General features: G+C 47.5%; 1 protein-coding gene across 1 annotated transcript; it reads right to left on the minus strand.

The window, feature by feature from the left end:
- Positions 1-5225: 5225 nt before the first annotated feature.
- On the minus strand, positions 5226-52240 carry Dkk3 (dickkopf Wnt signaling pathway inhibitor 3). The gene is made up of 8 exons (XM_076844212.1): positions 52211-52240; positions 51413-51651; positions 44810-44947; positions 42299-42382; positions 9064-9156; positions 7769-7913; positions 6744-6900; positions 5226-5834 (listed from the first exon to the last, which is right to left on the minus strand). Exons 2-8 carry the CDS (start codon positions 51623-51625, stop codon positions 5618-5620), a joined length of 1047 nt encoding a protein of 348 aa, XP_076700327.1. The 5' UTR covers positions 51626-51651; positions 52211-52240; the 3' UTR covers positions 5226-5617.
- Positions 52241-71901: the final 19661 nt, after the last annotated feature.

The following is a 71901-nucleotide window of genomic DNA, read 5'->3' on the forward strand; positions in this document are numbered from 1 at the left end:
TGGCCAGAGGAAGCTCCTCTCCACTTAGGTCTAGAATGAAAGTCAGAATATGCTCCTCAGTGCAATTCACATGGGGAAGAGGAGGGCTGTCACCATTTGTTTAGCACCCTGTATTAGTTTTCATAACTTGGCTTTCAGAAACAACACCAGACAAACAAGAAAGCATTAGGGCACGCATCACCATTTAGAAACATGCAGATTCCAGTAGGGGCCAATCTAGGAAGGCAAAAACCCTTGGAAGGAGTATGCTGCCCTTCCCCAGGACAGCATGGTCTCCTTCCACCCTCAGCTGCCAGTCCCTATAAGGAAAGTGAATCTTGACTGGTTGTAACTTGAGAATTCACCAGGCCCAGATTGGTAGACCCTATGACCCAGCCTTCAAGTGAGGGGCCACATTCCACCACCTGCTTTTTGTGCTCTGGACATCCCCTCCCCCACACAAGGGCCTGTATTTAACAATTCAGTAGCCTGCTCAGAACATCAGCTTACGGAGGTATGAATAAGCAGGGTTGTTTTCCTGACAACTGTACCAACTTCTGTGAAATGCAGTTTCCCACGGAAAGATGGGCTCACATCAAAGTCTCAGTGCAATCCAGTAATATAGGTCACTGCATTAAGACAATCGGATTGGAAAAGTGTCAGTGGTTTGATTGAAGGCTCCCCACACCCCCACAAGGTGCCCACTAGCTGTGTGGCTTCCTGCTGGGAGCAGGGAGGGGTGTTTGTGTGGTCAGCCTCTCCTTTCCCCTTGATCTTCCTGCACCGAAGAGGTAGGAAGAGGGGAAGAGACATCTGCTTTCTTAAACAGTCTTCTGTCCTATTGGTGAGGTTGCTTGTCCCCTTTTGACTGGCCACTTAATCCTTGTAGACTGGAAGATAGATGTTCCATGGGTCCTGTCAGCAAAGAACTTGACTCTAAGCAACATTTGGTCTCTTATCAAATGACTGTTTTTGCCCAACCTTTGGGCAGTAGACCTTCCCTCTAATGGGCGTGTACCATTAACCCATGCTGCATGGGCCCTACCAGGTCTTCCACCCCAAATGTCATCCATCATTCTGACAGCACATTTCCCCTGTCTCTGGGAATTGTGCTGTCAGGATTCACTGGAGGTCCAATGGTGGTCCTTCCCTGCTACCAGGGTGCTATTCTGATTGCTGCTCCTTGCCTCCTGTGTGAGACAGGTGCCAGTCCCCAAGTCCTGCACAGCTTCCCATCTTTCAGCTGTCAGTAGCTCCATACAAGGTTTGAGAGTATGCCCTAAAGTTGCCCTCAGGTTTCAGCCAAGGGAACAGGTCTAGTATCTCCTTCCCTGGGGGAAGTCAGGGAGGGGAATCATCTGTTTGCCACACTGCAGCTCCCAAAAGCATACTTTACACCTGCTCTAGGCTTCTTCACACAGGACCACCATAGTACTGCTGCCACTATGGTGGCAGTTCTCAGCAAGCCCCAAGTGAAGGTGCCTCCCTCCCCAGCTGTTGACATAGAAATCCTACCTGGGTATCAAAAACTGCTCTTGAGGGTACAATGGCACACACCTGTAATCCCAGCACCTCAGGGGGCTGAGGCAGGAGGATCACAAGTTCAAGTCTGGCCTCAACAATTCAGCAAGAGCCTGTCTCAAAAAAAAAAAAAAAGTTTTTGAAGGAATAAATAAGCCACATTTTTTGGCAGTCTGGAGAGGCTGTGCAGAAATCCTTGCCCTTTCTCATCCTGCCCTCTCCCCTCACAGATAACAGGCCCTTCACTTCTTTTTCTCTTCAATCCCATCCTCTTGCCCTAAAACCCATTCTCAATTATGTGGGAATCCCCACAAACCCAGCTATTGGGGCTTTGTCCTGTCCTTGGGTGTCATGCATCATGCAAACAGCTCCTATATCAGGAATGCTCTGGCCTTCAACAACAGTCTAACAGCAGGTTTATCTGTAATAATAGAGATAAGGTTGAGACCAGAATTGGTTTGTTCCTCAACATCAAGGACTCAGACTCTCCACCTCTACTAGGCAGAACACTCTCCCCCAGATGCCTATGGCTTGATCTCTGGATCCTCTGAAGACTTGCATTCCAAGAGAGACTGCAGAGGTGATTAAGGTTAAGGGCCTTGCCATGGGAAGATTATTCTGCATTATCCAGGTAAATCCTTAAAAGTGAGAACCTTTCACTGCAACCAGAGTGACAGCACTCAAGATAGAGGGCCCTGATAGTGCTGGCTCTGAAGGACCATGAGCGAAGGAAGGTGAGCCACTGGTAAGGACTAACAGAAGCAAGGAAATGGATGGTCCCCAAGGGCCTTCAGGGAGGAATGCAGCCCACCAGATCACAGATCCCCAGACAGCTGCGGCAGAGCCAAATGCCACATCCTGAGCACTTGTCCTGGAAAGCAGGGAACAAGGGTAGGTAGGGCTGAAAAGGAGGGATGCTTCTTATTTGTCACTCTCCTTTAGTCCAAGGGAAAAATTTTTCCTAGAATTTCTTTGACAGCTTTGCCTTTCAATTACCTCACCCAGAATTGAGTCCTGAGACCATCCCTAGCTGGGACTAGCTGGCAGCAACTGGATACAGAAGAACAGGCAGTGAGATTCAAGAGCCACACTCCACTCCACACATGGCATTTAGAGCTGTGAGTAGACACCACATCTACACCCGATGATGCAAAGTCTCTCCTGTTCTATTTCAGTAGCTATGATAACCAAGTGGAGCAGGATTAAAACAACCTAAGAGTGCCAGGAGAAAAGGACCTAGTTTTATATCATTTACAGCTGCCTCTCTGGCACCTAATATAGCGCCCAACATGCGGTAGGTGCTCAACACATTACTGGTAGAAAGAAATCATTTTCAGCCTCTTCTGAAGCACAACGAGCTCACCTCACCTTCCAGCCACTGCAAATGACATTCAGTTTCCCCTCCCTGAGACTGCCCCTTCTTGCCTCCTTCCTTCTACCTGTGGCCTGGAATGCCTTTCCTGTCCCCTCTGGCATCCTGATACACTCTGACCATCTTTGGGAGCCAGTTCCCATGCCAACTCTCTAAGCCAAGTGCTCCACTAGGGCTCCTGCACACTCCAGTATCGGGTTGGCCCTTTTATGTCTGACTGCTTAGTTTGGCTGTGTACACTCTCATCCTTAGACTGTGAGACATTGAGAGTGAGGGCTGTCTGCGTCAACCTGGCACACCCAGCACATCACTGCAGCTGTCTCTGGGTGGGCGTAGCACAGACCTGCTGATCAGTATGCAACATGGAGAGTGATCCCATTGATTTTTGACACTGAATAGGGAATAGCTCTGTGTTTGAATAATCAGTGTATTGTGGACATACTATATTAGATGCTGTTTTTATCAGACTTTTGAATCTTTGGGTAACTCCATTTTTTCATCCATCAAATAAAATACATGTGGGATTCATTGAAGAGGAAAACAGTTGATACAGATGGAATGCCTAATCTGGCGCCCGTCACCCTGGTGACCTAACCGTACTATAGTGGCTTCGTTACAGTCCTTGAAGATCTAGTTGCTGCAGTCTGCTATGGAGGGGTGTCCTTCAAAGGTCCATGTGCTAAAAAGGCTTGGTCCCAGCATGGTACTGTTGGGAGGAAGTGGCACCTTTCATCTTTAGGAGGTGGAGCCTAGTGAGGACTTAGGTCACTGTTGTGGCAGGGCTGGGGGGGTTATGCTTTTAAAGGGGATTATGGGACTCCAGTCTCTTCTTCTCTCCAGCCATGGGATGAGCAGTTTGGCTTCACCACATGCTCCTACCATGAGGTGCTTTCTCTCTACAGATCCAAAGTCAAAGGATCAGGGAGGGACTGGAACTCTCAGGCATTTTGTTATAGTGACAAAAACCTCATTAGTCTGCATTTGATTACAGGAAGCTTCTAAGAAAAGACATCACCAGGCTCAGAGGCATATGCTTCTATTCCCAGTGACTTGGGAGATGGAGGCAGGAGGAGAATCTCAAGTTTGAGGCCAGCCTCAGTAATTTAGTGAGACCCTGTCTCAAAATTTTTTTTTTTTTTTTTTTTTTTTTTTTTTTTGGTAAAAGGTCTGGGGCTGTAGCTTAGTGGTAAAGTACCCCTGGGTTCAATCTCCAGGACCACACACACACACACTTATTCCATTTGTTCTTTCAGGAGACAGTGAAGCTCCTGAAAGAACACTTTTAATCCTAATTCTGATCCAGAAATGGTTAAGATTTCTAAAATATCTGGATCCTAAAGGAGGTGTGCTTCAGATGTCTGGAAAGTTTGCTTCTATGGAAGAAATCTGTTTTGTACAGGTCATTTCTATTTTATCGTTTATGGCTGAAATGGTTTTATATTTATTCAAAATCAGAAGAAAAAAATGAAGTCCAAGAACCACAGAAGTGTAATCGAAGTGATTTATACTGGATTTCTAAATGCAACATGTGTTTATACATAATTTAAAACTCAAAGAAAGCATGCTTATACAATCATGTGCAACTTTAGAATTTAATAACTCTGAACAAATACATGATGGAAACAATTCCTGGCACCTGAAAATATCATTTGTGGAATGACATCCAGTTCAGTGTTCTCAGTTTGAATATTACAACCATATTTCATAGAACCTGGCTTCGTTTTATTTGTTCCATGTGGTCAATAATGACCTTCAGCTGCTGCTAAGTGATTTTTCAAATTTCATTAATCATCTCTGCCCTACCATTATCTCAGTGTTTTCTGCAAGTTAACTTAAATACTATACCTTCAAAATGACTAATGCAAATGGCCACAGGGGGAATGTCCATGCCACTGGTCTCCACCAGTATGATGGCTACCCCACATTGCTATTTCTAATAAAATTTCAATCTTAAAGAGCTATCAGATGTGCCTCAAAAGAAAAAGATCTCATTCTCCTTCCTTTTGGAAGTACTGTTGGTGGCACTGAGTTTGGTGGGGGGTAGGGTAACTGGAAAAACACTGGGCTTGGAGTCACCCCTGGTGAAACCCCACTCTGGTCTTCACTAGCTGTGTGACTTGGGCAAGTAACTTGTGGTCTCTGAGTCTCCAAGATCCTTAAGAGATGAGAACAATGCTCCTACTCCACAGGCTGTGATGAGAGGGAGTCAGTCGGGGGGTGAGAATGCCGTCCTGATGCCCAGGTAGGAGCCGAGGGAAGCAGCCGAGTGGGTGAGCAGGTGAAGCGGGGCGAGCTGAGCATCCCTGCCACGGCTGCCTCTGCCCATGGAAAGATCTCCACACGAACGGCCGTTGTTGCGTTTTTGCCACGTGGATGTTTGCAAAAGCAGGGCGCCCTTCTCCACGCCTCCCCCAAACCCATCAAGGGCAGGCTCTACCTCATTTTTCACCTTTTCCCTTCCAACAGTTCTCAAATAGTGCCTGCCCACCCCTAGGGGCCCGGGGGCTGGGTTCTGCCCTCACCCTGCCAGGCCCGGTCTTTCTCAAGCACCAGATGGTGATGCATGGAGGGCAGCCGCGGGCAGCTGGACGAACGCACAGCACCTCATTCTGTTAAGCCAGAGGGAAAGTTTACTGGGGAGAAGACACGGGGGAAAGCCTGGCCAGCCCACACCTAGGGGACACACCTGGGGAAATAAATTAGCTATTTCTATTGCACGTCTACCCGCGAGACACGGGTTTGCATCTAAATCTCCTCTCCCCCCAGCAGCTCAGCAGCAGCAGGCTCCCCAAGCACCATCTCCTGGGTCAGGCTCCTCTCCAGGTCCTCCAGTTCCTGGCGTACCTCCTCCATGAAGCCACCATCTTCATACTCATCAGGAGCCTCCCTGGGCAGCAGGCTGTCCCCGTCTTGGCTGTGGCTACCAACGAAGGCTGGCTTACACACATACACCAGGCTGTGGCTGGGGAAAGACGGGGCTGGGACTTAGCCAAGATTCTCCCCACGCAGGCAAAGCTGGGCTCTAAGCATAGGGGTGCCTAGAAGGGAGGCCCTAGGCCGCCATTTCTATAGACCTTCCAGCCTCACCTACACACCACCTCTTCTTCAACAGCCTCCGCTTCATACCAACATCTTACTTGAAACCAGATGGCTAAAGGAAGGTCAACTGGGAGGCTGTCCTGAGGGGCAGCAACCCCACTCCAGCTGCAGGCTTGTTTTCCTGAGGCTGACTCTTGGGTTCAGCAGCCCAAGGACAGGCCCCAAGGATGACAGGGTTTGGGAGTTCCCAGCCACACAAGACCTCTCAGTCCCACACAAGACCTCTCAGTCTCCTCCAGGCAGGAGGCAGCCTAAGTGTAGCATGGTCTGACTCCATGCTCCCTGGGTTGTCTGCCCTGCCACCCTGGATTCTGTGGAAGAGGGGGTTGAATTGAGGCTCCTCAGAGGACAAGAAGGCATGCAGAGATATCATGTCTGAGCCCTGGTGCATCAGTCTCTCTGCAGCCTGACACTGCTGGTGCCCTCCACCTGGGTGCCCACTCCTCATTTCCTTCCTGCCCCTCTACCAGCACCCTCTCTTCCTGTCCATCGCCTGGGGAAATAAATTAGCTATTTCTATTGCACGTCCACTCGCAACTCGGGTTTGCATCTAAATCTCCGGGGCTCCCTCCTCAGCCCTCAACTTTTCTCCTCCATGCCCTCTTGTGGGTCATCCGCCTGTGAAGCTTCAGTCCTTGAGATGAGCCCCAAATCTGTGACCCAAGGACACCTCCAATTAAACCTGCCCTGCTGAGTCCACATCTCCCCAGGCAAAACCTCCTGCCCTTGAGTCCCCACTTCACCTATCTCAGCCCCTAAAGGGGGGACTCACCTGTGGGGCTGGCAGAGGAGGCCACTGGCACATGGGCATCGGTCCAAAGCTCCATCAGGCTCCAGCTCCCAGGTGATGAGGTCCAGGAGCCGGCTGGCCGGGTCATGGCAGAGCTCACCCTCCACGGGCAGGGGTGTGCACACGGGGAACAGCAGGCCTGGAACCAGCCAAGAGTAACCACAGGGAGGGACAGAGAGATGGGCCCCCAACCCCCCAAAGTGAACTTGGGATTGAAGAAGTGGAATGAGAGGGAACAAGATGGCAATATGGGTTCAGGAGGAGTGACAGGGAAGGACACAAGGGCACTGGCGGGGCAGGGTGTTGGGGGGTGTCTGCCTGGAATAAGTGAGCTGGGGTTTAGGGAACAAAATCTGGAGAAATTAAGTCTGGGTATAGCACCTACAAAGACCTGGGGTCAGGTCAAAGGGAAAAGGTTGTAGAGGTGGGGAGGGGGAGGAGGGGAGGGGACCATGAGGCCTTGTGAGTCCATCTGCTGTGGGAGGTGACAGAGCTACTGTGGATCCCAGGGAGTAACTCCATAAGGCAGCTCTTCTAGAAAACCACTGAAGCAGCAGGTCCTTGGAGGCCCTGTGGGGCTGGGGGAGGCAGAGCTGGGGAGATGGCTCAGGAGAGCTCTCGGCCACACTAGTGAGAGCAGAGGGAGCCTGAGCAGGCCTCACCTGGAAGAGACGCTGTGGATGGAAGCTGGGAGAGGGACAGGGCTAGTGCTCCTTCTAGGGCCTGGAGAGGGAGTGGGACGGGGAGGGGCTGCTGGAGTCCAGCCTATGTGGGGACACCCTCCTGCCCTGGGCTCATGCACCATGAAAGAATTTAATTTTCTAGGCATCAACAGGGTGGAAAAAAGGGTCTTCCCACTCAGGCTTAGATTGTGGGGCTGGGACACACTCCTGCCCAGGAGGCGGGACCCTGAGAAGGTATAGGGGACATGGTTGTGTCTCCAGCAGACCCCGGACAGGCGGAACTTGGGACAAGCTTCCTCTGCACCCAAAGGGGAGCCCACCCACCTCTTTGGAAGGCGCAGCACAGCCCAGGCTGGCAGTCCCTCTGGTTGTCACAGATGGTTCCATTGCCACCTCTGGTGGCCTTTTTGTTGCAGTGACCCCAGACGCAAAGTTGGTCTCCACAGCACTCACTGTCCCGGGTGCAGAGCTGCAGAGAGGTGGGGAAAAAACAAGTGTGATAGCTCATGGACCTTAGGAGCCTGGCCCAGCCTGGCCCAAAGATGCCACAGATACTCTCGCTAAAGGAGGAAGAGACAGAGTGCGGTCCTAGGTGGGTGGGCTTTAGTGTAAGTCAAGGAGGCCGGGGTGGGAGCCTGGCTGTCAAGACACGAGGGGTCGAAATGTTGGAAAAACAGCACCTAACGAGTCATGTGTGAGTCCTTCACAGCCTGAGAGTCTGCAAGGGACAGCTGAGTATCTTTGAGCCCCACCCAAGACTTGGGCCTTCCACTTTTCAATTAGGACCCTAGGTCAGGAAGGACGGCGGCTCCAGGCCTCCAGATGCAGGCAGCTGCAAGATTCCAATAAGCTGACCAAGCGCGAGGCCCAAGCCTGTAAGCCCAGATGGGGATGGCCAGGGGTGTCAGGGGCTTGGAGCCACACAGAGAATGGCAGCTGGGAGCAGTGTGGGGTCGGTGTGGTGTGCCTAGTGACGGGGGGTGGGCTGGGAGGTATCACAGCAGCTGCTTCACCACAGAAGGGCTGAGCAGGGTAATGAGAAAGGCTTTATTTTCCAAATCATCATGCTGTGTATTGGACAAGTGACAAGGGAGTCTGAGCCACAGCTTTGTCCAAAACTTCTGTGGGATGGAGGGGAGAGTGTCCTTTGCCTACCTAGTGTTTCTCGGTGGAACCTCCATTAGGGAAGAGCTTTGGCCTCCCTGCTCCTCCTCTGCCCTCTTCTGATCTGGGGGTGGGCTGCAAACCCAGGACAGAGAGCAGCTGCCTTTCCCCTGCCTGAGGGTGTTGCTTGTGTCTACTAGGGTGAGTCATCCCAGGAGAAGGGGTAGAGCCTCCTCCTTCCCCTTCGCTGCCATTCATGGGACACTGTGACCAGAGATCCTGGGTGGCCCAGGGGTGGCAGCAGGTTTGCAGATGGCTTCCTGCAATCCCAGACTGGTCACTTCCTGGTCATTCCAGAGTCAGCTCCTTTGGGATCCCTCTCCACCATCGAGGGAGCCTTTCGATGGTGGAAAGGGATCCCAAAGGAGCCCATCTGAGAGTCCCTGGGACCCCTGGCCGCCTCCCGCAGCTTCCCTGACCTTGTGTTGCAGGCCAGGAGACCTGGGCATCCTTACCATCTGCTGCTCCCGGCATGGCTGGCAGGTGTACTGGAAGCTAGCGAACTGGCAGTACCTGGAGGGCCCGCAGTCCTCGTCAATGATGCACTCCTGGGGAAGGCAGAGGGGGCCTCATCAGTGAGATGCAGGGCTGCGACCCACAGAGCCCAGGAAGGCTGGGATGAAACACGGGCCCTGGATGCTCAGGAAAGGCCTACAGGCCTCAGACACTCCTGAGCCTGCCGACTGCTCTTCCCCATCTCCCCTGGAACCAAGGATGCCACACCCGATTCACACGCTGTTGTGTGCAGTCTCCGCCCACACGCCCCGGGGCAGAGCTGAGACAGACTGGCCTTCCACCGGCAGCAGATGGGTCTAATAAAAGTGCTAATGAGTTCCAGGCCCAGGGGGCTGCACAGGAAGGGCTGGAGGCCAGGCCCAGCAGGCCCTATGCCTGTGAAGTGGAGCAGAGGCTGGGCCGCTGGCCTCCTGCCCTGGAGGCTGCAGCCCTGCCTGGGGAGCACTTGTGGTGCCCTGGGCCCAGGGTCCTGGCAAGAGGCAGAGGCAGCTGCCAGCTTGGACGTGAGAGGAGGAGGACTGGGGTCCCGCCTCCCAGGGCAGGAGCTTTCTCCTCATGACTGGCAACTCCCCGAGGTGGAGAGATGAAGGGGAGGAGGAGGAAGGATGCCTGTCTGCCCCTGAGTCAGGCTCTGGTCTCAACTTCAAAGCCTGGAAAGGAGGGCAGGAAAAGGGGGAATGTGATGACAAGAACAACCATCAACCCCCAGTGCAGGCTGGGCTCCACTGGGTGACTGTCCCAGCAGGTGGCAGATAGGCATTGCCTCCCTATGTTGCCAACTGGGAAAGGGAGGCACAGAGAGGCCAAGGGTTTCCCCCAGAGCACCCAGCTAGTGCAGGGTACAGGGACACTGCCCACCAGCAGCTCTTGAGCAGGGGGGCTCAGGGCTCGAGATGCAGCATCCAGAGGGCAGCAAGGTTCCCTAAGGCCTAGAATTCTGGGGCCCCAGCATGCCTTCTGGAAAGGCCTTGGCAGAGAGGAGGACCTCTGCCTCCCCTCAGTTTCAATATATCCTCCACCTGTAAGCAGGTAGGGAGTGCATCCTGGAGAAGCCTAACAGGCAGGCCTGGATCTAAGTGCCTGGAGCTGGTCCCCACCTCTGCACTGTGAGCCAAGGTAGTACTACCAATGGGTACGGGCAGGCTCTCTAGGTACCAGGGACCTAAGTATACGTGTAGACTGGGAATCAACAGAGAGGTTGTGGCCAAGTGGCCAAAGAAATGAAGCCCTATTATTGGGAAGGAGCTGTTGTCCTTGGTCCAGGCCTGGGTGTCCCTTGGCCAACACTGCAGAGACTAAAAAGACAGAGACTGAAATGATTGGGTGTTAGGATTTTTAACCCCAACAGTGATTTAATCCCCTGATAGAGATTAACTGAATGGTAACTGAGAGGTAGGGTGTGGGTGGAGGAGGTGGGCATTGGGGTGTGGCTTTGGGTATATATTTGTATCTGGAGAGTGGCGCCTCTCTCTCTGCCTCCTGGTCACCATGAGGTGAGCTGCACTCCTCGGCCGGCCACCCTCTCCTGCCATGATGTTCAGCTTCACCTGGAGCCCTGAGGATGGAGCCGGCCTTCTAAGGATGGGCTAAGACCTCGGAAACCTTGAGCCCTTAAATAAACTGTTCCTCCTCTACAGTTGTTCTGGTCAGATCCTTTAGTGGCAGCAGCAAAATAGCTGACTAGAACAGCCCCACTGGACACCATCTTCCCACAGCGCCTCTGGAGGACAGCAGGCAGCCAGAGCAAAGGCACCTATGTTACTGGCAGGTCCAAGTCACCACCTTGCACCAGACTCTGCTCACCAGGAGCTTCAGACTGACCCCCATATTGACTAACAAGCAATTCTTTACTGTGATTTTGAAAATAAGTCAAAAGAGAACACATTGCCTAATAGTCTAAAAATGACCTAAAATTACTCTTGGGCACATCTCCCTCAGGTCCCACTTTTCTCAGCCCAGTAGCTGCCACCAGTCCCCTTCCTGCCACTCTGGGACCGATGATCAATGTTGCAAGGTGCTGGCAGCTCAGCAACCAGGACTCTCCCCCCTAAACGGAGCAGGTGAGGCTTTGTTCCTGCCACTCTCTCAGCAAGCCTCAAATGTCAGGAATGACGCCATCGCTGTTTTTATTGCTGAGAAGCAGGCTTTGACGGGGGTGGCCCAAGTTAAGCGGCTGAGCTAGGTAGGAGCTGGCTGGACCCAGGACCCCGGGGTGGCAAGAGAAGTCCATGTGGCTGTAAATACAATCATCAGTTTCAGAACACAGATACCAAAATCCACAGATGCGCAAGTCCTTTATATAAAACAGCATAGAATTTGCATATAACCTACACATGTCCCCCTGAGCACTTTCAATCATCTCTAGATTACTTCCAGCACCTCATACAATGTGAATGCTCTGTAAATAAGTGGTTTACTGTCATGTTCAAGGAATCACACATGACAGGAAAAAAAGTCTTCACATGTTCAGTGCAAACACAATTTTTGAAAATGTTTTCCATCTGAGGTTAGTTGAATCTGCGGATGTGGAACCCAGGGATCCAGAGGGCTGAGTGTAGATCACAAGACATTCCTTGTCTCAGCCCACCACACCCTCCCTTACAGACCCAATGTAGGCAGCTCAGCAGGAAGCTTCCTGACATTTTCTCCAAGGCAGAACAGCAAGAGAATGGAGTAGGAAGGATGACATTTGGGAGGAAGGAAGGACCAACAGGCTTTGAAACCTTTTTATGAATCCAGCTATATTTTGAGGCTCTGGAGACAGAAAGGGGAAAATGAGAAAGTCCTTGCTCTTAAAGAATTCATAATTCAGGGCTGGGGCTGGGGCTCAGTGGTAGAGCGCTTGCCTGGCATGTGCGAGGTACTGGGTTCAATCCTCAGCACCACATAAAAATAAATAAAAGAAAGGTATTGTGGGGGCTGGGGATGTGGCTTAAGTGGTAGCGCGCTCGCCTGGCATGAGTGCGGCCCGGGTTCGATCCTCAGCACCACATACAAACAAAGATGTTGAAAACTAAAAAATAAATATAAAAAATATAAATAAATATAAAAAAATATCTCTCTCTCTCTCTCTCAAAAATATGTTGAGCTGTTTTCCAAACTACAGTGCAAATAATTATCTTTAAAAAAAAAAAGAAAGGTATTGTGTCCAATGAATTCATAATTCATCTGGCAAGGGGGTGGGAGGCAACACGGTAGAAAAGGAGACAAAGGGTACAAATAGAAAATTTATAGCAACAGAAATCTATGGATTGGATTTTTTTCTTTTCTTTTTGAAACCCAAGGGCACTTAATCACTGAGCCACATCTCCAGCCCCCTTTTTATATTTCATTTAGAGACAGGGTCTCACTGAGTTATTTAGGGCCTTGCTAAATTGCTGAGGCAGGGTTTGAACTCTTTTTGTCTCATCCTCCTGAGCCACAGGGATTATGGAATCTGTGGATGTTCTGGGGAAAGATGGAATTGAGGTTGCTAAATTTGAATTACAATCTGAACACAGGGACTGTATCCTAGGTTGTGCCTGATATTATAAAGGGCTTTAGACATGGGAAAAGGGGAGAGAAGAAGGATCAGTCAGTGTCAGACTGATGTCACGTGAAACGTCACAGGTGCTCCACTGGGTCACTGCTGGGTTTCCAGACAGAAAGGGGCATGGTCCAGAACAGAGTCTCCTCTACAGCTCCCCAAAAGAAATGCAGCTCTGCCCACCCTATGGGCTTATCCCAGTGAGACCAGGTTGGACTGCTGACGTACAGAAACGTAACATAATTAAGTCTGTATTGTTTTAGATCACCAAGGTTGTGGTAGTTTGTTACAGCATCAACAGGAACTAATATAATATCTAGGGTTGGTAGGGGTTTCAGGAAATGGGCATTTCCAGGTGCTTTGGAGGTAATCAATATTGAGCTAGATTTTTTAAAAAAAAATCTTGCAGGCAATTCATCAGCATCTATCAAAAATCTAATGCACACATCAAGGTAATTTTCCTTCCAGGTATGCATTCTAAGAAACACTTGTCCTCAATGCAAATATCTGAAAACAAAGATGTTTGAGGCCACACTGTTGTATTATTCATAATCCAGAACTAACAGAAATGATCAATGAAAGGGAACTGATTATTCCAGAGTCATTTGTATGGAGAAGTGTGTCCAGGTTGACCTTAAAATGAATGGAGTGGCCCTCTCTGCATAGTGATTTCTACAATATGTCAGAAAGTAAAGCACGCCCGTATTAGAATTACACAATCCCACTTTCTAAAAGCAGAATGGAATACCACATGTGTGCCTGTGTCCTGCACACCACCTGCCACAAAATGGGCACACAGAGGGCAAGTGCTGAATGGATGAGGCCACTTGCTGCCACTGTGGCAAACAGGGTGCAAACGCTCATCCCTAGCAATGATTTGGAAATCAAAGCAAAGAACATAGGCATTCCATTAAATTGGCTTCCTCTTCCCCCAAAATTCTTTGTGGATTTGGAACTCTCACTACAAACTATATGCTTCCTTTCCAGGTCTTTAATTGAAAACTATGAGCTAGGATCCTTCCTGTACCAATCCCCTGAGAATCTGCTGTTACAGTTACCCACATAGGATATGTACATGGCCATCCCAAGAACAGCTTCCTTTCCCCAGTGGGCCTCTGTGTGCAGCAAGGCATCCCCTGCAAAGCCACGGTGAAGTGATTCATTGTTTTCAAACAATGGAAAAATTGGGGGGCATGGAAGCTTGCCAGAGACCTCTGAAAAAATCGAAACACATTAAAGCAACTGGTTTCCTTAGCTGATATGTGTGTGAGACCTCCAGGAATGCCAGTAGCCTGCTTTCCCTCTAGAAAACCCCGTGTTTTGTTTTGAGCTAGCCCACCAGCCTGCCTGGGTGGATGCACAATGGTCCTTCCCGGCAGACCCTGGCAACACTTGGGAAGAATCCTGATCACATTAGAAATCCCAGGTGCACAAACTTTGAATCCTGGTTTTGCCCTTAAGAGCGGTATGACCCTGGGCTGCTGATTCTACCTCTAATACAAAAACAAGGCCGATAGCAGGAGCTATTTCCAGAGCTGTTGTGTTGAATTAGTGCTCTGTGAATGGTGACCATGGCAACAGACGGCTGCACCCTCCCTCACCCCTGATTCCCCGTCTGATTCCTTGGCACAGCCCCGCAGGGGCCCAGCTTGTCAGCAGAAAGGCAGGTCTAAAAAGGCAGGGGCCTGACGCCTCCTCAACAGCTCTACAGCTCTGTCCCTGTCAACGCTGGGGACTGAACAACTAGTCCTGACTTTTTCCCAGAGGGTGTCAAACAGGTGGGCAGCAGCCTGTGTGTACTCCCACAGGAGGAAAGTCCTGGGGCAGAGTGGCCTCTCACTGTAGAAAGACTGGCTTTTCCTCCTGTAGGTTGTTCCTAGGGGTCTCTCCCGAGGCCCCCTTAGCTGGAGGGGTAGGTCCCGCCTTTCTAGATATCTCCAATCCAAGGAAGACTGCAGGTCCTCAGACCTTAGCAGAACTGAGCAGGTGGGGGGGGGGGAGGACACGTGATGGGCACAGCTTAATAATCCAGGTTTTATTCAAAAGTTCCACTTCTTTTACCTGTGCTCAGGAGTGTGTCCACCTTTGAGCCAAGATACTAAATGGACCAGCACCCAGCGGGGCCCAGGCTGGCTGCAGAGCCCAGGTGAGAGGCCAGGGAGGCTCAGCCGCTTCCTCAGTCAATGCCAGGGTGGGGTCAGGGGCGAGGGGGCAGAGCTCTGCATTCAGTGTCTCAGGTTACATACAGTGAAGACCCCACAGGACCACCCACCTCTCAGGCCCCAGGACAGGAGGAGGGGCTCTACTCCACAGGGAGCCTGAGCTGAAGGCCCACCCCAAGGGCAGAACGTGGGGCTTCCCAGGAGCTGACTGCAGGGCGGGGAGGGTAGCACACTGAGCAGAGGCTACAACAGCCATCCGGCACAGCAGGGCCACGGGTTCCCACCAAGTGGCACAGATTCCCTCTGATCAGATGGACATGGCTATTGTCTCACCTCGCAGATGTAAAAACTGAGACTTCAGGTGAAGGATCTGCCCAGGCACCTGGCTTGTCAGAGGTGGCCCTGGGAGTCCCTAAAGACAGGCCCTTCCCATCTCTTCGGAGGAGATCTTCGCTTTGCTCTCCCTCCAGCGTGAACCAATGTCTTGCTCAGTCCCAGTTTAACAGAGCCTGCCTGGCCGGGCCCTGGGCTCCCCATATCCCCAGAGACAGAGGGCCAAGGCCACAGCCTCTGGGCGTTTGGGCCTACATGTCATTAAGGCTGGATGACAAAAGCCAGCCGCTTGGGTTTCAGGGCTACTCTACAGTCCCAGACACAAGGTCGGCCCAGCTCCTCCCTCCCTGACAGACGGCCCAGAAGCTGGTTATGGGGACTGCAGCCATTCCAAGGATGGTTTCTTTGTTGTCCCAGGGAAGGAGCTATATTTAGAAAGTTCAGAAGCCAGCCGGGAAGCGGGACTGGGAAGGCAGTGTGCATTTGGCAGGGACACTGGGCCTGGACACTGTACCGGTGCTTCAGCGCCATCGTGAAATAGTGGAAAATGGCAAAGGAGCCGTTCTGCGCTTTGGATTTTCCAGCTCGAGGTTTATCAGAGGAGGGAGGCTCCCAGGAAGCAGAAACAAATTTGGGGGAAATGGAGGGACCACAACAAATCCCTCCAGGTTTTCCGAGGCGTCTGTGTGGGGCCACCGGCTCAGGGCTTCTATGGGTCAATCTTGACTTTGCAGATGAGGAAACTGAGCCTCAGAGCCCAAGATCATTAGAGGAAGAAAAGCCAGGATTCAACACCAGTCCATCAGATGCCCAAGCACTCACTCTTTCCACTGCCCCTAAGGCCTTGAAATGCCCTGATATGGATTCTTGTCTCCCAAAATTCCTATTTTGAAATCCTACCCCCTGATACTTCAGATTGTGACCTTATTTGGAGACACGGTCATTGCAGGTACAATCAGTTACAATGAGGTCCAATAGGACTGTTGTCCTTGTAAAAAAATAAAATTTGGGAAAAGATATGCACAGACCGAAGACAAGGTAAAAGACCCAGAGAAAAGAAGGCATCTATAAGCCAAGGGGAGAGGCCTGGAAGACATCCTGCCCTCACAAGGAAACAACCTGCTAAAAACTTGATTTGGGGCTTCTGGCCTCCAGAACTGTGAGAGGATAAATTTCTGCTAAGAGACCAGTGTGTGGTGCTTTGTTACAGCAGCGCTAGCACACTAAGACACACTCATACATGCCCCCTTCCTTCCAAACAAGCCCATCACCTACATTTTCACACACATCCAGCTCTACTCCTGAGCATCCACCATCTTCTTGCTGGGACAGAGAACAGGCTAGTGGGGAACCACAGGCATATTCAAGATGCTGAGCCTTAGGGACAGAACAGTGTTCCCTGGTTGCGACCTCAGTCAATCAGGGAGCCCTATGCTTCAGCAGTGACTCAAGGTTTGGGTGGGGCTTGTTGTCTGTGGCTGGCCATTTCCTGGGGTGGGGGGGGGTAGTTCTAGGCCACAGTTGCTCTCAGGATGAGCTGATGGGATACAGGGGTGGACTGAATGAGGTCTAGATTCTCCCAGGACTGCGGGCAGCTGGGGTTGGGGGGCTGTCAGTGCCAACATCACAAGAGGTCAAGGAATGCACCTTTCCCCACTGGGACCCCACCCTTCCCCAGAAGTGCTGCACTCGCCCCACTGCTGCATGACACAAGTGTCCCTGGGGCCACATGGGAGTGACACCCAGGCCCCGGGCCTGGATTCAAATCTAGCTTCATTGACAAGCCAGATGATCCTGGGAAACCCCCGAGCACCTCTGCCTGGGTTCTGTTATCTGCAGAATGGGGACCCTCAGGAAGTTGTTGGGCATATTCAAAGAGATAATGTTCATGGTGCCTCCAGCCTCTGGGCTCCTAGAGTGCATCTCCACCTGCAGGGCTTAACTCCGGGTGGTAAGCCCAGGGCCGTCTCAGGAGGCTGCAACAACGGCGAGCCCCAGGTGGGCTGCCAGGCCTCACTCGGTGGAATGAACACTAAAGGCAGGAACACGGAGCTTGGGCCGGGCTCTCTCCCTCATCACCACACAGACTCCTGCTTCGTCCCAGAGCCCTCTGTTGTGGGGTGGAGAAAAAAGGGAGGGGGACAGTTGCACCTCACTGCAGGAGGGCCCAGACTGGCCAGCAGAACAAGGAGGACAAAGGGCAAGAAAACGTGACACAATTCAATCCACGCTGGAGGCTAGACCCCGTCCAGCATCCCCATCTCATCCTCGCACCATCTTATCTTCTAAAGTGAGTAAAAGAAGCCCCGCTTTCATACCCTCATCCATTACTGGTAGGATGCAATTTGGCGCGACCACTCTGGAAAGCAGTATGGAGATTCCTCAGAACACTTGGTATGGAATCACCACTTGACCCAGTTATCCCACTCCTCAGCATATACCCCAAGGAATTAAAATCAGCATATTACAGTGATTCAGCCCCATCAATGCTTATACAGCTTGGTTCACAATAGCTAAGCTATGGAACCAAACTAGGTGCCCTTTAACAGACGAATGTATAAAGAAAAGGTGGTACATATACACAATGGACTATTACTCAGCCATAAAAAAGAATGAAATTATGGTATCTGCAAGTAAATGGGTGGAACTGGAGAGTATCATGCTAAGTGAAATGAGCCAATCCCCAACCCCTCCCCCCACAAAAAAAAAACCCACAAAACGGCTGATGTTCTCTCTGATATATGGATGCTAACTTACAGTAGGGGCGGGAGAGGTCACCAGATCCGACAAGGAGAAGTGGGGGAAAGGGAGGGAGGATGGGAATGGGAAAGACAGTAGAAGGAATCCGACGTTACTTTCCCATGCTCACATATGAACACACAACCAGTGTAACTCCACATCATGTACAACCACAAGAATGGGAAGTTACACTCCATGTATGTATGATATGTCAAAATGCATTCTACTGTCATGCATAACTAAAAGGAACAAACAAAAAAAATTTAAAAAAAGAAGCCCCACTTTCAGACAAGGAAGCAGGCAGAGAGGCGAAGTTGCTTGCCAAGGTCGTGGGTGAGGGCAGAGCTCCACTTGACCCTAACCCAAGGCTCTCTGGAGATGAGGTCAGACTCTGGGGGATGGGTGGGCTGGGCTGGAGGCTCAGGCAGGGGACAGGAGGTGGCACGTGGGGCAGGAAGGAGCTCTGGAGCTCTCAGGGATGGGGCTGCCAACCCAGCCCACTGTGGGAAGGCAGGGTCCCCGAGGCTGACCCTGGAGCAAGGAGCCTGGAGGCCTAGAAAGGGTGCCCAGGAGGTGGTGGCCTCCCCTTTATTCTAGGAATTTCTAAGTCAGATTTCCCCCATTCCTGGGAGGTTTTTTTTTTGGACCTTCAGACAAAGCCAGCTCCGGGGGCCTGTTAACTGTACTCATGTCTGTGACACGGCCAGGCCCCGCAGTCTTTCCTAGATGCAGCACTGGAAACAGCCAGCACAGGGTGGCAGGCGCCCTCTCGAGGCTCCGGCCCACCCTGCGTGCAGAGGCCGCCCTGTGGAAACCCCAGGTGGGCGCTGGGAACTGAAGCTGTCATTGTCCTGAAGTGCCAGCCTCCACAGTAGCCTGGGCTGCTCCTACCCATTCTTTGTTCCCCAAGTATCACAGCCAGGGAAGAGAATGTGCCCCTCGGCTGGACTTAGGCAGCCTTGAGTGCCTGGTCACTTGGGAAATGCTCTTGAAGTCCTGCCCTCCTCCTCCTCCCCCTCTCCTCTGCCCCACAATACAGCACAATTCCCCGTTGGCTCCTCCACGGCCTCCTCTCTCATCGCTCAGGAAGCCCTTCAGGCCCAGGAGTCCGCAGGGCTGGGGAGCAACTCTTCCACAGAGAAGCTGTCACCCAAGCCAGGATCCTGTCCTGCTGCCAGGCCACAGAGGGCCGCCCCAGGCCCCCGGGGCTTCCCGGCATATTCTTGGAGCATGAGTGCTCAGTGCTCCCCACACCTGTCCAGGGTCCCAGCCTCAGGGTCAAAGCTGCACAGCCTCAGCCCCTACTCCAGAGGCACACGGTGGGGGAGCAGAGGACTGCTGTGCCCTGTGTGGGTCCGTCCTGCCCAGCACACCTAGCACACGGTCACACTCTGCATGAGGAAGAGCCGGCTGGGGGCAGATCTTCAGGTCCAAATGTGTGGGCCCTGCCCTGCGGCACCGCCAGCACCCACCAGACTTGGAGTAAGGAAGGACCCAGTCCTGCCCACCCCTGGCCCGACATCTTGTTTTGACCTACATGGATCGCCCCTTAGGTTGGGGGACTCAAATTAGGATTGCCAGGTTCCTCAAATAAAAATATCAGACACCCAGCGAAATTTGCATTTCAGGTAAGAAAAAATAAAAATAATACGTCAGTACAGTATTCCTTATTTTTTATATGGGGACAGACTTATATTAAAAATTATTTTAGTATCACACAGAATTTTACCTGCCGACCCAGGTAAATGGGAAGGTTCTGCAGGGATGTTTCTTAGAAGCCTTAGGCAGGAGGATGAGAAGGAGCCAGTGGCCACAGGAAGAAGGGTGGCCTCAAAAACAGCCATGAAACTGGTCAACGAGGACATCCAGGAGCCCCCTCCTGACCTTGGACCGTTGGCTAAGCAAAGACCACCCAGCATTCCAAGGGAGGAGGCCCAGAAGGGTTGTCCCACCCCTCTGCCACCCCAGGCACTGTCCTATACCTGGGGGGGGGGGGTTTGTTGCAGGTACAGCTTCTGTATTTGGAGAAAAGTTCTCGGATTCTATATGATGGCAGTGACTGTCATAAAGCAATCACAGTCACAGCAGCCAATATTTATACCATGCTTACTGTATGCCAGAGTGTAAACTTTAAAACAATCCATGGATACAATTCACTATTACTATTATTATTCCTTTTTGTTTTACAGATGAGAAAAGCTAAGTAACTTGCCCAAAGTTACACAGCTAGTGAGAGGTAGAGCTGAGAGGCCAACCCAGACCGGCTGGGTTCACCTCTAGATCAGATAGCCCAGAGGACCAGGGACCAGAGACATGCACCAGGCTGAGTGTCCCTGATGGTTTTGCCCTTCCCCAGCAGATCCTCTGTCCATGAACTTTTCAGTGTGGGGTAAAAAGAGCAGCCTCACAATTATCAAGGATGCAAGCAACAGCAAATACTGGTGAGGATGTGGGAATAGGCACACTCACACATTGCTGGTGGGACTGCAAACTGGTGCAACCACTCTGGAAAGCAGTATGGAGATTCCTCAGGAAACATGGCATGGAACCACCTTTTGACCCAGTTATACCACTCCTCCATTTATACCCAAAGGACTTAAAATCAGCTTACTACAGTGACACAGCCACATCATGTTTATAGCAACTCAATTCACAATAGCTAAACTATGGAACCAACCTAGGTGCCCCCCAACAGATGAACGAATAAAAAAATATGGCATATGTACTCAATGAAATATTATTCAGCCTTAAAGAAGAATAAGATGATGGCATTTGCTGATAAATGGATGGAGAGTTATCATGCTAAGTGAAATGAACCAATCCCCCCAAAAAACAAAGGTCAAATGTTCTCTCTGATATGCAGATGCTAAGTCACCATAAGGGGGCCAGGGAAGGAAAGAAGAGAAGTGCACTGGATTAGACAAAGGGGAAAGGGAAGGGAGCAGGGATGGGGATAGGAAAGACAGTAGAATGAACTGGACCTGAATACACGACCAGTGTAACTCCACAGCATGAACAACCACAGAACTGGGTTATACTCCATGTATATATGGTATGTCCAAACGCACCCTACCGTCATTCCGTGTGGGCCCCCAGGGGACTATGGGGACCCGGACCCTGTCTCTTTTTGCTTCCCAGCTGCCCGAGGTGAGTGGCCTTGCCCACTGCAGTCCCCATCACATGCTCTGCCTCATCACTGGCCCAGAGGTAACGGAGCCAAGCAAAGCCACGATCAAAATAAACCTTCCTGCTTGTAAGTTGCTCTTCACAGCAACAGAAGGCTCCCTACCACACAGGGGAAGGCACAGACTGTCCCCAGCGGCTCCAGTCTTCTCCCAGCTATCAGTGCCCCGCCCCCAGCCACACCAGCAGAGCAGGAGTGACGTCCCAGGCGCAGCCCCTCAGCCACTGGGGTTCTCTTCAGGCGCCGCAGGTCTGTTGGGTGCTGCGAGCCCGCGGGCCTCCAGCACAGCACAGAAGGCCACGCCCAGGGTGACCAAAGTTCCACAGGTGACTCCAGGAGAAAAGCTTCCGTAGCAGCAGCGAGAGCCAAGTTCTTGCCAGGTTTCCAGGAGCAGAATCTGGACCTGGGTCCCTGGAGAAAGTGCTGAGTGCCAGAGACAGCTGGCCTTGCCCCTTTTCTCCTCCACCCTCCTAGGGAGTGTCCCTGTCCCCACTGAGGCCAGCTCCTGCTAAGGGTGGAGCCTGGGGAGGGGTCTGGTGATGTGAGGGTCTGCCTTAGGCTCAGAAATAAGAGTGAGGTTTCCTTGCAGGTAGCAGAGAGCTTTGTGCCTCGCAAACACCCCCTAATCCCCAGGTCACATCCTCCCTCTCTCTCCACCAGGCTCCTTACCGCAGCCCCAATTATCATCCAAAACGCAAACCTGATTATGCACCTCCCTGGTCATAATTACTCTGAAAGCTGGGCCAGCTGAGGGGCCCTGGAGAAGGCTGAGGTTGGACTAATTCAATCAACACATAATTGGAGGAGGCAGGCCGCCTTCCAGGCCCTGGGAATAGTCAATCGGCATCTGTGATAGGGACATAATAAAATAATGTGACAGGAAGGAGCAAGTTAAAAACAGGCCTGTCCCCCAGTGACCAGGGAGGGGGGCCTGGAGTTCTGTCACTAGGGAACTCTCTGCCCTGACTGCACCAAACAGAGCCTGGAACCCATGAAGTGTCCTACAACAAGTTCATCCTCCCTTGACCATGATTCTCAGCTACCCAGAAACCTTCAGACCAGCCTTGCTTCTCAAGGATCCTGACACCACATAGAGTGTATCCCAGATGGGGTCTCAACATTCCTCCCTGGAAAAAGATGCTCCTCACCCCTGCAAATTGCGGGGCTCAAGGATCCTGGGCTCTAGAAAATTCATCAGTGCTCTGCGTCCCAATAAGACCTTCATTCTGAGGACGTCCTACTACCTACTCCACCAACCAGAACCCGGAGTTCAAACTCTGCATGGCCTACAAAGATTTCTAGGATCAGTTCCCAACCTGCTGTCCCTACAAGGTCTAGGTTTGAGCCCATGTCTCTAGAATCCCTTACCTGCCTCATCTGCTGATTCATTTCCAAGGAGCAGCTCCGGTGTCTCCTCCAATCTGAAACCTTCCCTGGTTCTCCCCAATGGGCAGCTGCACCTTTCTCCTTGGTGCTGCCCTGGCCTGCTGTATCCACCCGGGGGAAAGTTGGGGAAGAGAACAGTAAGTCAAAGGCCTGCAGGTATTTATAAGACTGGCCACAGCTCACACGGGGGAAGCCGACATCCAGGTTGGGAGGACTGGGAATGACTGTGCAATCTGAGGAGTGACCCTGTCCAGCAGCAGGGTCCTGACCTGTGGATGGTTGGTCCATGGCCTCTCTAGGCAACCCAAGGCAAGATGGGCTCCATCCCCAAAGCCCCCAGACCTTCCCTTGAACCACTGGCCCCTTCTCTTACCACAGCACTTACAGCCCCCGGCAATGGCCAGCATCTGACACAACAGGAGCCTCTAGGTGATTCCAGCCTTGGTCACGAGTCTCCCCTGGCTTCGGGTCGGAGGTTTCAGAGACAAACCAACCCAGGGTGCCTTGTCCAGATTCCTGACTTACAAAACCCAGGAGCACAATGAATGGGTGAGGTTTTGGGGTAACAGACAACCAGAACACAGTGCACCCCATCTTGCCCTTTGCTCGCCATCTTCCTTCGGGGGACGGTGATCTGGTGATCCCAGGGTTCCACAGGACTGTGGGTACCTAGGAGCAGGAGGCTGGGGAGAAGGCACCGGAACACAACAGGGCGAGTGACGTTCCCTCAGCACGCTCAGGCTCTCCTTCAGAGAGAGGAATCTGGTCCCACGCCTCCCTGCTTGGTCACTTTACCGAATCTGCTCCTCCACTTTGGCCCTCCTTGGCCTTCTTGGCTTCTCCGGAGACCACGCTAGTGGGATGCCATTTTCCCTGCCTCGTCACCTCCCCTCACTGTTCAGGATCAGGTGGAGCTAGGTGCCTCTGAACCCCAGTGAACCCCAGAGGGGCAATGGGCAGTGGCCCTCAGAAGCCACATGCAGGGAGTGATGTGGGCTCTCTGGGGTCATCACATAGCTGAGGAGTCATGAGTGGTCCCTGACTTCAGTTTCTTGGGGAGGTGGTGACAATTCTCCTAGAAGGAGACCAGGAAGAGTCCCATCCAGGGAATGGTGACAAGCTTTTGGAGTGTCACGGCAGATCTCCAAGGAGTCATCTCTGGAAGTCACAGCAGGAGTGTCTCCCACAAGTTTCCGTGTGACTCTGGTCTGAGGGCTGCCCCTGATCTACCCCCCTTCACACTCACCCCCACACAGGGCCACCTTGGGCTGTTTTCCATCACCCTCCCCGTCCTCCTGTTCTGGTTTAGGGGTGAAAACAGCAGTGTGGCTCAGGTCCTCATCCGGGTCCTGCAGCCCCTCGCCCCCAGTCCTGGAGGACTTGGCCGCTCTGTACAGCTGACATCCAGAACAGGAGATACACCCACTGTTGGCATCCACCCCAGACAACAATGCTCAGCCTCAGGGAGCAGCGGAGCCACCATCCTGGCAGTGGGTCCCTGGCCTTCACATTCTCATGGTCTCCTGACTTCGGGGCATGGGCCAGGATGATGCCCTGACATGACAGGTGCCGGGCGTTCAGGGCCTTCTGAGTAGCCACAGTGTTGTGTCTCCTCCCTCAGAAAACGCCGTAAGCCCTAATGAAATCACCTTTCTTTCAAACCCAGCACTTCAAAGGGCGAGGCTTAGTCACATTCCCACTGTTGACCTGAACCCAGCTAAGCCTGGGTTGCTCATGTGACGGTTGTGCAATCCCTTCATCCTTCATTCAAGGAAAGAATAAAGGGGGGCTGAAGGTTCAGGGACAGGGTGAAAGCCCTGCGTGTGCCGTTCAGTAATGACAAGAGCCAGCCAGGCCCTCAGAGGGCTCTGTGGTCAGTCACATGGCAGGCTGAGGACACTCCCTCCATCACAGGGTTGCACACAATTTCTCCATGTTCACTCGGCTGGTTTCTTGTTTACTGTTTTGATGAGTCAGGGAGCTGAAGTGGCCTAACCCAAACCCTCAAATCTATTTTTCCTTGCCTCGGGAAGAAAGTAATGAATGTGTCATGCCCATACATGCTTAGGACTTGGAGACAGTGTCCACATAATATCAGAGTGTACACAGCTAGACTCATTCTCTAGAGAACCAAGGGGGAATGAAGACTAGCTCATCTTTCTCATCTTCATCCATCCCAAAGGCTTGGGGCTGGAGCCTTTGGTGGGGCAGGTGAATCTTCTCTAAGGAAGAACAAGACTCCAGTAAGGGTGCATATGTTCCCCCCAACACATCAGTAACCTCCTCTGCATGTCACATCTGCATCCTTGAGCTGGACTATAAGGGAGTGGGAGGCAGGAAATGGTTTGAGAGGCAGGTGCTACAGCCGGAGGCCCCGGCCTTTAAGAGCTAGGTTAGTCTTCAATGAGGTCCCGAGCAGCAGGTCTGTATGGCTCACCAACTGGGCTACCTGGGTCTTGAAGATTCCTACGTCTGAAATGGATCCCAACCCCAGCCTTCTTAAGGCCCCCTAAAAGGTCAGTGGTCAGGAGTTTTTTTCCAAAATTCAGCTTCCTGCAAATTGACCTTCCCAGGCCTTAGGAGCCAAACCACCTGAGTGGAGAAGCTGACTTTACTCAGAGAAACAGGGGTTAATTCCTGTCTCCAGGAGCAACAGTGACAGAACCAGAGGGACCCCTTCAACAACTTCCCCGCTGCCCATAAGCCGTGTCTGAGTCGCCCAGAGGCCCTCGAAGGCTCCCTCGGCAGCTGGATAAAGGCGGAGGGCCCCTTCACAGAATAAAGCATTTGGATGGAGAAAGGAAAGCACCCAAGATTACAAAGGGAGAGAACTGCACCACTGACAAGCATCAAAATATTTGGAGCTATCATGTTTTACAGGCTTCTTTATTTATACACAGGAGACTAAGAGCTAATGGCAGGTCTGACAACTCTCTTAATTTCTAAGTAGTGATGCGCATACACCCTACTTCAAGAACACAACAATATAAAGAGAATGCAAAAATATTTGTGATTGGTATTGGCTTACAGGTACAGGTAAAGTACTACGGTTGATAGCCTCTATGTAAAGGTAACATATAATTTAAAAGTTTGGGGCTGGGGTTGTGGCTCAGTGGTAGCACACTCGCCTAGCATGTGTGAGGCCCTGGGTTCGATCCTTAGTACCACATTAAAACATAAATAAGAAAAGGTATTGTGTCCATTTATAACTTAAAAAAAAAAGTGAAAATAAAAATGCATTTCTCTTCCTATCAAATTCTGAGTAGACAAGGAAAGCCATTCTGATGTACATCCAGGAGTAAGAACCACGGTTCTAGTGCTGCCAATTTAGCATTCTCTTTTAAAAATACATCCCAAAGAGGGTTGGGGATGTAGCTCAGGGGTAGAGCTCTTGTCTAGCATGCTCAAACCTCTGAATTTGTTTACCAGCACACCCACACACAAATACAAAGATTAATTAAAAATATTCCAAAGAATTCCCTCAATTTCCTTAAAAAAAAAAAAAAAAAACTCCACCAAAAGACTACTAGAGCTAATAAACAAATCTGACAAAGTAGCAGGTTACAAAATCAACATACAAAAGTCACTAGCTTTCCTATAGACTATTGATGAACCTTTTGAGAAAGAAATCAGGAAAACAATTACATTCACAATAGCTTCAAAAAAATAATAACATACATAAGAATAAATATAACCAAGGAGGTGAGAGGCCTCTACAATGAAAACTATAGAACATGGATGAAAGAAATTGAAGAAGTCCTCAGAAGATGGAAAGACCTCCCATGTTCATGGATAGGCAGAATTAATATTATTAAAATGGCCCTACCACCAAAAGCAATAAACAGGTTCAATGCAATCCCCATCAAAATACCAATGACATTCTTCACAGAACTAGAAAAATAAAAGTCCTAAAATTCATATGGAATAATAAAAGGTTCAGAATAGCGAAAGCAATTTCAAGCCAAAATAGCAATGTTGGAGGCATCATAATACCTGACTTCAAATTATACTGACATAAAAACAGACACATAGACCAATGGTACAGAGTAGAAGATACAGAGACAAACCCACACTAATAATTCAGTCATCTGATCCTTGACAAGGTATCAAAAACACATATTGGAGAAAAGACATTCTTTTAAACAAATGGTGCTGGGCAACTGGCTATTCATTTGTAGAAGAATGAAATTAGACCCTTAACTCTCACCCTGCACAAAAATCTACTCATAATGGATCAAAGACCTCGGAATTAGACCAGGAAAGTATGCAACTTCAACACTCTAGCTTTTAGACATAGGCAACAACTTTCTCAGCAGGACCCCTAAAGCTCAGAGAATAATGCCAAGAATTAATAAATGGGACAGCGTCAAATTAAAAAGCTCTATGCAGCTAGGAAACAATTAAGAATGTGAAGAGAGAATCCACAGAATGGGAGAAAATCTTTGCTAGCTACTCTTCTGACAGAGAATTAATACATAGAATATATAAAGAGCTCTAAAAAACTTTACACCAAAAAAAGCAAATAACCCGGTTAATAAACAGTAAATAAACTAAATAGACACTCCTCCAAAGAAGAAATACAAAGGGCCAACAAATACATGAAAATGTATTCAACATCATTAGCAATAAGGGAAATGCAATACACTGAGATTTCATCTCACACCAGCCAGAATGGCAATTGCCAAGAATACTAATAAAAATAAGTGCTGGAGAGGATGTGGAGAAAAAAGGAACACTTATATATGTGACTGCATGACCAATGTGATTCTGCAACCTGTATAATCAGAAAAATGAGAAATTATATCCCATCTGATTCAAATGTATGATATGTCGAGATCATTGTACTGTCATGTGTAACTGAGTAAAATAAATTAAAAAAAAAAAAAAAGAAAAAGGAACACTTTTACACTCTTGGTGGGACTGTAATTAGTGCAACCACTATAGAAAACATTATGGAGGTTCCTAAAAGACCAGGCATAGAACCACTCTATGACCTAGCTATATCACTTCTCCATATTCGTACAGAATAATTAAAGCCACCTGACTACAGTGAAACTTGCCTGCCCAGTTTACAGCAGTGCAATCACACGGCCAAACTATGGTACCAGCCTGGGTGCCCATCAACAGATGAGTGGATAAAGAAAATGTGAGATATATACACAACAGAAATTCATACATCCACAAAGAAAATGAAATTAATGCATTTGCAGGAAAATGGATGAAATTAACCATCATGTTAAGCAAAATAAGTCAAACTCAGAAGGTTAAGGGTCCTATTTTTTTTTTTCTCTCCTATGTGGAAGTTAGAGAGGAAAAAGGGAAAACAAAGGTGGGGCTGGATCCCCCCAAAATCAAAGGGAGATCAGTAGAGGAAAGGGACCAAGGGGTGGGAAGTGGGGAGGAAGAGGGGAACACAGGGGACTGATACTGGATAAATGACATGGTTATACTGTGTGCCTGTACAAATATGTGAAATAAGCCCGATCAATATGCACAACTATGAAGCACTAATAAAAAAAGATCTCCTGAGGGCACCTCAAGGTGATACCGCTGTTGACCGGTTTGCCCCACACCGTCCCTTTTCAGCCTGAAGAAGCCCCCCTTCCTTACAGCAGTAAGGAGTTCCCAAATTAGAGGGGGGAATGAAGCCAGATTTAAAGTTAGGTAGTCAGTGTAGTTAGGTAAATCGGGTCTAATATCAAGTGAAATCTAAAATGGAGACCATGCTGGGAATGACTCAGGGAAAACACAGGACAACTCATGGAATGTTAATGAAATCCCGAAAAGGCCCTAGGCCAAAGTCCACCTCAAAGAAATGTTAATGGAGCCCAGGAAACAGCCCCCAACAGATTTGGAGATAGCCCATCCTAGAGAAATGATAAGCCCATCCCAAAAGGTGATAATTGGGCCCACCTGTGTCCTAACCCCTTCAACCTACATTCCATCACCAAAACTATAAAAAGGGGAAACAACCGCACCTCCACGGATTCCACCTCTTGGGTCCCCTTCTTCCTCCGGGAGAAGTCTTTTCTGCTGTCCTTTAATAAACTTCTAATTTCTATTCTGACCTTGCCTCGGCGTGCTTCTTTGGTGTTATTCTTCAACATTGGGGAAGCAAGAACTCGTCACCGGTCAACAGCGGTATCAAAGGCGCCCCTCAGGTCTCACAGTAGTGGACGTCTTCTCAAGTTTTTACCTGTTAATCATGCCCTGCTTCAGGAAGCGTCTCTTAAAATCCCCAGACTTCTCTCTCTTCTATGTTTATTCCCATCTCTAATTTCTGCTCCTTTTTTCTTTCCTTGGTCTCCTTTCTCTTTCCATATTTTCACATTGAGATCCTTCAGTGTTTGTATTTCTTATTCCCACTTCAAGTCAACCAAAACAGCCACTAAGCTCACACCTCTGTATCATTTGACTTTGAACATGTCTGACTTATCTGCTCCACCAGCCTGCTCGATAGCCGACTTCACAAAAACAGAACAACATCTACTTCATCTCCGGAGAACCAGTGCCTTCTGAACACAGAGCCTATCATAGGTGTTTAACAAATGTTTGCCAACTGAATAACAGATAAAATAATTAAATTTATTTTTGTGCTCACTTATACATTAAGTTCTAAATAAAATGTAAAGTGTTAAAAAAGGAAGGAAATTTAAAGCAACAGAAGACAAAACCAAAGTTGTTTTCCTCTGTATAGAAGAAAAGTCAATTCCCCAGACCGCTGGCAGGGCCACAGGGAGGGGAGCAGCCTGGCATAGGCCCTGGGCCTCTCATGAGCTTCCAAACCCCTCAGGCTTCTTTCCTGCTTTTAGCCATTATTCTTCCCTTTCCCTAAATCTACCCATAAAGTTCTTCCATGGTTTGGATGAAAAAGGAGACTTTTTAGACTTTTCAAGTTGAGCCATTTATGTTAATGGGCCTGGAAAAAGCCTTGATGTATTTCATTGGTGGATAAATATGTGCTTTGGCCTCATTTGCGCCTAAGTGGCTACTTCATACTTTGCTTCAGCTTCATGGGCTGGCAGAGAACATGGGGAGCTTTGGCTGCAAAAGGAAGGCCGCATGCAGATGGTCTAAGCCACACAGGGTTCCTGCCCAAGATGCGGGAGCCACCCTCCTTCATAGAGGTCCCAGAGCTGCCCACTGGGGCTCATGGACTGCAGCCAGGACCAAGGAATCCAGCCATACCATCCTGGCTGCCCCCACTCTCCAAGGGTCTAGGGCTTCTCCCCTTCCAGTGAGCTTCCAAGATCAGCTTCCTCCCTGGGTTCTCCCTGGAGGCAACCATAGACCCTATTAGGCCACAGTTTCCTCATCTGTAAAATGGGAGTGATAAACCCTAAGCAGTCCTGTTGCTAGAAAGATGAAGGCTGATAATCTGCATATATGGGGCAGGTGCCAGGCATCCAACAGTTGTCCTGCCCAACCCATCTGGCCCTTTTGGAAGGCACTGTTGTGCACTAGGAGGAGTCCAGGCCTTGGGGTAAGACAGGCTTACTTCCAAATCCCACTCTGTCATTTTCTAACTGTGGGACCTTGCAAGTCACTGTGTTCCTATTCTTTACAGTAGGGCTGTCTTAACCCATCCTCGGTGGCTTAGAAGGAAAACAGCATATATGACACGGTCACACAGTGTCTGGCACACAGCAGGGGCAGTGGGCATCAGTTCTCAAAGCTAGAGCAGGAGGAAGCTCTGCCCAGGTCAGACTGAGCCTGAACTCTTGCCTTCAACTTGGCCTTTCTGCTACAGGATGTGTAGGTGTGTTTGCCCTGGGGAAGGAGGTCCCCAGAGACATGCTTGGGATTGACGGGACCGAAAGCAGTGGAGAAGGCACAGGCTGATAGTCTGGGACAAGTGCACACAGGGCTGACCCTAAGTCCTACTGCTTCACGGGGTTGGGAAGGATGGCATCTGCTGGCCTCTGCACACCTTAACCTCCAGGACCCCTGGCCTGGGTGCAGGCCCTCACCCATTTTTGAGCCTGGATATTCTTCCATCCTAATAGCTACCCTCCCTGCCTTTTGGATTAGCTTTCTCTTCTGAGAGGCCCAGAACTATGAGACAATGGAAAATCCCTGTGGTTCTCTCTTTGGCTATATTTTCCACATCACATCATCAAAATGTCAGTGGCCAATGCCTCAGACGCAGGCACATGCCACCCACTCATAGCGCCCCTTGGCCATGGTTGAGAATGTTCCTCCATGGCAGCAGCAAGTCTGATGCCCTGTCATGGCCAGAATGAGAGAGAGAGAGGATGAGAGATTCCACAGTCTCCTAAGCACTCTCCTCTGATGCTCCCTCCCAGGATCCCAAGGGGCTCTACCATCCCTGGGGGGAAGACCCTGTGTGCACAGCCACAAGGTGTCCTTTTGTGACTCTGGTTTCCCATTTTAGCATGGGGAATGAGTATTGTTCAATGACACTTGGTATAAATGACACAAACCATTAATAGGTAGTAGAAGACTAGTGAAAACTCTTCAGAACCACCAAAATTATGATGGCAAACTCCCATGACTTTTTCCATCAGAAATATATTCTTTTATTCAAATAGTCAAATTTTATATCTGGGTTCATTCTCTAGTGCTACCACTTAACCATGACTTTTGTTATTTTTAACTTCTCCAAACTCCATTGTATTCACCAATAAAAACAATTCCAACTTTGGAGTGTTAAAAGAATTAGAGAATAAAACACACAAAAAAAAGACCTAGTACATGGCCCAACACATGGTGGGTGATCAGGAATGAAGATGCAGGCAAGAGAAACTTTCATTTGGGAGAGGACAATCTTTCTTTCAAACAAATAAAACTCATTTATGTATTTGCAGCTCAAGAATTTTTACTTCTGTTTATATTTTCCAACTAACCCCTGGGTCACACAGCTTTCTACTAGTAAATGTATTTATTCAGCTACTGGGCACCTGTCCCATGCCGAACAGAGATACAGAGGTCACACTGGATGGATGAAGTCTCTGCCTTTCTAGAGCTCACAATCGTCTAGAAAATTATCTTGTCACCACGTTAGGAACTTACGATGCCCCTCAGCCCCCAGGCTTGACAAGACCTTTTCCCCCATCACTCTTCGCTATCTTCTTCATACTAGGCAGCCCAGCTTCCTGCTGCTGATCCTCGGAGCTATGACAAAACAGAGGCACCTGAACCCTGCTTCCTCCAGCAGGAGACTCCAGGTCCACAAGCATTGCAATCTAAGGCTCTAGCTCTGATTGCTGCATGATTTGGAGATACCTCCCACCCATCTCTGTTTTCTCATCTGTAAACACAGGGTGGGAAATGTTCAAGTACAGTCTTTTTCCAGTTGATTGTCAGCGACTTGTAGTATTGTGTTGCCTCAAGTGCTGAGGCTCTGCCTGGGCTCACAAGGAAAGAACTCTGCAGTTGATTAGTAATGTCTACCACGGGTGTGGAGATGGGGGGATGGTGGTATGTATGCCACTTGGTTCCATTCCTGGTCTAGGGAAGCTCAATGGAACCTTGATTTCTGCCGTTTATAACTGCATGACCCAGTGAATACTAATTTATCTTTAGCATAGGCCTGTCTTCACATACAAGAGCTTCTTCATCTGTTTGGGTCACCTTGACTACTGTGTTTCAGAAACTTTCTCAGTTACTGTGGTCGAAGCAACAAAACCTTGGCAAGAAAATAAACATTTTTAATAATTTATTACACTCAGATTAGTAAACTACTACTTCCTACCCCAGGGGGTACAGGAAATAAAGTCAGAAAGGAGAACTTACACTTCATTTAGCACTTCTTAACTGCCAGATACTTTGGAGACATTGCTTCCTTCTAAAATACCCTTCTTGGCCTGGGGCGTAGCTTAGGAGTAGCATGCAGGAGGCCCTGGGTTCCATCCCCAGTGCTGTAATAAGTACAGATAAAACACAGCATGGTTCTCCTCCTCTCACAGCAGAATCCAGTGCTCAGGGAGGTGAGGAAAGCGTCCACCGAAGATTGTAACCTGTGGCAGTTTGAATCTCAAATCCCACTGTGCTGTGCTCCTCTGAAACATACCCAGATGCCTCATTCATTCTCTCTCCTCCAGGAGGTGGAGGTGAAAAATGGGACAGCAGGTCTAGACAGAGCAACGAGATCTGGGCAAACATTTAGATGACTCAGTCTCCATCCATCATTGTCCCTTTAGTCTGCTGGGGATGTGACTGGGATAGACATTTTCTGCCTGATCTGGGAGAACAGCTCAGCTTGTCAGATTTGGGGCACGACTGAATTCCCTGAGAGCATTCAGTCTGTCCTCGGCACCCCGACCCCCATCCTGACCCAGTTCCCTTCCACTGCCCTGGTGTCTTGCCCAGGCCTCTGCTGGCACTGTCTCCAGTCCACCTCCCAGGAATCCCTCCCTCCTGCTGGTGGGAATCCAAACACCATCAGGGCCACAAGACCTTTCAGTGGGGGCCTGAGGCCCCAGCTGAGCCCCCCACCCCACCAGCGTCAAATCCCTAGCAGGAAAGCAGGAAGCCCTGAAGCCTTGGGAATTCTTTTAGGAGGCCATGGGTGTGGTAAAGCAGTCTCAAGTGGAGGGTGTGAAGGCGGCTCCAATTCCTAAATAGCCTGAAGAGCAGGTCTTCGGATACCAGAGAGATTCCCTGAGTTGCAGCCTGATCCTGCAAAAGCCCAGGCCTGAATTTTACCACACTGACAAGAGGCTGCGGTCTCGGTCAGGCCTTAAAGACACCCCTGAGACAGGCTGCCCGCTGCTGGTGACCACTGGACTAGGGGAGGCATTGCTTTATCCAAGGGCAGCAGAGACCAGGAAGTTTTAGACAATCCTTCCGCTCACATTAGGCTCTGCCTCCTTGAGCCTTCGGTCATGAAAACTGAGAGGTCCACATTGTACAGGGGTCTAAGATAACGGAGCCACAGGGAAACGGTATGGTGGTTTCTCAACCAAATCAAAGTAGGCGGAACGTGGGATCCCGAAATGACACTTCTGGGAGGCACCCCAAAGAACTGGAAGCAGCGTTGGGAAGAGGTGTTTGCACTCCCATGGCAGCACTGTTCGCAGTGGCCTCGGTGATGGGACAGCTCAAGTGACTATTGACTGATAAACAGACAAAGCGTGGTGTATATATAAAATGGAGTATTGTTATTCAGCCTTAAAAAGGAACAAGACTCTGACCTACTACTACACCATGGATGAACCCGGATGACACCCTGTTAAGTGAAATGCACCAGTCACAAAAAAGGTGAGATTCCACCAGTAGGAGGCACCTGGAGGAACCTACGTCACAGAGACAGAAGGTAGAATATTGGTTGTCAGAGGCTGGAGGTGGGGAACAGGGAGCTGTTGTTTAATAAGTACAGAGTTAGCACAGAGGCAGGGCCCCCAGGAAGAGCAGCTTTTACTTTAACTATTATCTATTACTAGCGATGTCTTTATGGTCATTAATCATTATTGAGGATTCAATCATATTACAGAACTAGGAATTGGTGTAAACTGTTATCAGGATTTACCCAACGGGTGAATTTGGAGAGCAACTGGTTCATCTGGTCAGTTTCTGAATCATGGTGTCTAAACAATGGAATACTGAGGGGGGAGGGGGATGTTGCAACCCTGGTTGTTACTTTAAAAACAAACAAAATGAATTCACCAGGTTTTCAGAATGAGGACAAGGGGAAGGAAGGACAGGGATTCACCTGTCTGACAGCTAAGATGTAAAGGACCCTTAATGAGTGCTGTCCAGACTGATTTGCAAAAATTCTCAGGTTCGGATCGTGGACAACCTCATGCCTGCTCAGAGGAGCTGCCACGCTCAGACTAGTCACAGGCAACAGAAATCTGCTGGCTCTGCAGCTGCCACCATCATCCTAATGAGATTTCAGGTCCAATCACTGTCACTTATGTGGCCTGTCCACTGGCACCAAACAAAAGCAAAGTGCCCCGTTTCAAAGTAAAGGTTTCCAGATTTCCAGGCCTGAAGCCAGGCTTTTGCAGGGCACAGGCTTTGCAGCCCAAAGAAGACGAAGGCCTCAAGCTTCAGCAGGATTAAGCAAAACCCCGTCCCCAGCAACATCTCCTTCATCCAAACCACATCTTCCTGGCTGTCTCCTCTGGGGCTTGCATGGTGTCTCATGATACTGTGCAGTCAAGTGCTGCAGATGTAGGACAGATTCCTAACTCAGCAAGTACTCCTTACACCTTGGTTTGGCTCTCAAAGCCCTTGGTGTTCCAATTCCTACCCCTCCAAAGCTTCAGCTATTGCTTTCTAGGCATATCTCCAGCTCTGGCTCAATCAGTATTCTGATTTCTGCATGCCTCCTTGATTTAAGTGAAGAATGCTTCTGCAAGGAATGCCCTTCCTCCCACAACTGCTGAGAATTCCTAGACACCATTCAAAAGACAGCTCAACTGCCACCTCTTCCAGAAAGCCTGTCAAGAGTGCAAAGGATCTGAGATTCCATTAATTTGCAAGGTGACAAGTGAATCTGCAGAAGACATGAGCCTCCTGGGTCAGAGACAAAGGACTTTATTGAAGCAGCATGTGCTTCACATCTGTATCAGTTCCCCTAGCTCCCCAAGTCCCACACATGCACACAGAGGCCCAAATAGATGCTACAAAAATAGCAGGTTTGCATCACACCTAAGAAATCTGAAGCTTAGCCAACCCAAACTTTTTATAATGGACTGCAAGCACACCTTGAAGAAAGAGTCTGAAATGTAAGGGCAGTTAGCACCTCTGCTTACAGAATGAGCAGAAACATGAGCAACCCATGAAGAATGGCCTCCTATCAACGTATTCTCTGAATTCCTGGGCCCTACTGCCATGTTCCCACCAGGCCCTGTACAACTTCTGCCTTAGAAATTACACATCCATATTGTAATGATCTGTTTGTGGTTTTGTTGGCCCACCACTAGCCACGTACCTTTTGATGTTAGAGACTATCTTTTATAATTACCTCCCAGAAATAGAATAGTACTCAAAATAACATGCATATGAGTTAATGCTGGGAATTTTGATAGGCATGGACTGGGGGTGATCAAACAATATGGTTACAAACGGCTCACATTTTGCATTCCAGGCACTGTACAGTGTACAGTGGTATGAATCTGGATTACTTTATTTTATCCTCATAATAATACCATATGAAAGGAATTTGTGTTAACCCCATTTGACATGCAGGGACGCCAAGGCATAGAGCAGTTAAAGAGCTTAGCCCAAACCATATAACTGATAAGCAACAAGGGTGCCCTTTGAATTGGATCTGCCTGTGCCTGGTCTTTAAATACATCACTGAAGGGCTGCTCCTGCCAGAGGCATCTAAATATCTGTTTGGGGGAGTCTGTGGAGATAGGGGAAGGTAGAAGGAGGAAGCACCTGCCTTATTTGTATTTACAGGGGTGGAGGCAGTCGCCAGGCAAGTCACTGTCACTTACTCCCCTGTGTGACTCAGCTCCCAAACACCCTGGGCACTTGGCTACATCCTGCTGGTATCTCCCACATCCCTGAACTGCCCCATATTGGGGTAGGTGGTATTTGGTCTTCAGTCTGGAGTGCACAACTGACTTTTCTCCCTGCTCTATGCCTTAGAACTTGTCAAATGGGGTTAACACAAGTTCCTTTCATATGGTATTGTCATGAGGATACAATAAAATAAGGTCAGCTTGAAGAGACCTCTGTATTGGCTACAACATGCAACTTCCAAACAGCCGGCCCCCTGGACCGACTCAAAGTAAAAAACATGAGCACAAAGAGGATCTCCTTTGCTCCTGAACTCACAGGTGATCACCATGACAGTTCCACTGCGGGTGAGGCTGGGGAAATAAACCTCCAAAATTGTTGCAATGGGTAAAAACCTAGAGCATGAGATCTTCTGGTGAAAAATTGGGGACAGTCTCTCAAAAATCTGAGATAGGCTCACCCTTTGACATGCAGCAATACAATCCCTAGAATTTACACAATGAAAATACTTGCCAAATCGGTAATAATGTGTGTGCATGTGTGTGTGTGTGTGTGTGTGTGTGTTTAGATCAAACTTGAAAATAATTTACAAGATCTTTTAAAAATATCTTTAAATTACAGAAATCCATAAAGGAAAAGTCTCTGCAATGTAAGTTCCTCCAGAAATTCCTACTAGTCATGATTTAGTATATATTTTAGCAAGCTTTTTTATGCATACTTTCTTCTTTTAAAATGATATATTTTTAAACCTCATGTGTATATTTTGTTACCTGTATACTGTTCTTTTTTACTTAACATTTTGTTAAAGATGTCCTTTTATACCAATTTATTTGAAACTTATTTTTTTACTCTATAGTGTTTAGATTTTGGATATAAAATCATTTATATTTAATGAATTTCTTTCTGAAGGATATTTAAATTGAGGAGTATACAACTTAATATCCCAGATTATAACTCAAAAAAGATACCCTACCCCACAAAAATAGCTCGCTTACATTAACTTTAACTGAGTATTATTGACCCATTTCTCAGAATGATACCTCATCCTTCAATTTTTCCCCCCAATTTTTTTTTCTTTTGGATTAGGGCACAAGGGCCTTTTGGCTAGAAATCACAAAGACAACTCAAAATATGAATCTAGAACCCTAAGTACCTGTTAGGTTATAGTTAGTAATGAGCAATGGAACGCTAATCCATAATAAAGCAGGGTCACAGGATTTCTTCGAACTGCCTCTAATGAACAATCAAGTAACTTGTAGAGCAACAGGTATATTAACCCCAAGAATAAACATGAGGAAAAAAAGGGAAATGGTTAAAAAATAGGTCAGGAAATAAAGATCGATGGGGCTAACTCCTGACAGGATCTATTGGGGTCACGGTAAAATTAAGATTTATGGCCATAGGTTTCTTCATGTGTTTTAGGAGGGAAATATCATTAATAACATAGGTGCACTAAGATGAAGTCCGCCCAGTAATTGACCCCGGCACCCACACTAACACATGATTGATTTGAAGATGAAGCCCCCCCGGAATAGCATGCATGGCCACCACGACAGTTCACCATGACAGTTCCAGAAAGTCAACTCAAAATTCCCCCACCCAATGTGAGTTAAACATCTGATTGGTGGAGACTACAAAAGGTGGACCCCAGTTCTCCTGGGAAACATCAAACAGTAATAAATTTGGAAGTCACATTACGTTTCCTTTGTCATTCTCTGCTCAGAGATGACCCACTCTCTCTTAAGAGGTTCTTTACTGGAGCCTCACTTTCACTTATAATAAAATTCTCTTGTTTGGTTTTTACATGTCTGCCTTTATATTTCTCTTTCATCCGGATACAAAAACCAAAGGTTGGAGCTTCAGTTTCTCACTCACCCGTGACCTATCCATATTCTTTGTGTGATTCTAGGACATGGAAACTGGACATTCACATGAGACTCACCACCATCCTTAGAATGACAGGTCTGTTTTCTCCTACAGAAACCGTCATGTACCCTGCCAAGCCAGGACTTCAACCTAGAACCTGTCAGCTCAGGACCAACAGAACCTCTACTTGTCCTTCACATGGGGCTTCCTTCCTTCCATCCGGATCCCTCCCAGCTGCTCCCTGTGCACATCTTGGGCACAGAGGAACAGTGGCAGGATGAGTTGACCCTGTGGCCAGGAGCATGTAGCTCCTGCAAAGCACCTACTCAGAGGGTGAGGCTGGGTGCTGCGGAATGACATGAGCCCAAGGCTAACGCAGCAGAGGAAAGAGGTAAATGGAAGCTCACACGCGGCCTCAATGTCCAGCCTAATTCCGTTCTTTAGCAGGAGGTTGGTGGGAACCAGGGAAGAAGCCAATTAGAGCCCACTTTTAATTACTTTTTGATAATAATGAGGCTCACACAAAGAGCTTTTGTATATCTTGTCACACACATTTGGATCCACGCTGGGTCTTATGAAAGGGAGCTGATGAGTCCATTTGACTGATGAACAAATGGAGGTGCTGAGGGCACAGCTCACAGGGCCAAGCCGGGTCTGCTCACTCCTTCTTCAGACTTCTCCATCCCGCCTCAAGACTGACAGGAAGAGAAGAGCTGCATGTCCTGGGACTCTACCCAGCAATCCTGGGTCCAGCAGGACTCCCCAAGAAGCAGCCTCTCTGGGAACTGACTCAGTCTCCCTAGAGGGTCTGCACCCACCCCTGGTGCAATTCTGTTAACATGACCTCCGGTGACTGGACATCATAGTCCCCCTGACATTCATTAACCTGATAGACTGCAAGATCAGAAATAGGGCAATGGGAAGAAAGAAAGCCAGCACCCGCCTGCCTTCCCGCTGTGACGAATGAACAAGTTGGGGTGAGGGAAGAACCTAGGGACTGAAGGGGAAAGAAGTTCTTGGTGGGGTTTGGTCTCTCTGTGCCCCCAGGGGACGGGATGCTTACTGCCCCACGGAAAGCAAACAGACACAAAACCTTCCAAAAGTTCTCCCAGTTTCACATCCCACTCCCCCGAGGTGCCAAGAGGAATAGCAAGCCAAGGATTCTCCTAACAGGAAAGGTACTGGCTTCAGACTTGCAGAGAATTCCAGGGCACTGTTCACAGTCCGTCTCCAGTCAAAAGGCAGCATCAGTGCTGGTCACTCTCTGAAACAGGGAAGTTGCTGGGTCATTCAAACTTATACAGCTTGGATGTTTTTGGTAATGAAATCTGTCCCCCTCTGTGTGCTTCAGAGGCAATGACCAGTATCTTGGAGTTGGTTGTACCTGAGCAAACCAGGATGGAGCTTCAAACTAGGGATGTTCGAGTGGAAGAATAACCCAGTCTGCTACAGCACCTTAGAAGGAGAACCCAGAAGGGCAACAAATGCAAAATGTCACTGTGAACTGCATTTTAATTAGAGGGCGCATCCTTTCTAAATGATTTCTTGGCTTAATTGGGCTGGGCTCCTTTGTAAATAAAAGCTTCCTATTCATGCATAAAGGCTTGTCCACTCTCTAGCTTCTAACACTCCACTTTCCTCCTAATCCCCTGAACAACAGTAGCACAACACTGGTCAGCCTCTCCAATGGCCCGTGAAAGGGACCCAGCTGAAAGCTCAGCACAAAAGCCCCCCCAAAAGGACGTCAGACCACATCACCATTGCAGATGCACCCAGGTGAAATAACAAGCCGCGGTGGCCTTTCCCCCTCCCATTTGAATGTTAAAAACAGACCAGCACCTTGCACAGACCGTGTGAAATTTCTAGACAGGCATATAGTGTTACTGTCTGTAACTTTCCATGAGCCTCCTTGGATTACCATACATATTAATACACATACCAGCATTTAAAGCGAGGAAAATGTGGGGTGTTAGGTGGTTATTTTTAATCAAATTCATCTGGGAATTTTAAATTCTAAAAACTGAGCCCCTGTTTATAGGATTTTAAGGTTTGAACTGCATTTAATTTTTGTGCTTTGGAATGGCAAACTTCACTTTCCCCTTTAAGAGACAGTTTCTGCAGTGTGAAGGGTAATTCGGAACCAACTGTAAAAATCATTAACCTGCAAATATGAGGAACAGGACAGCAGCGACAGTGCATGACCCTCTGCAATTCTTTGAAGGCAGTCTGGTCTTCACAGCTTCTTACTCTCCATAAAGACAGCACTCGAGCCTCAGCTCAATTGTGTTAGGATAGCAGTGACCCCAGAAATGGAAAGGTGGGTGAATGGGAGCATGCCCCGGACACTGGGAGCTGGACAGGCCTCTCTCACAATGAGCCAGGCTGTGCAGGAAGATTCCCACGCCATCTCTGTCACATGCTAACCCCTTCATGAATGGCTTGAAAAGTCTCCAGTCTGTTCTCTGCAGCCCTGTGGGACTTGCCAAATGCGGGCTGGTGAAGCATCAGATTCTCAGGTCTCCCTCCTGCACCATCAAACTGGCATTTATTCTCGCAGAGAAACTCCCTGAACTCACAGCCCTAGGGCTTGAGCAGAAATCAAGAAAAACTCAAGGAGTCGGTGCCTTCTGGGTTTCTTGAATTCACCATTCATCACCATCCAGCATTCCCAGGCTGTGGTACAGAGGGTTTCGGACTATGCACCACACAAGGGTGCCGTGTGTGGGTCCCCCATCACCAGATGAACATGGGACTGAGTGGGCAGGTGTGTGGATCCTGGCCTCCCGGCTGAAGCCTGAAGCAGGGCCTCACATGGACACACTAGGTCACATGCATCTGGGAAACTCGCACAGAGCCATGGTTCACAGAACAATAGTGGAGACAGTTGTCCCTTAACCCAAGCATGCTCTTGACATCTTTGAGATCTTGTCTCTTTACCTACCCACTACTACCAGAATCTCAATTTCCCCATCACAGGGCTCTAAACCTGATACTCGGGGGCTGGAGTGGGAGTATGGGATGTACCTATTGCATCCCCACAAACACATGGGCCTCTGGCAGGTGCAGCTGGGCTCATGGGCAGGCTGCTGCCCAGGCTGTAGGAAACTTCCTGGAGCAAAACTGAACCATCATGCAATATGTATGAACTTTTAAAAAACTTGAGAACCAAGGCTTTTTTTCTAACGCACAGCCCTGTGAATTCAGTTTGCCCAGCCCTTTCCACTCCTCTGCGCAGGCTCTCTATCCCCTCGTCAAGCTCAGCCCCAGACTCAGATCAGGACTCTACAGCTTCCCTTGCAGGAAACCTGATCACAGCTGAAGGCCGGCTGCCTGGCTTTTCTTCTGCTTCCTTCTCTCTCTTCCCTTCTTCGAAAGCTGGCCTCTCTTCCTGCCAGCCTGGTTAAACCCATCTTTGTTTCATAGGCCTCTATGTTTTCAGGGCTAAGAGATGATGCAATTGTACCTCACTTGAAGGCGACATCACTGAGGTGCCCCAGCTTGTACATGATAAATGCATGCTTCCAACCTCCATCGCCAGGTCACTGCATAGTTCCAGTCACTGCCCACCACACTGCCTTGAATGGCAGGTCACCACCCTCATACAGCTACCCATACCCCCAGCCTACAGGTCAGCTCTGATATTTGAACACCATACCCAAAACCAAACAAAACAAAATTCCAACTACAAACCAAGACAACCCCACCTTCTGAACTATTAGCAGTTCACTAGCTCTCTTTCAGCAATCAGGCCAAGAGAGGTGGGCAAAACCTTGGGGGCTGGAGCGGGAGTATGGGATGTACCTTTTGCATCCCCGTGCACACCTGGGCCTCTAGCAGGTGCCCTTAGAAAGCCAGGGGTGCATAGGGCATCTGGGCACAGAGCCCCATGGTCCTGGTAAGTCTCATAGAGGAGGCACAATGTTGCTGTTGACCATGTCCAAATCACAGCCTGCTATTTCTGAGAAGACAAAGTACAGTTGAGTCTCTACTGGCCTGGAGGTTAAACCAGTGGCTCATCCCCTGACCTAGGCCCAGGTTTGTGAAAGCTTCCCCCTTTCAACTTTAGAACTATGAGTTTCTACAAAATCCATTCCACCTTTGGACTAAGTAAAAGCAACACACCGGGGGATCAACATTTATCCCTGAAGGCCATTGGGTTTCACTTAATGCACTTTTGCTCCCAAACTGCCTGGCCAGGGCTGGGATTATACCAGGCCTGAGCCATCCCAAAGGCTCTGGGTGTTTTACTGTTAGATGCACCAGGTCTGTCACCAGGGTCCCCAATCAATATACCTGGTACCTGTTTGTTCCCCTTTCAACACTGAGATGCAAATGACCACTGGGTTTAGCTTCTCTACTGATTCTGACACACAACTGCATGGAGGCTTAGCCTATTACCAGACTGCACGGTCTGACCAGGAAAGCAGGAATTGGGGAATCTGGGTAGAAATGAGGCAGGAGAGGTGCCCAGCAGTTGGCTCCCTTTGGGCAGGCTGACCACAGGCATATGTGCCCTGGGGTGAGGGGAAAGGATGACTTACATGGCTCCTTTTGCCTTCTTCATCTCCCACAGATGTAATAACTGTCTCTGAAAAGACCGTCTGTCCGGTTTGGTTGTTGGTTATCTACAGTAGAAAGGGTATAGTGAACGTGAAATCGAAGGAAGTCCAGGAGAATCCCTTCAGTCTGTTTATTTCATTTGCAGAAGCAGGAGCATCAGGGAAAGTGGCCAGGCTACCTAGCTCCTTGCTTTCTGAGCTCCATCAGCAGCCTGCCCTTGGAGCCTGGTAGGAGATGCTCACAGCAGCCTGGGTGGGTCACCAGGAGGTAGGAAGAAGGTGATGCATGCCAGACCCTCAGCAGTGCCCCAAACGGCAGCATGTTCACCATTTTTGGTGCTCATCACTTGAAACTCAGTGTCGACTTTTTTTTTGGACAAACTTCAAATCTGGGTGTCTATTCAAATGTCTTTCGTGAGACACAAGCAAGTCTGGCCATGCTCCTGATACTGAGAATCGTATTCAGTTCATCAAGAAAGTGTTTAAACCAAACGAGGACTTTCTCCTTATCCCCTGTCACCTGCCTCTGATTCTGTGCTCAAGTGCAGGCACCCCAAAGCCCAGCACCAAGTGGAACCCAGGCCCTTCCTGCCCCAACAAAGGCCCTAAGGACTGTGTTGGCCTAACAGCTGGCAGATCTGTTCTTTGCTGACAACCATCTAGTATGTGGCCTGGAACAAGTCATTTCTTTTCTCTGATTCACAGTTTTCTCATTTCCACATCATCTTTCATGTCCCTGCCAGCTCTAATATGACAGAAGTCTGCCACCAGGATAAAGCGGAAACCCTTGGCCTAATTTGCAGTGAGGGATCAAATTTCAGTTCTGAGGAGTTAAGGACCTTGTCTTTATTGCCACATTTCTACATTTCTGCCTAAATAATTCTTGTCCACAGAAATGAAATGATGTCTTCTTTATCCATGCCTCTTTTTTTTGCAGGATTGATTAAATAATATCATATTTTTTAAAAATTCTAGTTCTTTATAAATGGGTTGTAGGACTTCTCAGAGCCTGATTATACCAACATGCATTTTTTTTTCATTTGAGGGATATACAATGCTTTCCAAATATATGTCGCCCTATTCAGCTCCTCTTTCATGAAGTACTGCACAGGACGGTGCTCCACAGACACCACTGGAGGACTACTACTATACTGTGCTGGTAACACAACTTCACTGTAGCATAACAACAATAATACAAGAACAACTTGCTTTTGCAGGTCACTTTACAGTTTATAGTAAACTTTCATATACTTTAGATCATCTGACCCTCATAATACTACATACTGCAGTTTTTGATATTCTTGTTTTATAAATGCTGTGAGGATAAAGTTAATTGATTTTTTAAAATCACTCTAGTTACTGGGAGGACTCAATGTGCAGGTATTTGGAGATCTACAAGAAACAATTTTAAGATACAGCCGAACCTGTTGGCTACTGTCAGAAGAATGACTTAATATTGGTTTTGACAAGAATGAAATAATCACTTTAATAAACGATACCCAGTCTTCCATGAGCAATACCTAGGGATTCTGTTCCACTGGGGGACTTGCTCATTTGCATGAGGATCATGCTCTACAACTGATCCATCTAGCTGGGCCCATCTCTAGGCAGTGGGAGAAGAGCCCCACAAAAGCTATTTTATAGACGAGGCAATAACATTGATTCCGTTGTGCTCTCTGGGACAGAAACCCCATTGTTTCAACCAGGTAATTACCTGGACACTTGAACAAATGCAAGACTCTTTCGTGGTAGCCATTATGACCTTAACTGTAGGAGTTGAGATAAGATTAGAGGTCAAGCTCTTTGATATTCACAACAATGTCAACTCTACAGCCTCCAACAATGACCCTGAATATCTGCACAGCAGCCTCTTTAGCAGAATACAGACAGTAGTTTTCTAAGTTCTGTCCATATCAACCTGGAGACCTCTGGCTCTGTGAGCAGTTGAATTCTACATTCCTCTAGATCTGCAAAGCTTTCTTCACCAGGTCAGATGGGAAATGAACTTGCTTGCTCCTCATGCAAGATATCAGAACAAGAGACTAGGCAGGTGTTTAGGAGGAAAAAAAAATCCGCTGCAGAAGTTTAAATGAATAACCAGTAAATGAATGAGTGTTTAAACTCATTGCAACAGAGGGTTCCCCTTCTGAAGGTGGGATATCACATCTGAGCCCCTCCTAGGGAAACAGTGAGGATCTGTTCACCATAACAGGTCTCTATTTCTACCCCTCCTGAGACATACATAAAAACCTAAGAGATAAAAACCCTTCTTCTAAACTAGGTAGGAAGCCTAGTGTGAAATCTATTGCTTAAATGCAAAAGTAAACCTCTTTCTTTTAAACAGTACTCACACTCCCTCTGGTTTTTAATCTGCATTTTACTATTCCCATTTGCATCTTTGGCTGTGTCTCAAATATGTAAATAGTACTACAGTTCTCCAACAAGACTGGGTGCCCACAGGAAGGAAGCAGTGCTGGCCACGCCCACCCTTACCTTGTGAATTTCTCGGTGCACGTGGATGGTGTTGTTTCCCACCTTGGTGTCTGTGTTGGTCTCATTGTGATAGCTGGCAGGTAGGCTTGCTAGGTTCACTTCTGATGATGTCTTAGCAGCAGCCTCTTCTGCCTCCATCTATTGAACCAATTAATTCAGTGAGCACAATTGTTCTCTCTAGTTACAAATGGGAGACCATTAGAAAAAAAGAACCACCTCTTTGCCTCTTGTGCGATCACAAAGGATGATGACATTGACAGGCCACTGAGTTACCCATTAGGATAAGACACTGCACCAAATGCCTTACATGTACTACAGCCCTTACATCTCACTATTAGCCTAGGTGATGGGAGTTACTGCCCCATTTTACAAATGGAAAAACTGACGCCCGGGATGGTTAGGTAAATTCCCCAAACTCCCTGGGAAGGGTGGAGCTGGAACTTGAGCTTTCATTAAGCAGTCTTGGCTCCTGTATCATACCATTGGTGCCTTGCTCATATCCTGGTGGCCTAACCTGGAGTTGCCTGTGTTCAGTTCCTAGGCATGCTTACATTCAACTCTCTCTCTGCCGGAGGGCATTCTTTGGTCACAGAAGTGTGCTCGGTTTGCACAGGCCCAAGTGCTATGGAATTAACACCCCGGCAATAGGGACAAGCTATGGGGTAAATACCCCAGCTTCTCCCCGTGCAAGACAATTCTAAGGTACGTAGAATCAAGTCTCTCTCTGAGCTCACTCCGTGGGATTGGACCCTAAATGCCCATAGCAGTAATCTGCTTAGGGCATATCCTTTATTGCCATTCTCTTTTTCCAACTCACTTTCCCACTTCTTGCTAGTGGTTTTCTGGGATCACCCCCAAATAAGCTATTTGCTCCCAATCCTTGCTGAGTCTGCTGGTGCTGGTGGTAGTGATGGTGGTGGTGGAGATCCAAAATAAGATAGTACTGAAACTCCTGCAGGCAGCCCACATCTCTTGAGTACCCACATAGGATGCCCTTGCAGGGGGAGAGCTGACTAATTCCCCAGGATCCACGACTCCCTCTGGCTCTTCCTGAACATTTAGTTGTCCTCTGGTATCACGTTTCCAAGGTCATGTCATCAAATCCTCCAGTCTCCTGAGCCTCCATGACATCTCCATGAGGTATAACAGTTAACACATGCCTGTACTCAACTTCCCCTTCCAGATTTATCACCCTGCCCCAGTCCTGACTGACAAGTGGTCAGTTGACAAGGTGACCCATTCACAGATGACTGGGCCCAAAGGCAGGCCACATATCATGGACCAATCAGACACTCTCTCTAGGAATTTCAAATGACAGTCACAATGAGACTTTCTGGTGGACGGGGGCAACCTTCCAATACTGCTCTCCACAACTCTGGGCTATTTTTATTCCTTAAAGCTAATCCTCAAAAAAAATATTTTCCTATTAAAAAAATCTGTTCTATTTTTCCTTAAGTACTGGTGGAACCCCTCTTTTCCTACCTCCCCTAACCAGATTTGCAAAGCTGGACTAGACATGCAAAGAGGTCTGCTGGGCACCAAAGCTCTAATCAGAACAGAACCTGGGGTGCCCGCAAGGACACTGAGATGATGCAGAGATAGCTGACACTCGATCGCTGGCTCCATCATAACAATTGTCATAATAACCACCTCCACATATGGGGGGTATTGGCCATGTCTGAGCCATGGCACCAGATACCCTGAACAGGCCAACATTCACAGGGACCCTGTGAGGGTGGTGTTGTTTACCCCCATGATGCAGGGAGAAAAAAAATGAGGTTCAGAGAGGTCATCCCATCCTTAGGAAGTGGCAAAACTTGAATTAGAACTCAGGTCTGTTTGACTGCAGATTATGTGCCCTCCTGGAAGATAAGAGAGTCTCATCTGATGATGACTATAACCTTTCTTATGTGGTTCTGCAAGCAAGTCAGGGGTCCAGAGGAAGGAGAAGCAAGGCTTCCAGGAGGAGTAGGCGTGATTGGACTGGTTTCAAAAAGTGAGTAGGATTTGGACAGGAGAGGTGTGAAGGTGCTGCAGACAGCACAGGCTAAGCTGAGGTAGCCTGGACAGCACAGTGGGCACAGGAGAAAGTAGTGGCTGATGAAGTAAAGAGGGGTCCACAGGTAGATCCATGGAGCGGCATTAAGGTTTCAGGATGCTGGCCTGGCTCTAAACCAAATGGGTACATTGGAGCCATTCCCCAAGCTTTTAAAAACAGGCATACCTGTATAACTATAATACACCAATTAAAAACGTGGAAAAGTTTATATCAAAATACAAACAAGCAAACAAACATGCATAACTGGGTCCCTTCCCAGACCTGCAAAATTGTAATTTCTGGAGATGGGACCCAGATATCAATGAGTTTCTAAGATGATTCGGAGGAGTCCCTTCCTCTTCAGCTGCCCCCACCTAAGAACTTGTGCTTCAGGCAATGGGGAGCTACAGTAAGTTCCAGACTAGTTGGGAAAAAATACAAAAACCAGGAAAGGAAGAAAGTAGAGTCAGGGCACTGGCTAGAATCAGATCTAGAAGAAGGGAGCTCTATCTGCAGAAGGGCTTGTAAAGAATCCAAATAAGTCTAGAAGGACCAAGCCACCGAGAGATGGCTACAGGACTAAGCAAGTAGTTGTCTCCAGCATTGTCAGGCAGCAGTAATGTCAGAGATATTGAACTGAACAAGGTGCATTCAAGTTCACCTCTGCTCCAAAGCAGCCATGTGACATTGGGCAAGACACCACATCTCTCCAAACCTCAGTTTCCATATCTGTAAAATGAGGATGATCCTATTCTGTTGAGTAGATGCAGTTAGGAAGGATCATGAAATCTAAGCACTGGTACAGTAGCTCTCACGTGGCAAATATGTAATATGTAGCTGCTTTTGTCACACTGGCCTGTGAGCAGCTTCAGAAGAAACACCTCTGCCAGGAATGGGAGGAGCAGGCAGTAGATATGATGTGTGTGAAGAGTTGCCCAAAACAGTGCAGAAGAAATAGAAGAGATTTAGCTAGGGAGGGAGATAGGATGGGCAAGAAACAACTCCTTTTTTCTCCCCTAAGCAAGAGACTCTGGCATATTTAGTGATGGAAAAGATATAGCTGAAAAGAGAAGGAGCCTTAAGATGCCAGAGAGGATATACCCAGAAGGAGAAAGGAATATTTTAATGTTTTTTAGATTCCCACTGGAATCTGAATCATACAGCTTGGCTTGCAAATAATTGACAAGTTCCCAAATCTTGAGTTTGCTGTGGGCTGAGCTGACAGTCTTTTCATAAAACCTTCTCTCTCAGCTAGTGGTTGTTTCAACAGACTGAGCTAACAGTTATTTAATGGCACCATGAACGAAAAGTACAGTTTACAATGGAAATTTCAACCACAACCATTACTGCCACTAGCAAGAGAAACCTAAGCCTGAAGCAATAGTTGTTTCATAGAGGAGGAATGTGAGTGTTGTTAAAAATGGCATTTACAGGGGCTGAGGTTGTGGCTCAGTGGTAGAGCGCATGCCTTGCACATGTGAGACACTGGGTTTGATCCTCAGCACCACATAAAAATAAATAAAGGTATTGTGTCCATCTACAACTAAAAAACTAGCATTTACAGTTGGATGAATCTGCATCAGTTAAGTAGGCAAAACTGGACAAAAAAAAAAAAAAACCCAGGCTTGGTATTGGGGCTCTCCCTTGGGCTGTGAAGCAATAAGAACACTTGAAAACATACCAGTTACAGATTGGCCATGGGGGCAGGAGATATAGAGTGGTTTTATCCTTAAAATACAAATATTAGTAATATATACAGTAATACAGGAAAATAGGAACTTCCCAGATGGAAGCCATAAGAAGACTTGTTTCTCCAAATAATGATGCTACAAGGAGAACTACTTGTTTTCCCTTAAGAAACATCAACAGCTAGAGGCAGCTGGACTATTTGAAACGCCAGGAAGTTACTTGAAAGCAGATTCATGATGCAACTATGTAAACAATTAATGCATCCAATCCAGGTCCTTTCTGTTTCTTCCCTGGGAGAACAACTAAATAACAAATATCCAGTGTTCATGGGATTTAAGGGGCTTTCTGGTAGTTTCTTTAAAAAACAAAACCAAAAAACAACCAATAGCCACAATCCACTTAAGATTTATTATTTTCTGAGCTGGGGATATAGTCAAATAGTAACAGGCTTGCCTAGCACGCATGAGGCTCTAGGTTTATTCCCTAGTACTGAAAAACAAAACAAAACAAAAGGTATTTGAGAATTATTCAATTTTATTTTTGAATATTTAAAAAATATTTTAAAGATATTAAGATATACATTCTTAAAATATTTTTTACTATTTTAGGATTTTTAATACTTCATTTTTTTTTTTTTTTTTTTTTTTTGTAGCGCTAGGGATAAAACCCAGGTCCTCCAGCATGCTAGGCAAGAACTCTACCACTGAGCTATAACTCCAGGACAAGACCTTTTAAAATATATTTCTAAGATAGGTCCTACTGAGAATCTATCAGACACTGATAGTATTTTGCTATTACTCATACTACTACTATTAAAAACAACAATAATGATGCCCATTATTTGATGACAAATGACAATCTTTCATAATTCTTACAATAAGCCTCATAAGGAAGAGACTTGTTTTAGATCTACTTTATTTATCCTCATTTTAGATGATCAGATAATTTGTTTCACTTAAAATCTCTTTTAATTCTTCCTTTAGCCTAGGGTTGGGCATTTTCTCCATTTCAGACCCTGGATCCCACCACTAAGAAGCTGCAGAGCTGGGTCTGGATGCAGAGAGGTTGGTCCTTACTTTCATAATCCTGCCACCTCTCATCCTGTCCTCAGAGCCTGCAAAGACATTCTTTGGGAAATGACCACTGACTGGAATAGATGTGACAGTCATGTCTCCTTTGGTGGAAAATTTTAGCCTGCCAATTTGTACAACTCAAGCAGAGCCATGTCTGGAGGAAGAAAGGATGGAGTCCTGGCAAAGCCCATGTGGTTGACTCCCATGGAGAAGACATAGCACTAAGGTCCCACTGGACCCCACACTGCTCTGGATCAATGAAGATATCAAAGAGGACTTGGCCTCATCAGGAGTTAATATTAGAGAACCATGCTGCAAACTTATTCAATGATTATGGGCATTTTTCCACTGAATAAAAACATGGAAATGACCTAGTCAGTATTACCAGAAATCTGTGTGCAGGAGGGATATAGTCCTTAAAGCCTTGATAAGAAAAGCAGATGTCCCACCCTGAAACCAGAAAGATCATGAGCTCAGTTTAATTTGGAGTTGTAGAATTATTAGTCATTTTGGCTTACCTGATTCCTCTCACCTTTTAATCATTCCATGTCATAATTGTTTTATAATCTGAAAACACAAAAAACCCTGGGTCTTGGGATCTGGGTCTGTCCAGTAGATGCACAGGAGCCAGCATTTAAGACTGTGCCCAAGGGAGCTGGCACACTGGAGATAGCAGGGATGTGGGGAAGACTAACCCACCAGCCTGAACATCTGGTCTCTCACTGACTCCTTCATTGGGATGGCTGGCTCCTCTCCAAAGATAGGTTACAGCCAGAGCTGGGACCATGTGACCATGCCTACCTTCCCAGGCACCAGGGACAGCTCCCCACACCTGGATCAAGAAGGAGGGTCCAGGCAGCCTTCTCCATGCTTGGGGCCCACCATAGAGGACAGAACAAGATTCCATTCACCTGTGTTCGTATATGGAAGACTAGGAAAAGAAGAAGCCAGAAGCAAAGTTCTGCTAGAGTATTTAGTATGGGATAATGGCTATAGAGTACATATCTATTATTTGCCCAGATGCCCACATTAACATCATGACATCTAACTCTCACAGAAAACTGAGGTTCAGTTGTTAAATGATCTGCCCAATGTCACCCTACTAGTGAATGGTAGAGGAGGACCTGAGCCCAGGACTGACTTCAAAGCCCTCTTTGGTGGAGATGAGGTTGCCATTCTTATCCATCACCTTCTAATAATTTTCAAAGCTGGGACTGGGAATTTCCACCTTTTCTTCCCCACAATACATTAAAGGAAGCAAGACAGGCCAGACAGACTGCCAGCAAAGATCAGGGCCCTTTGTGTTTTTGTCCCCACACACCCATCCTACCTGTATCTTGGGAAGATGACACAAGCTCAAAGCCCAACAGACAAGCTAGAACTTGGAGCTGCCTGAAACTGCCTGAGCCTCGCTACAAAACCACAGCGCTGAAAAACACCAGGGGCCCTGCAAGCATCGCCTCCAAAAGGGGAAGGCGCACTGCATACTTTAAGACAACTGCGGCATGGTGGAGGCAGCCTGCAGTCAGGTGGTGACCCCGGCTACTCCAGGTAGAGTCTAGCGGAGACTCCTTGGACAGGCTCAGATCCAGACCTTCTGGCAGGAAGGTAGAGCCAGAGAGCAGGGAGGAGGTAAGGATCACGCTATGCAGCTCCGTGTCTGTTACAGGCCCTTTCGAGCCTCTTCGCCTATCGCCAGGTCCCTGATCAGCGCAGCGGCCCGCGTTTGGAGCCCTGCCTTCTCTAAGCCCACTCCCCACAGCTTCAAGAGTCCTCGGTCCAGCGCCCTCAGGGAGCACCCACCTCTTCCACCGCGCTGCGCAGTTTGTGCTGTGTGTCCTCCATCAGTTCCTCAACCTCACGGAACATCTCGTTGAGGGTGGCCTCCTCCTGAGGGTAACTGAGAGCCGGGCCCGGCTCAATTGGAGCCGAAGTCGCCGTCGGAGTGGGTGCGGGGGCCGTAGGGACCGCCACTGCAAGCAGCAGACATAGCAGGGTGCCCCCAAGCCGCTGCATCTCTGCTCTGAGCCAGCCGCCGCAGCCTGTGTGTCGCGGAACGCGGTCAGAGGAGCACGCGGACCACCCCCTCTCCAGCCCCGCCCTGCGGCCGTGCCCGCCCTGGGAGCCCCTCTTCCCGCCCCCGCCCCCAGATAGGACGAAACCTAGCCCCCTTCCAGACGCAGCTCCTCTGGGACAGTGGCGCCCCCACCTACTCTCTCGCCCTGTGCTGTCGCCACCGCGCGCCCCGATCCCCACCGCACCCCAGGTTCTAGCACCTGGCGTAGAGCTCTACTCGCCGCCCCGGTGCTAGCTCCCTCTTCCAAGAGAAAGAACCTGGGAGATAGCCGCCCCCAGTCTCGGCTCACCCCAGCTCGGTCCCAGTTTCTAGCCCTGGCCTCTCCTGGACTAGATCAGAGCGCAGTTCAAACGACGGGACCCCTACTCCCGCCCCAGTTCTCTCCCAGTCTCCCTCTGGGGTGGGCAGGGAGCACAGGTCAGCTTCCTCCCCTGGGGTCTAGACCAGTTGCACGCCCCGCCCCACACCCACCCGGGCGAGACCAAGCTTGGCCATCCCCACTCCCACCGCCGCCCCTCACCCACCCCGACAGGACCAAGATGCGATGGAGGCTGGATCTGTTTGCGCGGGGCCGGGAGGCCGCCACTGAGCTGCGTGAGCCGAGTGGTGCGGCTGCCAGGAGGTTGGTGCGAACACGCAGCGGGGATGCGGCAGCAATGGTACTGGAGCGAGCTGGCGCCCCGCCTGCCCACCAGGCCCCCGCCCCGCGGGAGGAGCCGCCGCCCAGCGATTGGCCGGCATAGGCGCCTGTGACCGCACGCCCCACGCCCGCCTCTTTGGCCTCGGAGACCCAGTCTGCAGGAAGCCAACCCCTTTCCACCAGACCCCTGTCCCCGCAGCATCCCAGGTTACTGTCATCTCTGGTCTCAGGTCTTGCAACAGCTTTCCTTAGTCTCATCTTGCTGTCTTAAGTCTCCAGGACAACCTCTGCCCAGCGCACAATCCTGCAGAATGGAATTCCTGCCCCGCAGCTATCACAAGCTGACTTTAGTCTGTCTGCATTGGTCGACGCCATGCTTCAGCAAGGATAACTCACTTGTAGCTCCCGGAATCGGTCGCCAGAATGTCCGCGCTTGCTGACATTTCTTCCAGGGGGAGACATGGCAATATTAGAACCAGATGCCTACAGCCATCTCTGAGCTGTGGAAAACCAGATTTGTCTGTGAACCTATTAGCCTAATGTAAAATATAGTAGTATGTGCACCCCCTAGATAACATACATGATGCACGTAGAGAAGTGTGGGGCACGCAGTAATGGAATATAAGCGTCAGCTCTCTTAATGCAGAACTTTGTCTTATTCACCGGACTTCTCCCTGTCTATCCAGATGCAGAGTCTCCCAAGCTTTCCCCATCTCTCCCCATCTCTCCTCTAGGTTGGCTAGCACCCTGGGTTTCCATTTCACAACCCTGACTTGCCATAGACTGCCTATTTATTGGCCCCTTTATCCACAGGAACCAGGAGCTCCTTGTAGGTATGGACTGACTCACCTTTGTGACACCAGTGTCTCAGTCATACACACGTGGTCCCTAAGACATGAATGGGCTGATTATTATATCAACAGCTACTGATAGGTCAATATTTCAATATTATTACTCAGTACTAACTAAGTGCCAGGTGCAGGAGTGAACTCATTGAATTCTCAACAACTGACCAAGGTTGGGGCAGCTACTTTCACTCCTGGTTTACAAAAGAGGAAACTGCCCTAAGAGCCCACAGCTAGCCCATGGTTAAATGGGGATTTTAACATAGGAATCTGGCTCTGGAGACTTCACCTTTAAGCGACACCCTATTCTACACACTTGGCCCAGAGGTGTCTGAGGTGACTTGGGCATATCAGAAGAACAATTTCTATAGGTGACTATATAGAAAATGTGTATGGGGACCAAATACCTGAGTCCACAGCAGTGTTAATGGAGGAGAAAGCTCATATGGACCTTCTTGGCACCTAGTGCTGGGTTCACTACAATTCTAGGAGAGAGGTACCTTTACCCATCTCATAGGTGAGGGATCAGACTCAGAAAAATTAGGTGGTCAGTCTAAGAGCCAGTGAGCAGCAGGGTAGAGGTGGACCCCAAGCATAGCCCACTCCAAAACTAGTGCTCAGAGAATTTACTCCGTGAACCACGGTGCTTTGCAGAACTTTTTGCCAAATAAGGATTTCTAGCCATTCTCTTCAACTGTTGAGCCTCACATCAGGCCCTCCCGAATCCAAGGAAAGTTTCCTCAACCAACCACCAAATCCTACTGTGTTTCCTGGGTATTTGGCTACCCTGGCTTGACTCTTTGTTAGTTTTCTGGGTGGCTGAGCCCATGAAAGGGACCTGGAGCTGAGTCTCTGGATGCGCGCCTTATCCCCTGGGCATAGGGGTCTCTAAGAAGTTAAAGCTGCTCTGGAGGGTGTGGCTGGGGACACACTCAGGGTCAAGCTTGGATTGGCAGCAGCACACATTTACAGAGTATAACATGTGCTTCCAGTTCTCCATGTTGCTGGCTTAAAAGACAGGGAATTCCTCCTAAATAAGACTATTTTCTGCCTCAGATCTTTTGCCACAAGGTCCAGTCTGAACTTACACAGACATTGCTGAGCTGCCCAAAGTGCTGACTGATCACCATACAAAGTAGTCTAAATTTTGTATTTCTAAATGTAGGAATGTATCAGCAGTTCCATTATTAAATGAAACTATCCCAAGGAAGGAAGGAGGGAAGAAAGGAAGGAAGGAAAAAGCAAATCTGCAAGCTGGTATATAAGTGCCTTCCCTACCCAGTTTCATGCCCGTCCTAGTAACAGCCCAAGAAGCTCCCAAGCAGACAGGAAAGGCACTGGGCCAGCTGCAGAGATGGGCCCCAATCAGATCCAGACATGGTCTGGGCTCCAAAGAGCTTGGGGCAAGGGTGAGAGAAATCCAGTGGTATTGGGGATTGGTCGGAGAAAGAGATCCAGATTGGATGACTTTTGTGAAATGAGGGTCCCAAGGGCACAAAGATGAAAGGGGCCAGGTCAGTCATCTTTTGAATAAAGAACATGCTAAAACTTGACAATTTCATCATATCACCACTGGCTAAACTTTGCATTTATGAAGGACTTTTTTTTTTTCTTTTAGGTATTAGAAGTATTTTCCAGAATTCTCATTTTAAAATTCTAAATTCTTATATTTTCTTTATGAGGGAAGTCATAAATGGGTCCCATCTCAAGGTTGAGCAAGTGCCAGCAGAGGAGTTGTCAATTGCCAGAAATTGCCTAGAAAGTTAGTGGCCACACAGGAATTTCATATCTAGCTGTCCAACCTCCAGAAACTCCTGATGACATGCCTAAGATAACACGTATAAAGATGTTCACTGAAGCAATAATTGCAATAGTAAAAATCTGAGAACTATGTAACAGTGTTTTTCAGCAGGAGAATGGATGAAACTGGATTCCTACAAAAGCAAAATACTGCACAGCAGTAAAAATAATAAACAATGTTTATAGGCAACGACATTGCTAAATCTCAACAACATAACGTGGAATGGAAAAGGCAATTTGCAAAATGCAATGTACAGAATACTATCTATATATATTTTAAAAACACAAGACAATAGCATATATTATTTATGAATGTTACACATACAGCAAAAATTACAGATATGTGCGGGTTGCCTCTGAGTGGGTTGTGGGAAGACGTGGGGGACATCTGTAGTTGCTTTAGGGCATTTTATTTCTTTAAGAAAGGGAATGTACTATGGGAAAACACTGAGAAAAAGAGTCCAAATATTCACATCTGTTTAATCATCATAGTGGATTTACTGCATGTGGGTACGTGGGCATGTCTGCTTTGTTATTTTTAGTATATTTGAAATATTTTGTGAATTAATTGGTAGAAGAAAAGGGACCTCTCCAATGTGGCAAAAGAAGGAAAAATGAAAGGAAAAACACCACCAAAGAAACCCTCTTGCAGTGGAGCAACTCTCTGAGATCTGTTCTCCACAGTCACTAACCCTCCCAAGGGCCAGCAGTGGGTTCCATTGCTGTGAGGGGCAGGGGTCTACATGAGATGGGTGGAGGAGCACTTTTCTTGCATAGAAGACCCTCTGTCTGCTTGAATGGTGGGGTGGCTCCCTGCCACAAGGATCTGAGTGGTGGCTCTGCTCAGTAAAGGGGGCTCATCTGAGGATTTTCCCTCAGGCCCCAGGGGACAGAAGAGCTCTCCAACAGAGAAACCCCAGGTATCTGGAACACACAGACAGTCTATTTATGTGTTTATTATTGATTGATTTTTAAAACTTTTAGCATTCTGTGTACACAAGGGAGGAGAGTTTATTACACATTTCCTTCTACCCCCAACTCCTCACCTTCCATCTTACATAGACCATTCTGAATATAATTTGGAACAAAAGTGGGAAGAGTTGTGATCAGAGATAACACATCCACCAGCTCCTTCGTGTCTGTTTTCCCTGCTGGAAGCAAGCCACGTGAGATTGTATATAGCGTTTGTCCCCCACCAGTCTCTCCCGGGGCCTTGATAGGGATGTGCTGAATAAATGCAGGCCTGCTAAGCCACAGTGCAACAAAAAGACAGAACAGGGATAAGATGGCATGAGGGCAGAAAACACGAGGAGAAACTGGCAGGTGAAGGAAGGTAGGGTGAAGACAACTGTGAAAACCAGCTCTTTTCAGAACACCTGTGAAGAATGTCCATTCCTGATTCAATGAACTATGGTGGGAGTTGGGGTCAGTCAGTATCAGCAGGGGTGACCACCCCACTTGATTGGAGACCAAGGATGGACATCTGAATGAAACTGGACTCATCAGATACTTGCTTGGATATGAGGCTGGTAAAACCATTCAACTGAGGAAGAGAGAAACAGAGAGAGCCCATGAGCCTGAGGGAGGGTAGAGAAGGGAGACAGGAGGAGAGCAGCTGCTCCATTCCCCGATGCCACTCTGGTTCTTGGGTCTAGTCTTTTCTGAGTCTTTTTGAGATCCAGCTGTACCATCTGTGTTTAAATACTGTAAGATGTTTTATATCTTTCTCACACAGAGTCGACCTTCAGTATCTTTGGGGGATGGATTCCAGAGCTTCCCACAGTTACCAAAATCTTTGGATGTTCAAGTACCATATATAAAATGGCATCTATGTGCAGATAACCTATGCATATCTTCCTGTAGACTTTGTTGTTTCTTTCTCTTCTGTTTCTTGTTGTGTTGGGCATGCAACCCAGGACCTCACATACGCTAGGCAAATGCTGTACCACTGAGCTGCATTCCCAGCCATGACCTGTAGAAGTTAAATCATCTCTAGATTACTTATAATACCTAATGTAACGTAAATGCTATGCAAATTGTTCTTATACTGTGTTGTTTAGGGAAGACCAAAGTGTGTACATGTTCAGTAAACATACAATTTGGGGGGGGGCAGATTTTTGATCTGTGGTTGGTTGAATCCATTAATGCAGGACCACAGATATGGAGGGCCAGCTGTATTGCCTTTTTTGGAGCTGTTTGGTGATTTTTTGGTTTTGTCTATCAAACTGCCTTACCTTAGACACCCATAGTTCTTATAAACCTCTGGGATAGGGATGCCTACGTGTCAACAAAGTAATTCTCTTCAAGGAAGGTTTACTTTAAAGGAGATTTTCCCCTTTGAAATCCCTCAGAAACAGAGCCATCTGGTCTGTGAACAGGGACAAGTCACCAGGAACACCTCCCCTTTGCTAGCCAACTTCTGAACCACAGTGCCCGTTACCAATTTCACAGAGCCTCCTCAGGTTCTGCCTGTAACTTGTTATTGTTCTGAAGAAATTGGTGCCAAGATTTTTCTGAAAGGAAACTCCATCTGTCTCTGGAAAGAGTATCCACGTGGATTCAGGATTTCCATGAGTAAAACCACTGAATATCCAAAACATACATTTAATTTGCCAAGTTTCCATGGGTTGGTACAAAAGAGACCCAGAGGACCTAATTCCTGACCATCACCCCTGGAATGCAGCATAGGAGGGGTGAGCTCAAGCCTAGCTGTCTTGCTTTTTTACTTAGCAGGTGGATCTGTGTTCTCTGTATATTCTTGTATGTGTCTAGAGTGGCGGATGACTAAGGAGCAGAGGATTTTGGTGGAACCATAACCAAAAGAGGAAAAGTGAAGAATTGATATTAGGCAACTATGGAGGGAAAATATCTAGAAATGTGCTTCTTCCCAGTTCTTGCCACTGCTTAGGGATAGAATGATGTGTTTATTTCTTCCTGAGAGCAATTTTTGATGCTAGTTGCATAGCGGAGTCGTGTTTATATAAGCTTGTTAAGAAATACAGATGCTGGGGGGCTGCCTTTAGAGATACTGATTCAGTGGGTGTGAGATGGGGTCCCCTTAGTGCTCTTGACCTAGTCCTGGCTCTGCAGGCCACAAGGAAAATCCTTGCTAAGCCTTTTGTTATCATCAGGCCTCTCCACAAAGCTCCCCACCCAGCCAGTTAGCCTCCTCTCTGCCTTCAGAGTGATTTGGCTAGGCTCACTAATGCTTGCTTTCCTCTGAATGCAGTTTGAAGCTGCTGGAGTCTTTGGAAGAAGACTGGACTTAGACTAGCTAGCACTGGAATTGATTCTGGCTCTGACCCTTACTGCCATAACTTGACTCTCCCAGGATTCTCTTGCCTATTGGCAAGTTAATGCCTAAACCCCAGGGCTCCTAGCTCTCACCAACTGACACTCAGATCATGTGGGAGGTCTCCAAGGGATGTGTCTGTGCACCCAAGATTCAGTCCTGCTTCCATGATCTTTGCTACCACCATCTCCAGGACAATTGTGCTGTCTTAAACATAGTGAATCCGACAGGTGCTGCTCTCAGCCTGGCAGAAATTTCCAGTGAAGTGGGTCAGCTCCTATTGGGCTTTGTTGCATTAAGATCTTTGCTGGTGAGCAATAAAAAGGAATGAGCTGCTTATGTCCACAACAATACGATGTATCTCAAATGCATTTTGCTAAGTGAAAGAAGTTGACTTCAAAAGGTTACCTACTGTTTCCATTTATATAATGTCCTAGAAAAGGCAAAACCATCAGGACTGCAAACAGACCACTGACTGCTGGGGCTGAGGGTGGGTGGGGGGTGGTGACAATAAAGGAACCCTGGGATATTTGAAGGGGTCTATGCCTTCATCCAGGTGGGTAGGTTCGTGGCAGTGGTATATATTTATTAAAGCTGAATTGAAAAAGACTGGATTTTATGTATGTAGTACATATCAAAATTAAAAAAAAATGGGGGTAAAGAAGGAAAATAACTTGCTCAAGGTCAGAGCCAGGGATTCAAACAGGTGTGTTGAACTCCTGAATCCTGACTTTTAGCTGCAACACAATATAGCTACTCAAAAGCCTTTTCCTGAGGAGGGGCACTTCTCAGGAAATGGGGCTTTGTCTGGACCAGGATCAGACGAAGAAGTAAGAAGTAGGGGCAGCATAGTGTGGAAACAGAATAGGGGTTTGCTGCCTCCTCCAGACTATCTTGATTAAGCCAGTGCATCTCTCTGAACTTTTCTCATCTTTTATGTAATTTCTCCTTTGCTAAGAGAGTAACAAAAGCCTACCTTTACCATAAAAAAAAAAATCCTCTTTGGGAGGCATGGTGATTTTATTGTCAAATCAGAGACTGGGCCAATGCCAGTTCTGTATCATTCCCCATTCTCCGCTCCTCTGAGCTCCATTGTCTTCATCTATAAAAGGAAGGCAAAGGTTTTTATCTATCTCATGGGACAGTTGTGATTCTTACAAGAAATAGTTCCTTAAAGCATTTAACAGAGTGCCTGGTGTGTACTTTGCACCAGGAAATGGTAGCTGTTATTATACAATCTCGTTGTGCACACATTACCACGAGGCTCTGCAAAGTGGGCAAGGAACAGAGCCCCTTTGTATGTGCTCAGTGGGGCTCCGGGGAAGGCAGGGTGAGGGGGTGCCCACAGCAAATGTGCTTAGACCACAAAGGGCTGTGGAGGGTCTGGTGCCGCAGCTCTTTCTGTTTGCGCAGGCAAACCTTTTATTTGCCTCCTGCACAGAGCTGCCAGGATGAGTGGGTCAGAAGTTCACATGGCAAATAAGCTCTGCCCTCAGATATGCTCCATCCTCTCCCAGGACCTGACACTGGGACTGGCACACGTTAGACAGCTTTTCTTTTCTCATAACCTTAGCATCTCCACATCCTCTTCTGCAATTTGATTTTCTCTTGAACATCTGACGAAATGTAAGATTCAAAAGAAGAGACTTGTCCAATGTCCCACTATTAACTAGGGACAGACGTCCCACAATCAGAGCCACTTAGATATGATTATTGCTGCAACTGTGTCTTCTCATTTTGATTCTTCTGTCATTGTCATGCTCAACCTGCTCCTTCTGGACTGGAGGCAGGCCCTAACAGTGGTCCATGGACTTAATGTCTTGGCAAGACCATAGCCCCATGCCCATTTTGCTGGGTTGCTTTGCATGTCCACCCTCTGGCCCTGAGGTTGATTAACATTGCCAGGAACACAGCCCAGCATCTGGCATTCTCTGGCACTGTGGTGCTCAAACTTCAGCAGGCACTCAGAATGAACTGGGTTCCCTGGGGCCAGTGGATGTTAAACACAGGCTTCTGGATGAGGTCCTAGACTTGGCAGAGCTACAAGTTCTCTGTTTTTTTTTTTAATCATCCTAACAAGATTCGTCCAGGGACCAAAATTTCAGAACCTCTATTCTTTTTGTTTTTGCTGTTCTTGTTCTTTTTAGATATGCATGACAGTAGAATAAATTTTGACATATTATATACATCCATGGAGTACAACTTAGGATCCATTTTTGTGGTTGTACATAATATGGAGTTTCACTGGTGGTGTATTCATACATGAACATAGGAAGAACCTCTATTCTTAACTGCTGGGGAGATTACAAACTTCACCTGGTGGTGAGAAGCTGTATGGCTGGTAAGTAGCTCCTCAGCTCGGGTAGAGATTGTGACTACAGATAAAATGAAAAGGAAAACTGAGTTTCTAAGTTTCACATTCTTCTTTTAGCCAGTTACCATTACACATTCTTCCCCGCCCCCTTCGTACTGGGGATTGAACTCAGGGGCACTTAACCACTGAGCCACATCCCCAGCCCTAGTTTGTATTTTATTTAGACACAGGGTCTCACTGAGTTGCTAAACACCTCGCCATTGCTGAGGCTGGCTTTGAACTCGCAATCCTCCTGACTCATCCTCCTGAGTTGCTGGAATTACAGGCATGAGCCACGGCGCCAGCACCCAGCTCCTTTACACATTCTTGATAGGTCCATATTACAGGACCAAGAAAGGAAGAATCAGTGACAAATCTACTAAAATGGACCAGCATAGAGGGCTCCAGAAAATTTGTGGACAAGGAGTGATATTTACAGAACACAACTGAAAATGCAAGGGAAGGGCTGTAGAAGCAAGGCTGAATGTCACATCTGAGGCGAGCACGGGAGAGAATAAAAAGCTTCAGGTTAGAAACTAGCCTGGAGATGTTCCTGAAGCAGATTAGAATGAGCAGTTCAGGCCCAAGTGTTTAAAGGGTAGACAGGTGGTGGGCAGCAGCTGTCTATATGAGCTGATGGCCAGATATACCCTAGAGTGGGCTGCTGATAGGTCAGGGGTCCACGGGACTGAGTATCACTTGCACATTTGATAAGCAGAGAAATTGTATAATTTTGGAAAACCTCAGTGAGGTATTATTTTCTCCTTTGAGAAGAAATAGGCAAATCTATGTATTCTCATTTATAGATGCTACAAGTACTTATTAAGGAATTCCATGTGCTGAGTGGGCTCTGCCCCAGGGGCTGGAATAGAGGTGAACATATTTTAATAGCATTTACATTCTATGGGATAGAAAAGGACCACCACCAACACCGCTGTGCAAAGAGACAGTGATAAATGCTATGAAAACAGTAACACAGAAATGTAAGGGGAAAGGAGAGGAAAGTTGCTTTTTTAAATATGAACCATGTTAGAAAACCTTTGCTGATAAAGGGACATTGAAGTGGAGACAGAGAAGGAGGGATAGTATCTGACAAGGTCTGGAAGCCACAACTGGTAGAGCGCTCTTAAAACTCAAAACAAAAAGACAAAAAAAAAAAAAGGCAGAGGATCTGAAGAGATGTTTCTCCAGAGAAAATAAATGACTGGTCAACAAGCACAAGAAGAGATGCCAAACATCATTAGTCACGAGGAAAATGCAGACCAAAACCACAATGAGACGCTACTTCACACTTATGAGGATGTGTTCACACTCATAACAAGGGTTGGTGAAAATGTGGAGAAATTAGAATCCTCATACATCATTGATGGGAATGCAAAACAGTCTGCTCACTGTGGAAAACAGATAATTTCTCCAAAAGTTAAACATTGAATTACCATAAGACTAGCAGTTCTACTTCCAGAATTGGAAATAGATCTCTGGAAGCTGAACTGGGAAACTCACAAGATGAAGGCCAGTCACTGAACTCAGCAAGACAATGTCTAAATAGTGAAGGGAAAAAAATATGCTGGAGAAGTAGCTCAGAGGTAGAGAGCCAATATTAATTTAAAAAATAACACTGGGGGCTGGGGCTTTAGCTCAGAGGCAGAGCGCTTGCCTAGCATGTGTGAGGCACTGGGTTCGATCCTCAGCACCACATAAAAATAAACAAACAAAATAAAGGCATTCTATCCACTTATAACTACAAAAAGAATTAAAAAAGAAAATAACACTGCCTGAGGCTGGGGCTTAGCAGTAGAGCACTCGACTAGCACATGTGAGGCGCTGGGTTCAATCCTCAGCACCACATAAAAATAAATAAATTAAATAAAGGTATTTTGTCCAATTACAACCAAAAAAATACTAAAAAAACAAACACTAAACCTATACCTAAATGTGATGCTTCCACTACCACTACCATTAACCATGAACTTCTAACCTAAAATACTAACCCTAACCCAAATTATGACTCTAATTGTAAACACTAACCCCAAATGCTGGCCTAAACCCTAATACTATCAAAAACTAAACCCTAAAGCCAAACTCCTAACCCTATCTATAAAAGCAACACAAACTGAACCCAAACCTTAAACTAACAATAATCGCTAACTTAACACTAACAATAATCGAGCCAGGGCCCTAATGAAGTACTGTCCAGTAACAAAAACACTAAACAAAAAACCTAATTCAAACCCAAAACTTTATACAATCTGAACTGTGACTCTTAACCGTAACCCCAATGTTAACCACTAAACCTAATCACAATCCCAAACCTAAACATACCTCTAACCAAACCCTAAGGCAAAACTAACACTAACACTAACCCTATCACAAAACAATAACCCTAACCCTAACCCTAACCATGGAGCTAGACCCTAACCATAAAAAATAAACCTAAAAAATAGCACTAAACCCTAACATTAGTGAAACACTAATCCTAAAACAAACGATAAACCCAAATGTTAAACCCTAAAATCAAACCCTAACCCTAAACCTAAAGCAATCACCCTAAACCAGAAACACTAAATCCTAAGAGTAACCCCAACCCCTATCATAACCCTAACTATAACCCTAATGCATGGGTCTAACAAACTATAACACTAACGCATGAGTCTAATACTAAACCTAACCCTAAACCCAAACACAAACCTAACTCTAACCCTAACTCAAACCAAAGTATAAACATAATGCCAATGTTAAAACAAAAATCCTAACTTTAAATTTAATCGTAACACTAAACCCTAAACACAACCATAAAAACAATATCATAAAGCTAACATTTAACCTAAATTTGATTACTAACTATAAACCCTAGACCCTAACACTAACTTTAATGCTAAACTCGAACCCTAACCCTCACCCTAAGCCCTAACCTCTAACCAAACCCTAACACTAATTCTCTACCCTTAACCCCCTAACCCTACCCTAAAACTATTACCCTAACCCTAAAACCTTAGCCTTAACCCTAACCCTAGCCCTAGTACTCACCTATACCTAACCCTCTAACCCTTTCCCTAACTCAACCCCAACCCCTTTCCCAAATGTGACCTTTAACCCAACCGCTAACCTCCATCCTAAAACATAACACTAAGTACCTGCAGATGGCAGCAGCTCTCACAGCCTACGGACTTAGGCCCTCAAGACAGACTCCTCTTCAGACGCCAAAACAAGTACACATAGAACACATTCACAGTAGCCAAAGGCAGGGATAGCTCAGATGTTCACCAGCAGATTACACACACGATGGAATATTTTTCAGTCACAAAAATGAATGAAATATTGATAGGTGCTATACTGGGGGTGAACAGACATACATGCATAAAAGGACAAATGTATGACTCCATTTATATGAAATATCCATAATAGATACCTCCATCATAACTGCCAGGGGCTGAGGAAGGGAAGAAACTGCTTCATGGCTAGAGCAAGGGGTCACCGGGGCAAGCCCCGGAAGGGTACATATTCCCCACATCCCTTCTTCTTTTACCTCCCTCCCTTTATGTGCTTCCTGACTCCACCACAAAAACAGCAGGTTGCCCAGGCTGGCCTCAAACTTAGCAATCCTCCTGCTTCAGCCTCCTGCATAGTTGTGATTACAGGTATGTGGGATTTTACTTTGAAGGGCCGGCACTATCCCAGAAGTCAATAGAGTCGTGGATTGTGATTGTGGACAGCATTGTGAATGTCCTAGATGCCCTTGAACTGTTCACTTCAAAATGGTTGTTTATGTTATGTAAATTTCACATCAATAAATTATTAGGGGGAAAAAAAAGAAAGTATGGAGTGGAATGATGCCCAAGATAAATTGCTAAGGTTAAAAAAAAGAGAGGGAGGGGCTGGGGCTGGGGCTCAGTGGTAGAGCGCTTGCCTAGCATGTGTGAGGCCCTGGGTTCGATTCTCAGCACCACATACAAACAAACAAATAAATAAAGGTCCATTAATAACTAATAAAAATATTTAAAAAGAGAGAGAGAAAAGAAAAGAAAAAAAGAAAGAATAATGAAAAGAAAAGAGAGAGAAAAATAAAAAAGAAAAAGCAAGAAGAAGGTACAAATCTAGAAGGTACATTTCTAGGTTTCTATCAGTGAGGAGTCTCTCCTGCTTACTGTTTACTTTTCCTGTACCTGATGAAATTAGTGAAATGTGTGTGTGTTGCCTAAGGAGAACATTAGAAGTGCTTTAATAAATTATTTTTGAACCCAGTGCTGAATGCAGAGTCAGACCTGGGCTGAAATCCTGGCTCTGCCCCACCCTGCCACGCCCGCCCAGCTGGTGACCTTGTGGCCCTTTGGTTTCCTTGGCCTCAGGTTCTAGGCTCCACATCTGTAAGTGGGGGTGTTATCTCTGCCTGTGCCCCAGGGCCTTCAAGTCCATTATAAGATAACCGTGTGTAAAGAAGGGCTGGGGTTTGGCAAGTGCTGAGCAGTGTTTATTCCTGACACTTCTGATAACAGCTGTGTGAAGTTTTTCACAACAGCAACCAGCTTGGACACCCGGCATTGTGTCCTGCCATCTAACACCACAGACCCTGAAAACCTGGAGTTGGTGCAGACCCTGTGGGCTCTGAGCTCCCTCTTACAAGCCTGGCCCCCACTGCAGATGTCTGTTCAGAGTCCTCAGTTGTCCCCTATGCTTCTGACCTCTGACTGACCAGCTGTAATTAAGGGGCTCATGAGCCCCCTCCCCAGGTTTGATGAGTTTGCCAAGGTGGCTCAGGGTAAAACACTTATTATGACCTATTTGTCATATTATTATCAGGAAAGTACTTTCCTTGCTGTTGCCGGTTTCCATGGAGGATATGACTCAGGAACAAAGGGATGCACAGGGCCAGTTCAGGGCATGAGCTGCCATGCCCTCTCTGTGTGTACCACTTTCCCAGAAAAATTGTTTGACAATTATAACAGTTTGGATCTTAAATGTCCCACAAAGGATCATATTCTATTTTTGTTTGTTTGTTTGTTTTTAGGATCATATTCTATTTTTGTTTGTTTGTTTGTTTTTGTACTGAGAACTGAGCCCAGGGGTGCTTTACCGCTGAGCTACACCTCAGGCCTTTTTTACTGATTTATTTAATATTGAGACAGAGTCTCACTAAGTTGCCCAGGCTGGCCTCAAACTTAGCAATCCTCCTGCTTCAGCCTCCTGCGTAGTTGTGATTACAGGTTTGTGTCACCTTGTCTGGTTCAAAGGCCCATATGCTAAAAACTTGCTCATCAGCCTGTGGCACTGTTGGGAGGTGGTGGAACTTTAGGAGGTGGGTCCTGGTTGCAGGAAGTGAAGTTATTGGTCATGTTTTAGTCAGCTTTGCTTTGCTGTGACCAAAACACCCAATAAGAACAACTTAATGGAGGAAAATCATATTTGGGGCTCACAGTTTCACAGGTCTCAGTGGCTCTGGGTCCAAGGTGAGGTACCACATCATAGCGGAAGCCTGGAGGAGGAAACCTGCTGTTTTTGTGGTGGGGCCAGGAAGCACATAAAGGGAGGGAGGTAAATGAAGAAGGGATGTGGGGAATATGTACCCTTCCGGGGCTTGCCCCAGGGACCCCCTCCCCTAGCCATGCCCCACCTTCCTGTAGTTACCACCCAGTCAGCCCATTCAAACTAGGGTGGACTCATCAGGTTAGAACTCCCCTAATCTAATCATTTGAACTCCAAATATTCCTGAATTAACAGGAGCTTTGGGGGAGGGGGGCACCTCACCTCCAAACCATGACAAGAGGGATGCCCTTGAAGGGTGAGGTATTAGACCCCAGCCCCTCCTTTCTCTCTTTGCTTCCTAGGCGCCTCAAGGTAAGCAGCTTTCCTCTACCATACGCTCCCGGCCATGATGCTCTGCGTCACCACAGGCTGTGCCGCCAGTGACAACAGGCTGAAACCGTGAGTCAAAATAACTCTTTCCTCCTTATAGTTGATTATCTAATGTATCTTGTCACATGGACAGAAAGCTGACTAATGCACCAACCCGGAAGTTCTCCACACTCTGTTTTTAAGGTTTTGATGGAGGTTTGACCACACAGAGGTTATTAATTAAGTCATTGACCATTGGTGAGTGACTCAATCTCCAGTTCCTCCTTCCTCCTCTGAGGCCAGGTGGGGCTCAGCCACCTTTGGTCTTTCTATTGACCAGGCCTGCAACTGTCTTGTGGCCCAGGACACCAGTCACCTCATTAGCATACAAAAGACACTTTGTCACTCTGGAGAGTCTGAAGTTTTTAGGAGCTGCACGTGACAGGGACCAAGTTCATAAAGCAAATTTAAGCTTTCTGCGGTAACACAGGTTGTTAGCAGCCAGATCCTTAAGAAAGAAAAAAGCGAGAAAAAAAACACCATGTCAACCCTGCTCCCCAAATCCACCATGCTTTTTCACTTTGATAGGGGAAGAGCCCTTGAGGTTTTGCAAAGATAAGGCCATGCATCACAGACTGCCTAGTCATACAGGCCAAGGCTGAGTGTGGTGACCTCAGCTGGGGACTGAGCTGCCAGTGCAGGCTAGCGTAAGACCACACCGCAGACGGGTGGACCAGAATGATTTTTAAGAGACACCGAGAGAACCAGCCAATATTGCTCTAAAATCAACTCCAGTTTAAGGGCATGCCCTTCATTGCTGCCCAGCTGGCAATACCCTTGAAGTCCAAGGAGGTGACTGTTGAGAGGCCAGCCTGGACTACTTAGCCAGATCCTGTCTCAAAATAAAAAAAATAAAAAGGGCTGGAGATGTGGGCTCAGTGGCAGAGTGCTCCTGGGGTTCATCCCCCAGTACAAAAAAAAAAAAAAAAAGAAAGAAAGAAATTCTGAGGAAGCTGCAGGTGGGCTCAGGGTGTGCCCACAGCTTCCTGGCCACTGGCACTTCCTGCTGCCTGCTGCTAAATCAGTTTCCCAGGAGTCGTCTGAAAGGATTAGGAAGAAGTTAGCCTCTGCCTCCCTCCTGCTACCTGCTTCCATGTTCTGCTCTTGCTTCAAATGAAATGGCTGCTCCTCTTTTTGTGTCTTGGTGCTTAGCATTTTTCCTTTGGTTTGTAACTTGATTTATTTTATTACCCATGTTGGTCTGCGAGGTCCTGGAGGGCACCTTATTTACTACTCAGAGTCTGCTGAGCAGCAGGACAGCCTTCTCATCAGGGCAGTGTTGCTCCTGCGGGGGCAAGAATTCTCTGTTTCATATCTTACTCTTTATGTTGAAAGCACACATGTACTACAGCGTCAAATAGTGTATTGGTGCCATTAAAATTGCACGGGCGGCAGATTGGAAATGTCTGAAAAGCCTCCTAGGGGAGAGATAAAAGAAAAAAAGGAGGGGAGGGAGAAGAAAAGAAGGACCGAGAGAAACTGGAACAGATAAAACCGCCAGAGTCTCAGTCTATCTGGGTTACCCCCGAGGAAGATCACAGTGCCATGCCTTGGTCTGTGGTGACCATTAAATGAGACCAGGAGTGTGTTCGGCCTGGGGGCTGCGGCACACAGCAGATATGCAATAAAGGCCAGATCCTTCCAGGCTGGGCAGTGCCTCAGAGGACGGTGCTTCTAGGACTCGGCCCTTTCCAGTCTCGTATGCAACTCTACCAGCTGCCAATCTGCCCCGGCTCACTACAGGTACAGGTGGGTCCCATTACTAGGGCTTAGTGGACGCCTGTAGTTCACAGGTGAAGCACTGATGAGAATGCAGAAAAATGAAGTCCTCAGGCCCTGCTGGTGTAAATGTGAAACCGCACAGATGCTTTGGGAAAGTCGAGCAGTTCTTCAAATGACTAAATATTGAGTTACCATATGAACCAGCAATTGCATTCCTAGGTATCTATCAGAGAGAAATGAAAATGTCTCCACAAAACTTTGGAGATGAATTTTCATTGTAGCTTGGCTCCCAAGAGTCAAATGTCTGCCAATGGCTGAATGGATAAACTAAGTGTGATATGTCGATGCAATGGGACATCACTGTATGATAAAAGGAAGTGGGTCTTGATATATACCACAATATAAATAAACATTATACTGGGCAACACATTATGCTACCATTTATGCTAAGAAAAACATTATGCAAATGAAAAGAAGCCCATAAGAAAGAATCCCTTCTTATACAATTTCATTTATACAAAATGTCCAGACTGGGCAAATCCAGAGAGCAGAAAGTCGAGGTGTCATTGTCTATTGCTAAGAGCAGATATTTGGAGGGAAACAAGGTGTGACTGCTAATGCATATGTGATTTCTTTGGGGGATGATGAAAATGTTCTAAAATTGATTGTGGTGGTGGTTGTACAGTTAGTTCCACATTGCACACACAGAAATCACTGAGCTGCATACTTTAAATAGGTGCATTGAATGATATGTGAGTTATGTCTCAGAAAAGCTATTAAAAAATAGAACGAAGCCAGACCTGGTGGCACATGCCTGTAATCCCAACTTCTCAGGAGGCTGAGGCAGGAGGATCATGAGTTTAAGGTCATCCTGGGCAACTTGAGCAGAGCAACCCTGGAAGCCATGGTTGCACTCTGTGACCCTCCTCTCTGCCATTGCTCAGGGGCTCAGTGAAGCACCGAACCCAACAAGGCTAAGTTCACTATCTTTCTGAAATCCAGGGGCCTCCTGCATGTGGCCACGAAATCCTGAGTTTCACCAGGTGCCCAGAGAAAGTCAAAGCTAAATCCCTTCAGTGGAGGGAAGCAGAGCCACACCCAGAGACGGTGCCCCTGTGCCTGGTTCCCAGTCTTCTGAGGTCCACCTGCCTGTCTGCCTCTTTGGAGTCTGTGAGGCACTCCTGCCCCTTATAATTCTCCTTTTGCTTAAACTAGCTTCAAAATAAGTTGTGCCATTTACAGTTGAACAGTCCTGGCTACAGCTATAAAGAAAACTGAAATTACGTCATTTGCAGGAAAATGGATGGAACTGGAGTGTTCTCCAGTGTTAAGTGAGATAAGCCAGACTCAGAAAGTCAAGGGTCATATGTTTTCTCTCATATGCAAAAGCTGGAGAGGAAAAAGGAGAAAAGAGTGATCTCATGAGAAGAGAAGCCAGACCAGCACAGTAGAGAAGGGATGGGAGGGGGAGGAGTGAAGGCCAAGGGGAGGCCAGGGTGGGGTGGGTGGGATTAAATAAGACCAAGGTGTGCTATGTGCGTGTACAAATAGATCACAACGAATCCCACTACTATGCATAATTATAATGCACCAATAAAAATTTTAAAAAAGTCCTAGCTAACAAAGAAAAAATCTTTGAAGATTTCTTTCCTCGCTCTGCTTAAAAAAGGTGCCAGGCAAATTGGGATGGGCCAGTGGGTAGAGACAGGCAGGTAGATCTGAAACCCTCCAAATATCAGCTTTGAGAGGCAGAGCTGGGTATAGATTAGCAGGGCCCAGGACCAAGCTATTTCAAAGGAGCTGGGAAGGGCAGGGGAGTTTCCATTCTTCCCATGACAGTACTCCAAAGCTCTCAGAAAGCACTTTCTTTTCTTTTTCTGATGCCTTCCTTCAGCCTCCCTGGCCTCTTGCCAAGGTCTGGGAGCTCTTGATGTGCCAGTGTGGCACCCAGGACTTAATGGGTGTCGCCTTCCCCTGGGTGTTTCAGGACCCTCTCTTTGTCGGAGCCCCTGGATGTCCAGTGCACTAATTAATCTCTGTGATGCTGGTGCTGAGCAGAAAGGCTGGCACATGGTGCGCCCTGTAAATGTGGAAGACATGAATAAATTTGGTTCTGTGCTCCATCACTTCATGTCAGAGCTCAGGCAAAAAAACTGCCTTCTGTAGTCTGGCTCTGTCACACATCCCTCCTCCCCACAATGTTCCCTCCTCTGTAGTCATGGGATAAGGCATTCCCAGATGGGCTGCCAAGAGGTGACTTGGGTGGGAGAAGTGAGTGAGATGTTCTCCAGCATCCTGGGTGATGTCTGGTCATATCGGCCTGCCTTCAGCAAGAGATCTGTAGGTCATTTTAGCCAGAATCCCCTCATGCTTGAGGTAGTAATTTTCCATCTATAATCTTTATTCTGCTCCTTGGCTCTAAATCCCACTGGACCATGCCCACTTCAAAGTCATGTCCACTTTCTGTCCCCCACTGTAAGATCCCGTTACAATGTCCCTGCACCTATTGCAAAAGTTCTCCAGAATAAGGTCTGCCTTTCTGTTGTTTAAAAAGGGTCATGCATGATTTTTTTTTTTCTATAATAACTCCTAATCCCTTCCCGAAATCAAATAGTAGTCTTAGGTATAGGCAATTATCTTTCCACTGTCTCATTCAAAGTGTAAATAAAGCCTTTTTAACAGCTTTCCTGATTTTATTGCTCTGTAGCATGCAGTCTGCTACTTGTGGAAGCTCAAAGCCTGCCACTGAGTTGGCAGGTACAGTCCTTTGCTGCTTCTGGGTGCTGTCTGGAGCTCAGGGAATGGACTGGGCTGTGGGGGATGGGTTCATCTTCCCCTTGGCCCCTCCCTTCCTCTCTCTCTCTGATTTCCAGCTGCCAAGAATGGAGCAGCCTCCTCCATCACATCCTTCCACCATGATGTTCTGCCTCACCTTGGGCCCAGAGCAATAGACTCTGCCGGCCATGGCCACTCTCCATCCTCTAAGTTGTTCTTGTCGGCTCTTTTGGTTACAGAGATGCAAAGTTGACTAGCACAGTTAAGGAGGTTTCCTTCAAAATTCTGGTGATATGCATGAAGTGGCCATAATTGTTGAGATCAATTTATCAACCCTAGGTGCACATTAGAATTTTCTGGAAAGGTTTAAACTATTTGTGTCTGGCCTTAACACCCAGAAATTCTGTTGCAATGAAGTCTACAGTTTGGAGTCTAGGCTCCCCTGGTTTCTCACTCCCTTTTTTTCATACTAACTCTTCAAAATCAAATGTGTGATTTACACTTATACCATATCCTAATTTGGGCTTACCACATTTCAAGTATTCAGGAGCCACATGTGGCTGGTGGTTGCTGTTCTGGACTGCACAGGTCTACTCAGTCACCCAAACGATGGTTCAACATGGCAAAATAAATCTTTTCATTTTTCTCTTAAAATATTTTTAAAATATTTACATACCCTTTGGCACATGAATTCCAAGAATCCATTCTTTTTTCTCTCAAAAAAATTTTTTTTGATAGATAGACAGAATGCCTTTATTTTATTTGTTTATTTTTATGTGGTGCTGAGAATCGGACCCAGTGCCTCACACATGATAGGCAAGCTCTCTGCCACTGAGCTACATCCCCAGCCCAAGAATTCATTCTTCAGAAATATTTGCATAAATGTCAAAAAGCACATG

Source organism: Callospermophilus lateralis, chromosome 2, assembly GCF_048772815.1.
Source record: "Callospermophilus lateralis isolate mCalLat2 chromosome 2, mCalLat2.hap1, whole genome shotgun sequence".
Taxonomy (NCBI): domain Eukaryota; kingdom Metazoa; phylum Chordata; class Mammalia; order Rodentia; family Sciuridae; genus Callospermophilus; species Callospermophilus lateralis.

Coding starts and splice junctions, on each gene's coding strand:
- Dkk3 (XM_076844212.1), bottom strand. CDS start 51,625: ATGCAGCGGCTTGGGGGCACCCTGCTATGTCTGCTGCTTGCAGTGGCG. Junction 9,157..42,298: donor AAGAAGGCAAAAGGAGCCAT/GTAAGTCATCCT, acceptor TGCCTTCCCCAG/GAGTGCATCATTGACGAGGA. Junction 7,914..9,063: donor CATGCCGGGAGCAGCAGATG/GTAAGGATGCCC, acceptor ACCTCTCTGCAG/CTCTGCACCCGGGACAGTGA.